At 33.3% G+C, this 72089-nt stretch overlaps 4 protein-coding genes across 4 annotated transcripts; 1 reads left to right on the forward strand and 3 right to left on the reverse strand.

Moving 5' to 3' along the window:
- The first annotated feature begins 27708 nt into the window (after positions 1–27708).
- LOC109813272 (retrovirus-related Pol polyprotein from transposon TNT 1-94) lies at positions 27709–28665 on the forward strand. The gene is made up of 2 exons (XM_083069453.1): positions 27709–28066; positions 28271–28665. Exons 1-2 carry the CDS (start codon positions 27709–27711, stop codon positions 28663–28665), a joined length of 753 nt encoding a protein of 250 aa, XP_082925579.1.
- Positions 28666–31680: 3015 nt separating this feature from the next.
- On the reverse strand, positions 31681–34171 carry LOC109813278 (large ribosomal subunit protein eL8y). The gene is made up of 6 exons (XM_020377447.3): positions 34004–34171; positions 33669–33921; positions 33404–33573; positions 32381–32509; positions 32135–32227; positions 31681–32034 (listed from the first exon to the last, which is right to left on the reverse strand). The coding sequence occupies exons 1-6, from the start codon at positions 34154–34156 to the stop codon at positions 31903–31905; spliced, it is 930 nt and encodes a 309-aa protein (XP_020233036.2). The 5' UTR covers positions 34157–34171; the 3' UTR covers positions 31681–31902.
- An 8048-nt stretch (positions 34172–42219) lies between these two features.
- LOC109813257 (phosphoglycerate kinase, cytosolic) lies at positions 42220–59063 on the reverse strand. The gene is made up of 15 exons (XM_083067969.1): positions 59010–59063; positions 49604–49776; positions 49457–49503; positions 48144–48408; positions 47564–47907; positions 47051–47336; positions 46886–46953; positions 46297–46548; positions 45230–45305; positions 44789–44865; positions 44632–44681; positions 44313–44397; positions 43487–43585; positions 42871–43211; positions 42220–42536 (listed from the first exon to the last, which is right to left on the reverse strand). Exons 2-14 carry the CDS (start codon positions 49755–49757, stop codon positions 42993–42995), a joined length of 2022 nt encoding a protein of 673 aa, XP_082924095.1. The 5' UTR covers positions 49758–49776; positions 59010–59063; the 3' UTR covers positions 42220–42536; positions 42871–42992.
- Positions 59064–68016: 8953 nt separating this feature from the next.
- Positions 68017–68886, reverse strand: LOC145954769 (uncharacterized). The gene has a single exon (XM_083069455.1). It carries the CDS (start codon positions 68884–68886, stop codon positions 68017–68019), a length of 870 nt encoding a protein of 289 aa, XP_082925581.1.
- Between the last annotated feature and the right edge of the window lie 3203 nt (positions 68887–72089).

A 72089-nucleotide genomic window follows, 5' to 3' on the forward strand; every position in this document is an offset into this window, starting at 1 on the left:
TGACGTCCTTATTTCAAATGTACTTGTTCATTTAAGGTTTGTTGACGAGGCTTAGAGTAGATAAGAGGAAGAAGAGAAACGAAGTAGAAAAATGTATGGCACTAAAATAAAATTTTTAATCTACACGTGCCCATTTAATGTAGCTTGAGGGCCCGGGCAAGCCCCAAGTTCGTGATTCGTACACAAAGAAAAAGGAGGTTGCCCCTTAGAGAGGCCTAAGTCATCTAACCGTAGAGTTAGTTCTCCACTTGCATGGATGTGGCGCTTCAGAAGATCTCGTGTAGCGGGAGGGCACTTTAGAAGATCTCGTGTAAAGGGAAGTCCTTTGGCTTCTTTCTCATGAAGGTGTTGCCAACCCATATCCTGAGACTTTCCTAAGAAGTAGGAATGGGTAGAAACGATGATAGAGCTTTCCATGGAGTCTTGCTTCTCAAGAGGAACATTCAAGCTGTCTCTCGATTTTCAGCTCGAACAAACATTACTTTTTTTTTCTTTTTTTTTTTTTTTTCCTAGAATGCCCTTTGTGGGTTTTCATTCTAGCAACTTCTTAACAAATAATGTTTCTCTCTTGTTGAAATCACTTTCCGAGAAAACTCTATTCACTTGCCTCGGTGTTTGAGGGATTCCTCCTCCTCAAGTTCTCTTTATTAACTCCTAGTCGTTTCTCCTATTCCGCTTGGATTTCATGGTTGCACGACACGACTTTATTCTTTTGGGGCAAGAGTTGGCGTCCTTACTTTCCATTACTTTCGACTAACGCACATAGGTTAATTTCCCTTTTTATTCCCATTTATTCTTTTACAAAGAAGGATATGATCTAAATGAATGTAATGCAGAATGCATAGAAAGTTGAGAATAATAAATATCAGTCTCATTGATTTGTTTATCTATGAATGCTTAAATAGACATTGACAATATTAAGCGAGAATCTATATTAGATTCTAAGAAGACTTACTTTAATAAACATATCAAAGCAAGGGCCCAACTATAATATTTTTAAAAATTGATTTGGGCTTTTCTTTAGAGCACAGATACTGTCGTATATTAGGGCACTCGCTTTTCTTAACTTTCTACACATACGGCAACCTAATCCTCCTTAGCTAATAAAATGAATGAAATTAATGAGCTAATCTAGAATGCATGTCATTTTTTTGCCTAATCTTTATCAAGTTTTTATTATCTAAAGGGGAATGATGCATGGTAAATATGAGATTTATTTTATTGATTTTTTTTTTACAAAAAAAAAAACTACCTATATCATGTTAATGGAATGCTGACATAAGAATGTACAAAAAGGGTATAAAATTATTATTATTATTTTTATTTTTTTTTATTATTATTATCTTTATTGTTTGCTTATTATAAAATTTCAATCTCAATCAACGTACACCCACGAACGGTCATGATCAAATCCTTGGTCTGTGGTCCCTGTCAAGAAAAGTGCGTTGTATAGGATGGTTCTAATCTCACTGGTCTTTAAGGCCCCCAAGGTGCCCTCATTATAGGGACCCAGTATCTCTATCGCCGTCACCTGGCAAACTCTAAGGTTTATCGCAGTATTTCGGGCTAGAGTAATTGGTTATCACCTTGATTGTGATTTCCGACAAGGCTCGCAGGCTCCAACGCCAAACTTGGGCCGGTCGTACATCAACCACTCCCTATGTTTAATACCCTCATGCCCCCGGGTGTAGGGGGAACTGTTGTGTGCAAAGGTTTGTGTACAATTTTATTTCAAACAAGTGAGAAATTTAAATAAGCAAACAGATATCAAAGCCAAACAAAGAAAACAAACAAGGTAAAGGGGAAAAATATTTAAATTATTATTCTTATTTTATTAACTTCATCATTTATTTGGGCCTGACCCTCTTAAAACTTCCCCAGTGGAGTCGCCATCTGTCGCAACCCGAAAATTTCCGATCTTGCGACCTATGATTTAGACATCCTTTTAAAAGTCTCATTAATTAAGGAATGCCCGGATACCAGACTAATCTTTAACTAATGGTTTTGAAAATAGGTTCATGGAGTCGCCACCAATATTTTACTCAAAATATTGGAAAAATAAAAGGTTTTTAAAGATTCAATAATGGCCTTGATAACCAAAATTGGGTTCGCGGGTCGATTACGTGTAGGGAAGGTATTAAGCACCCCTACAACGCCCTAAATCGGTACCTTATGATGAAGATAACGTAGTAAGAATTAATAGATTAAATATTAAATCCCCTTTAATAATGTTTATTTACATACTTAAAATATAAATTAAGCAATTTCCCTAAAATATCTACATTATGACGTTTATTATAATAAAAAGGAAATAAAAAATGAGGAATAAAAAAGAAGAAAAGAAGATTGAATGAAATACCTCTTGAACAAGCTTTATTGAATCTTCAAATATGGAAAAGGTGCTTTGTGGCGACCTTTCACACTACAATATGCCTCACAGATCTCAAGAAATACAATAGGAGAGAGAGAGAATATAGAGATGCGACACAAATCTCAAGAAATATAATAAAAGGGAGAGAGATAGAGAATTTTCGTGCTCAAAGGAGTCTTATTAGAAATTTCTCTGGCCCCCCAGAGAACTGTGCCCAAGGCTTCAATTTATAGGAGTCAGCAGTGGGCCAAAACGGCCTGTTCCGGTTTCAGAACGGCCCGTTCTGGCCCAATTATTATGTGTAAATTTCATACCCTGGAACGGCCAGTTCTGAAAACGGAACGGCCTGTTCCAGAGTAAAAAATAACACGAATTTTGCCTTTCCAGAACGGCCCGTTCCAAATTTGCCTTGATTGGAACGGCCCGTTCTGGTATTGGAACGGCCCGTTCCACACAAGCCTCTTCAGGTGTTTTTAGTTATATTGGAACGGCCCATTCTGATATTGGAACGGCCCGTTCTGGGGTTCAGAACGGCCCGTTCTGATTTTGGAACGCGCCGTTCTGACTTTGGAACGGGCCGTTCCGATCTTGGAACAGCCCGTTCTGGGCTACTAAAAACACCCTATTTGGCCTTTAGGCCTTCTGATGTCCTGTTTTGTTATTTCCCTACTTCGGAAGCTCCTTTCCTTCATAACGGAGGTCCATTTCTTTGTTTGTGTGCCCCCCCGAACGAAATTGGGTGTCTACATAGAGGTGGCTTTTCAACATTCCGTACTCACACGAGCTCAAAAGATAAAAGCTATGGAAGACCTAGAGGAAAGAAATCGTATCCTCAATGAGGAGCTCGAACAGCTCAAGGAACAAATGGCTAGAATGCTTGAGGCCATGAACAAATTGCAGCACGACAATAGTAATAACAACGTCGGTGAAGTTTCCAAAGATCATCTAAACGCCTTGGAAGAAAGACTAAGAGTTGTGGAAGGCCACAGTTTTGACGTTCAAGAGGCTGCAGATATGTGCCTAGTGCAGGACATCCAATTCCCCACCAAGTTCAAAATCCTTGACTTCCAAAAGTACATCGGGGCCAGTTGTCCAAAAGGACATCTAACAATGTACTGTAGGAAGATGGCAGCCTACGTGGGCAATGAAAATCTCTTGATACACTATTTTCAGGAAATCCTTTCAGATGCTGCTCTCAACTAGTACATGCAGCTGGATGGAGGGAAGATCCAGACATGGAAACAATTAGCCGATGCTTTTCTCTGTCGATACAAGTATAACATCGACCTAATTTCTGATAGGTCTGATTTACAAAGTTTAAGCAAGAGGGGCAATGAGTCCTTCAAAACCTATGCACAAAGATGGAGAGAATTGGCTGCGTAGATAGAGCCTTCATTATCTAATAAAGAGATGGTGACAATGTTCATTAACTCTTTAAGTGGACCCTATTATGACAAGATGATAGGGAACACATCAACCCTTTTTGCCGACATAGTTACCATAGGTGAAAGGGTTGAGCAAGGCTTAAAAAGCGGGAAGATAGGGAAGGCTCCGACAAGTTATGACCCCAGGAAAATCTATGAAAAGAAGAGGGAAGAAGGGGTCCACGTTATCACCTTTACTCCAAAAAGTCAAGCCACACCACAGGCAAAGCCTAGAGGCGACAAAGTAGTAGACAAAATCCCCATCACATACACAGAGCTACTACCTCAACTCCTAGAGGCTTCGATGTTAGTCCAACTTCCTCTAACAAAGAAGATGGACCCTCCTTACCCGCCGTGGTACAAACCCGAGGAAAGGTGTGACTATCACTCTAACTCTCCGGGGCACTCCGTGGAACGATGCAAGACCCTACAATTTCATGTGCAAGGACTTATAGACGCTGGGTGGTTGAAATTTGACACCGACACACCTAACATCGACAAGCACCCACTGCACAAGCATGATGAGGAATGACCTTGGAGTATAAAATTGAGAAATTACTAGAGTAGGGGGCTCTCTTTCTTTTTCAAAAAAAAATTGCTTTAAATTCACGCTCAACTCATGACATTCACCCACGGTCATGAGTTCAAACAAAATAAGGGTTTGTATAAGTTTTTACATTCTTCAATAATATACGTCATTTCCATAAATCTCTTGTGTTTATTCATTTTCCCCCTCTTCCCACATATTAAATTCTAAAATCAATCACAATAAAAAAAATAAAATAAAAAATAAAAAAACGACCAAAGATAATAAAATTAATCAAAGCTTCGAACATCTACAACCCATTATCTGATTCTAACGTAGATAAGAAGATCACCTCCTCGAAACACACAAAAATAAGAAAGTGATCAGAAGAGTCTTACACAAAATTCTCATTGCATAAGAAGAGTCTTGCAAGAAAAAAAACTTTCGCTCAATTTGGCCGACAAAGGAACCACAAATCTCGGCTCATGAAAGAACTCTCTTTCAACACCCGTAGGTTGGGGCAACATCTTTCTCCTTGGTGTACGAGAATGGGGGGCAGTGTTAATCATCAAAGACGCTGGTCCTCCCAAACGCGGATGGCAGGAGATTTTGTCAAAGCAAAGAAGTGTTATGCCAAAAATAATACCACTTGCAAAATACTACTAGGATGAAAACCTGCAAAGGGCATCTTAGGCAAAAAAAAAATTGAAAGTTCCCACTAGAACACGTCCTAGGCAAAAATTAGGAATCTAAAAAGGATAAAAATAGCAAGTGATGATTCTCATTGTTAAAAGCTAAAAGGCGGCTTGAACACTTCTACAAGGGGCCAAATTCTACGAAGACTCTGCCTGAGACTCAGATATGTAGTTCAAGATAATTACGAGAATGATTATAATTATCCAAGGAAATGTTTGTTTAAAAAACTTAAACACTGACCTACCTCAACCACCTATTCATTCTAAATCATCCTTTCTTTTCTTTTTGTCTTGTCCCATCCTAATGACGTATATTGTTGATGGTTGTCAAAATTTGAACATGTCCAAAAAAAATGAAAATAACCCGCTAGGATGAAAACTCACAAAGGGCATCCTAGGCAAAAATTAGGGCAAAAGGAAAGAGTAAAGAAGAGAGCAAAAATACCCGCTAGGATACACCCTAGGCAAAAGTTAAGGGTTTCTAAGCAAAAAAAAAAAAAAAAAAAAAAAAAAAAAAAAAAAGAGCCCCAAGACGGTTCAATACATCAAACGGCCAATACAACTAAATGTTGTGCATCAAGCAAAGTAATTTATTCGTGAGAAAAAGAAAAGGGAAGCCACCTTCTAAAAAAAAGCTAAAATCAACATGCATTGCATGCATCCAAAAGCATTTCACACACTTAGAAAACTTTCTTTATCTAAGGGGGATTATTCAAAAATAAATAAATAAAAATCTTCCATGAATAAGCATCTAGCATTTTCTTTTTTTCCTGACAAAAGAGCAAAACAACAACATGAGAAAAAGGCAAGCTTCGTAAATGTTGAAAAAAGTCGAAGCATTTAGAAAAAAATAGCAGAAAAAGGCAAGCTTCAAACATGAAAGATTCGAAGCTAAACAAAAATGAAATTTAGAAAAACCTACCACAAGCAGCGCCTGGAGAGGCATCATAATACTCACGGTGGCAGGGGGCAACACCAGAATCTCTATCAACCATCTACTTCTTTGCCCACCAACACAAGGGCACCACTTACCAACAATCCTCGTCAAGGGGCAATCACATCATCAGCACCAGCAGACGGCCTGGAGAGGCTATGAAAATACTACGGGCTGGAGAGGCTATGAAAATACTACGACCTGGAGAGGCTACGAAAATACTACGGCCTGGAGAGGCTACGAAAATACTACAGCCTGGAGAGGCTACGAAAATACTACTGCCTGGAGAGGCTATGAAAATACTACAGCCTGGAGAGGCTACGAAAACACTACAACAACAAAGAGGGTTACCTACCTTTAGAATGGGTCGACTGAAGCCCTAAATATCAGTCCAGCCTGGAGAGGCTGAGCTCAGAATATACTCCCTCTTTAACAAGCTACAAATAAAGGAACATACTACCATGAAGCCAACGGAAGTAGTAGGATGCATCGACATCAAAGACAAAAGCCTAGATGGTACAAGTTTACCATCCTTATCACCCGACGAAGCAGAATGGGCCGTTCCAAAACCAGAATGGGTCGTTCCAAAACCAGAACGGGCCGTTCCAAGGCCATACTGGTCTAAGAAATTAGGTGTTATTCTCACTACTGGAACGGGCCATTCCGATTTCAGAACGGTCGTTCCAGTATACGAATTTTACACACAACGGCCATGTCCAGAACGGGTCGTTCCGATTTTGGAACGGGCCGTTCTGGACCCCTTCTGAAGTCTATAAATAGACAGCTGGGGCTCATTTCTTCGGACTCCAAAATTTCGTCCAGACTCCTTAGAGTACGAAATTTCTCTCTTTTTCTCTCTCTCCCTCTCTTTTGTATTTCTTGAGATTTTGTGAGGCATTGTAATGTGAAAGGTTGCCACAAAGCACCTAAAACCTCCATAGTTGAAGATCTAATAAAGCTTGTTACGAGGTATTACTCATCAATTAATCTCTTGTTCTATCTTTCTCTTCTTTTATTTTATTTATTACTATAATAAACGCAATTATGTAGATATCTTAGGGGTTCACCGTATAATTTAATTTTCATGTAAATAATCATTAATAAAGGGGATTAAATATTTAAATTATTAATTCTTATTATTTTATCTTCATCATAGGGTACCGATTTAGGGCGTTGTAGGGGTGCTTAATACCTTCCCTACACGTAACCGACCCCCGAACCCAATTCTTGTTATCAAGGCCATTATTGGACTTTTAAAAATATTTTCTTTTTCCAATGTTTTAAGTAAAACATTGGTGGCGACTCCATGAACTTATTTTCAAAACCATTGATTAAGGATTAGTCTGGCGTCCGGGCATTTCTTAATCGATGAGATTTTCAAAAAGATGTCTAAACCATATGTTGCAAGATCGGAAATTTTCGGGTTGCGACACATGAACCTATTTTCAAAACCATTAATTAAGGATTAGTCTGGTGTCCGGGAATTCCTTAATTGATGAGATCTTCAAAAGGATGTCTAAACCATAAGTCGCAAGATCAGAAATTTTCGGGTTTAGGGTTTGGGTGTCACATTTAGTGGTATCAGAGCCTGGTAGATTCAAACCAAACGTGTGGGTTATGGTGCTTATCATGATTCTATTGTGTACTCTGACATTGTTTTGTTTTTTGTGTACTTTGATGATGGTTTTCTTTGTGGTGATGATAATGTTTTCTTTATGTTGTTGTTGTGCTTAATTGGGTGTTTCTCTTCTCGGAATATGGCTGGTAGACATGATATAACTTAACTGATGCTATTTATGATTGTTTTTCTTCATTCTCATGATTGATTAATTGTTTTGATACTTCTTTCTTACGTAAGAAGTAGTGGTTAGGTGGTATCGCTTGTGTTGCGAGCATATTAGCAAGTAGTAGTGGACGAAGCATTGTGCTAATCAACTAGAAACTATTAGAACCTTGGATTTGCTGGAGACATTGATCTATTGAAGGTATTAAGAGTCTATAGTTGATGGAGTTTCTGAAATCTATAGTTGTAGTGATTGAATCCAAGGAGGTTGTATGTTGAGAATTGGAGTTTTGGTATTCTTGATGAGAGACTGAAATGTTGGTAATTTCCTTGAGTTTTGGTGTTTGCATGTTAACCTTTTATGTTTTAGGTAGCATGTGAGTTTTATTTCAGTTTCTGAGTCTTTTGTGTTGAATATGTAAATTGTTTTGGTTTATGAGTATAGTGGGAAGCTTGGATGTGAGTTTGGGGCGGAAAGGAGTGAGTTTGGAAGGGTTGAGGTATTTTCGTGACCTTGAACATTGATACACTCTTTTGTTGTCTGGTGCAGGGGATGTTTTCACTTCAATTTTGTTGTGCCAGTACTAGTGCTTTATTGACAAAATTAGATTTTTTGGTATTCAAGAAATTTGTATCCTTTGATGTTATCTTTCCAATGGCACCAGAATCAGGTAAAACGAAGGTTTGGAACTCCAGTTATAGCTACTTTAGTGATCAGAGGTCAAGCTGTCAGTGCTAATTCTACCTGTTACGGTTTTTGAATTTTTTAGCTAATAAAATGATCTTTTTAGAATTTAATGTCCCATAAGATTGTTAGCTTATGCTCTTAGTTTTCTTTTGAGATAGGTTTGAGATTATTTAGATGAGTACAACTCTTTGTGTGTTATTTTCTTTGACAATTTTTGAAGAGAGATGTATGATGTCATGATGTTTTTGAGTTACTAGGCAATGCGATGATAAGAACTAATTTTGCTATGATTTTCTAAGATGTTATCATGTCGAGTGAAAGGTTTTTTTAAGGTTGTACAATGCTATGTGGTAAAATTGATTCATGTACATGTTATATGGTGTAAAATAGTGATTGATTCATATATATGCTTGGGAAGTGTGACACCCTCTACCCCAACATATATATATAATAATAATAAGAAATATCTTATTGGATAAAAAAAATATTAAAAATTGAAACGACAATTCCAATAATCATGTGAGTAGAGAATTCATATTCATGTCCTTAATCCAAATAGCAAATAAAATTACAAAGAATAAAAATTGAATATATATATATATATATATATATATATATTAATAAAACATAAACAACATATCATATTCTAATTCTATCTATGTCCCGATGTCACATGTCCTATCAGAGCAAAATCCCACATAGAAGCCTAAGCTCCATCGTCCACATCCTCAGCCTCATGTTGTTGATGGTCTCCTGTATATCAGACAAGAGAAACAACACAAAAGAAGGGAGTGAGAAACATCTCACTCTGGCTCACGGTGTAGGAATGCACACCGGATAGCCAAACACAAACAATACAGTTACCTCATAGATCAATCAACAACAATAGCTTATCCAATCATCCAAGTCATACAGATAGTAATTTATCATCATTTAATAATAAGAATGCACATGCATGGACACGGACTACATATTATCATGTATGTGGCGCTAGTAAAATATCACATGGCATATTGCCACTAGCAATACACGAAGAGTAGTCTAGGAGTACATGTCGGGTCACACCCTCTGCGCACTCTTACTAGAAGGATATAATACCAAAGTCTCGTCGGGATAGCTAAGCCGCGCAAGATACATCCCATGCACACAATGGGCGAGACTAGGACTTCCAAACCGAGTTATCCCTAAGGACTAATCCCCAAAGCTTTTACACTAGGGGACCTTCTCTGGCTATGTATTCCATATCGTACCCTTAAAAAAACATTTATGCATATGATGCATGTCAATCAAGACTCCATGTTTCTCTCATATCACATTTTCATGTCTCATTCCCATATCACATTATCATGTCTCAACACATCTCATCATCACATCTCCTCATTACATTTCATCATCACATTCGCATTATCACATCATATTCACAATTTTCACAGAGCAATTTTATTCATATCAGAACTCATCTATTTGCGAAAGTAAACATATATTCATACATCTCGTACAACAAGGAATACAACAGAACAATCAAAAGGTAAAACAAAAAATATTAGAAATATGTCTGTTTCTCATAGGGTTCTCATAAGAACCCACAGAGCACTCTAATTCATATCAAAACTTGTTTATTTTCAAAATTAAACACATATTCACACATCTCTTTTAATAGGGAATATAACGGAATAGACAGAAGGCAAAACAGAAATATTCCTATTTTTCCTGCTGCTCATAGGGTTCTCTCAAGAACCCATAGAGCGTTCCAATTTATGCAATAAACATTTAAAATAAGACAATTCACATATATAATTATTATCACAATTAATTTACTCATACAAGCACCAATGCACTCCCTTAGGGTTTCCCGTAGAAACCCATAGGAGCACCAAATTCCACAATCATAGCCTAAACAAAGTTTCTATTCATACACGCATATTAATTAAGTAACTGAAACATACAAGAAAAATATGACATACAACAAACACAGGATTGGGGGCCAATCCCACTACCCAGCATACAATCCCACACCTAGAGCGAGGTTTCTCACTCCCCCCTTACCTCGATAATCAGGGGTTGAAACTGAAGCAGGATCTCCTCCTCCGAGTTCCCCTTGGTCTCCAGAAAGTATAGAAGAAAAAGGGTCAAAAGTGAAAAATGCCTTTTTCTAGAGTGTCGGAACGCATTTATAGGCATCAGGATTTGGCTAGAACGACCCGTTCCGAATCCGAAACGGCTCGTTCTAGGCACATAGAACATGTACAAAAGCCTCTCCCAGAATGGCCCATTCCAAAACTAGAACGGCCCGTTCTGAGTCAAATATTTTTTATTTAAAACCACATCCGGAACGGCCTGTTTCCAAAGTGGAACGGCCCGTTCTGGGTTGAAATTTTACCCATGCATGCTCGAGTTGGAACGGCCCGTTCCCAAAGTGGAACGGCCCGTTCCGGGGCTATGAAAATCCATAATTACTACTTAATAAATAAATAAATAACATATATATATATATATATATCAAATTAAAATAAAATATCAATACAATTTAAAACATGATTTTCTTCAAATAATAATTATAACAAAATATCATAATTAATAATATTATACAAAATAATTTTCATAAATGATTATTATTAAAAGCCTTTAAAAATTCAATCAAACCCATTTAATTAATCAAAATAATTATAAGAAAATAATCTTCAAAAATACAAAAATAAATAATAATTATCCGTAGTATTAGTAGAAAAATTCAGGATGTTACAGGAAGGATATATTTGAAAGTTTAAACGGGTATTCCCACATGATTTGAGATGCCAGTATGATGATATGAGGATAGATGACCTTATGGATCAATTAGTGGGTGTTTGTGTGTTTAGGAAGATTGACCTTAGGGTGTGATATCATCATATTGGAGTTGAAGGTGAGAGGATATATCCAAGACAGCTTTATGCGAAGTTATCTAAGTATGATTTTTTTATTGTATGAGGTGAGTTTTCTAGGTTTTGTAATTTCTAGTCAAGGTATAATGTAGATCTATCTAAGGTAGAAGTTGTGCTTAAGTGGGAGATACCTATGTCTGTTAGTGAAATCATAAAGTTGGGTTTATGACCTTTATGTTTCACATGTTATGAATTACGAATTAAATGTGTATGAAGTTGAATAATTTCCTGTTATGGTTTATGTGCTATTTTGATGTATATGCCTATGAGAAGTCCCTTGTATAAGACTATGTGAATATGATGAGACAGTGTGAAAAGTGAATATGAGACATGAGACATGATGATATGTGACAATGAGACATGATATATGAGTAACTATGACAAGTGAAATGATGAGTCAATGAAGTGTGAGTGTGTGACATGCATCATGTGCATCTATGTGACGGGTACGATGTGGAGTACACCGTTAGGGAAGGACCTCCTTGTGTAACAACTTGGGGGATTCCTAGGGGATAGTGCGGTTTGGATGTCTTAATTCCACCGGTTTGTGAGCACGAGACGTAACTTGCGTTGCTTCACTATCCCGACCAGACCCTAGCAGTACATCCTTATAATTGAGAGTGTATGGGTAGCTCCCTACATGTACTCCTATACTACCTTAGGTGTGTTGTTTAGACATCACACCAGTGATATGTGATATGCGACTGGTGCCACATGCATGCATTTGTGACTTGAGTCAATGGCATCATTGCATAATGAGTGTTTGTGTATGTGCTACTAATGTATCTATGACTTGAGTTGTGCTTGATTAATGTGTGCTTTGTGTTGTGCTTTGTTATGATTTGTATGTGTGTTGTCTGACCGTTATTTTTACACCTTAACCTAAGTGAGATATTTCTCACTCCCATGTTTGTTCTATGTGTGTCTTCTACTATGTTGTAGATGACCATCAACATGAGGATGTTGGTGATGAAGCTTAGGCTTCAATTGAGCGTTCTCTGATAGGATATCTGACATCGAGGCGTAGTTAGGACTAGTTTAGGATGTTATTTCCATTAAACTATTTTGAAAACCTCAATTTCTTTCCTTTGTAATTGCTGCATTGGAGATATTGTTTATGAGTTTATGAATGTGAATCCTCTACGTAAGATATTTGAGATTCTAGTTTTATTCATGAAAGATTTTAATTTTTCTTATTTATCGTGTAATTATGAATGTAGGGTAGAGGGTATCACAAACATCGAATCAAATGAGAACATTTATAGAATATACGGTTGTGAACAATGTCTAAACAAGAAGGAAATCATAAATCAATTTGAAATACAAATTCCAATTCTAAACCCCATTGTCCCGATGTCACATTATCAAAGCAAATCCATTATTTCAACTCTCAACACCTTGAGTGTCAACCTCATCACTTGAGTCAATTCCTAAAATAAAACCACAATATATATACGAGTGAGAAAAATAAGTATTCACATGTGCAACACAAGAAAGAATTCCACTCAAGATAAAATTAGCCCATATTCAATTCACAATAATGACCAATCGCGATAATATTATTAATTCATAAATCCATCAACTAGTATAACCACAACCACATCATAATACAACTCATGCACCATGCTCATGCTCACATCAATGCATATGCAATGCAACCTCTTAAGAAGCATCAATTCAAAGTGTCGCACAATGGACATACTTCATCAATCTCCTCAAGCACTGTCACGCATGGCCACATTGTTTACATCACTTATAACCGGTGTTACACTACTAATCATCACTTATGGCTAGTGTATAAAGATACATCCCCTGTTAATCACCACTTATGGGCAAGGTAAATGTGTATGCAACATGCACCAATGCTCATGCCATGTCACCTTATACTTTCATCCTTTGTTTCCATGCCAATGCACAATTAATAATAATAACCCACATCCAACCACATTCGTACACCAACTCATCCAAACACACACCATCCTTACTTAATCATACAATAGCCACCTATGCACATCATACAACTCACAATCATCATCAAACACATCAATACATATAGCATATATAGTTATAGTCTACACCGGGCTTCACCAAGTTGTGCCCAGCTTTAAGCCACAATAGAGAGCATACACGCAATTTCATGAATAACAAAATTATAATTTTTCCCAACGCTAAGAAAAATTAGAGAGCACCAGGGCTCTCTCACGCCCAACGTCAGGAAATCACACCCAATGCTAAGGAACCACAAAGATCTCACCACATTATCACACCCGACGTGATACGTCCCACGCCTGACGTAATTTTGTATGGGCTTCACATTCATCAGTAAGAATGAAAGCTTGGTACCTAGAACTCACATTGGGAACCAAACACATTTCCCAAAAAATGCAATACAAACAGTACACCCGAAAATTCACAATCAATCATACAATCATCCTTTTTCTAATCCAATCGATCAAAAACAATTATTTTTAAACAAAATCACATCATACGTCATTAATTTCATGAAATCAAATATCAATTAACAATACCCAAATTCCACATGAAACCCTAAACCACATAGACATTCCAAAGAATTCAATTATCTATCAGAACATTAATTTTACCAAATAATGTGAAACCCTTACTACCCCCAACACATATATTTTAATAATGTAAATGAACTAAAGAAATAAATTTTTCAACATTGGTAAACGAGTCCACATAAAAACCTTCATAAATGTTCTTCAATGTCCAAAATAATTGAAAATAAAACTTGGAAAATAAAACATAAGAGCTTAAAAATTGTTTTCAAAAGAATAAGTATAACTCCAAATACACATAAAAAGATCCATGTCTTAAAAATACTCTGCCCTAATGTCACAATATCATAGCACACCCACAACTCAACTATTGGCATTCTAGATGTCACTCATAGTCGGATCTTCCTCACCTAAAACATCAACAAATTGTACGGTGAGAAAAGAAAACATTTATATGTAAAGTACATACAAACACCCCACAATGTAGTCTCATTCTAACTCATTACATAATGAAATATTTACAACCATTTATATATATCATAATTCTATCAATCATGCATCATCTTTACATCATAATTCTCAATCACACCAATCCATCACATCATATAATTTGTACTATCTTAAGCTCATGCCACCCTTGTAGCATCTCATGCCCAAGGTCGTGCCACGCCAACATAACTACTAGTTGCCACACACAAATCTTGTAATTAAAACTATGTCATGCTCACACCACCCCTATAGCTTCTTTTGCCCAAGGTCATGTCACGTCGACATACGTGATAATTGTCTCAGACATCTCACACTATGTCATGCTCATGCCACCCCTGTAGCATCCCTTGCCCAAGGTCGTGCCACGACGACATAAGTGTGAGGAACCACAATCACATTTCGTTCACAATCATCACAAATATTGCAATTAACACTATGTCATGTTCATGCCACCCTTGTAGCATCTCTTGCCCAAGGTCGTGCCACACCGACATACGTGTTAATTGCCTCACACATCCCACACTATGCCATGCTCATGCCACCCTTGTAGCATATCTTGCCCAAGGTCGTGCCACGCTGACATAAGTGTGAGAAACCACAATCACATTTCATTCACTATCTTCACAAATTTTACAATTAACACTATTCCATGCTCACGCCACCCTTGTAGCATCTCTTGCCCAAGGTCGGGTCGCACCAACATATGTGTTAATTCACTCACACGTCCCACATTATGCCATGCTCACGCCACCCCTGTAGCATCTCTTGCCCAAGGTCGTGCCATGTCAATATAAGTGTGAGGAACCACAATCATATATGAGGTTAGATGAAAAACACATAGAAGGGGGGTTGTATGTGTATGTGTGTGAACAAGGGAATTTTAAAATCATTTTCGCAGAGAAACTCTTTTTCGTCCAGTAAAAATTATTTTGATTGCTTAGAAAAACTGTGCAGAGTTAGTTTAACAAAACATTTTGCATTTGAAGACTTACCGTCTGCACAAGGAAAAAACTTCTTAAAATGAAACTGTTTCTTAAGATATTAAATAAGTGTATTTTTCGTCTGAAGATAGTTTTAGTACAAAATGAGCAATAGATGAAATCCTCAGTATGATATATCAACTAAATGAAAGTGCATTTGAGAGTTTATCGTCTGCACAGGGAAAATACTTCTTAAACGAAAATTTCTCTTTAAGATAATAAATTAAACAAGTATGGTTTTCATCTGAAGATAGTTGTAATGAACAATAAGCATTGGACGAAGTTTTTAGTATGATAAATAAACTAAACGAAACTGCATCTGAAACATAGAAAAGTAGTGCAAAGATTTTTATACTGGTTCGCTCAAACTGAGCTCGTCCAGTCTCTTTCAATTAAAGGGTTCCACTAGATTTTCAATGAAGTACAAGTATTATTACCACTTCTGGTTTGCCAAGTATTATCGACCACTTCTGGCCCGCTAACTGTAACAGCCCAATTTTCATAAAATGTACGAGGGCCCAAAAGCCCAATGAGGGTAATTTAGTAATTTACAGGGGTGTTTTAGTAGCCCAGAACGGGCCGTTCCAAGTTACTAAAACGAAGGGGATTTAGTGGCTCGGAACAAGCCTTTCCCAAAGTGGAACGGGCCGTTCCAAACTATTAAATTTGCCTATGATTCTTAGTTGGGAACGGGCCGTTCCGGATTTTAGAAATGACCTTTAAACCTTAATGAGAACGGGCCGTTCCAGAGTTAGAATGGCCCGTTCTAAAATATGATCGTTGAGAGTTTTTAATGCAAACCCAGAACGGGCCGTTCTGGATTGAGAACGGGTCGTTCTAGATGTGAATTTTACTCATGATTTAAGGGTCCAGAACGGGCCGATCCAGATTTGGAATAGGCCGTTTCGGAAACACCTGATGCCTATAAATAGAGCACTTGGCACTCCCAAAAAGCACACTTTTCACTTTTCTCTTCTTTTCTTCTTTGCTCTTTTCTTTTCCTTCTACACTCTCTGAAGACCGGGGGGCACTCAGAGGAGGAGACCAAGGAGATCTCTGTTTTAGTTTCAACTACTGTTTATCCAGGTACGGGGGAAAAGGGGATTATTTGTATGTAGAGTTACAAGAGGGAATTGGGTAGAGGAAGAGTCCCTTAAGATTATGAGTAATTTTATAATTATTTCTATTTGAGGAATTGTTGATCCCATTAGATTTTACATGTATTGAGGATTAGAAATATATATTTAATTTATAAGAATGATGATCTGGGAGAGAGAACGAAATTGTAGAAAAGTGTCTGTGAGTTAGGTTTAGGAATAATTAGGGGTTTTTCCATTTATGTTAAGATTATATTAAATTGGTAATTCTGTTGAGTATTATATTAATTTATGAATGTTATTCTTATATTACTTGATAAGAATTGATGATCTAGATGTGAATTGCATGAGGGGTGTGTAAACCCTTATTTTGTTGGACTTATCTGTTGTGTATGTGATATGGAATTGTGTATGTGATATGAAATTGTGTATGTGATATGGAATTGAACTATGAGATGAGATGTTGTATGGATATGATTATGATTGTGATTGTGGTTCCTCACACTAATGATCAGGAATGAGACGAACCTTAAATAAGTGATGCTACAAGGACGAGCGTGCCCCTGGCATGGTGTGGGATGAGTGAGGCAATTAACACGCATCACTTATGTCACATATGGCAACCCTGGCATAGGGTTAATTGCAAGACTTATGTGGATTGTAATGTGATTGTGGTTCCTCACACTAATGACGAGGGATGAGACGAACCTTGAGCAAGTGATGCTACAAGGAAGAGCGTGCCCCTGGCATGGTGTGGGATGAGTGAGGAAATTAACCCGTATCACTTATGTCAGATGTGGCGTGGCCTTGGCATAATGTTAATTGTAAGATTTGTGTGGATTGTAATGGATTTGTCTGATTATGAATTGTGATGTGAAGATGAGGAATGATTGATAGAATAGTGATATATCTGTAGAAATGCTTGTAAATAACATTTCAAGTTATGATGAGATGATTTTGTGGATTTCCTTGTGTGCTTTATATATAAATGTTTTCTTTTCTCACCGTACAATTTGTGGAAGTTTTAGGTGAGGAAGATCTGGCTTTGAGTGGCATCTAGGATGTCAACCGTTGAGTTGTGGGTGTGCTCTGATATTATGACACCGGGGCAGAGAATTCTAGGATAAATTTTTATATGTATTTAGAGTTATACCTTCTCTTTTGAAAGAAATTTGTAAACTCTCAAGTTTTACTTTCTAAATTTCATTTTTAATTATTTTTGGTTATTTATGAAGGTTTTATGTGAACCCTTTTACCAACATTGAATATTTTATTCTTTAGTTTATTTACAAGATTTATTTATATATGTGTTGGGGTAGTAAGGGTGTCACATTTAGTGGTATCAGAGCAGGTCGATCCCATCGGCCGTTACTTATGAGTCTATTATGCTTGTTTGGTAGATGAAAGATGGAATGAATTGATTGTGGAACTTATTGTTATGCTAGTGTGATGATTGATTATGTTTTTGGTTTATTTAATTATGTTCATTATTTTCCCATAATTTGGCTGATAGACATGATATGGCTTGGTTGATGCTATTTATGATTGTTTTTCTTCATTCTCATGATTACTTATTTATTTTGATACTTCTTGCTTACGTAAGAAGTAGTGGTTGGGTGGTATCGCTCGTGTTGCGAGCATAGGTGCAAGTAGTAGTGGACGAAGTATCGTCCTAATAAACTAGAAACTATTGGAACTTTGAGAGTGGGTGAGACATTGAATTGTCAAGTGTATTGAGTGTTTAGGGTTGTTGGAGTTTCTGAAATCTATAGTTGTAGTGATTGAATCCAAGGAGATTGTATGTTGAGAACTGGAGTTTTTGTATTCTTGATGAGAGATTAAAATGTTGGTGAATTCCTATAGCGTTGGTGCTTGCATGTTAACCTTTCGTGGTTTAGGTAACATGTGAGTTTTATTTTCTAAGTCTTTAGTGTTGAGTATGTGAGTTATTTTGGTTTAGGATTGTAGTGGGAAGCTTTGATATTAGTTGAGGTGGAAAGAAGTGAGTTGGAAGGATTGAGGTATTTTCGTGGTTTTAGAGGTTGATATAATATTGTTGTCTAGTTTAGGGGATGTTTTCGCTGAAGTTTTGTTGTGCCAGTATGAGTACCGTCTTGACATCATCAGGAAAGTTGAATCCTTAGATGTTATCTTTTCAATGGAACTAGAATCAAGAAAAATGAAGGTCTAGAACTCCAGTTATAGCTGCTTGGATGATCAAAGGTCTAGCTATAAGTGCTGAATATATTTGTCGTGATTTTTGAATTTTTAGCTAAGAAGATAATCGTTTTAGAATTTTATGTTTTCATAAGAGTTATAGCTTATTCTCTTAGCTTTCTTTTGAGATAGGTTTGAGATCATTTGGATGAGTATGACTCTCTATGTGTCATTTGCTTCGACAGTTGTTGAAGGGAGGTGTATGTTGTTATGATGTTTTTGAGTTGTTAGGCGTAGCAAGGATAAAAACTGATTTGGATATGATGTTCTAAGGTGTTGTCATTGAGACGTTGTTTAAGATGGTATGATGTTATGTGGTAAGGTTGGTTCATGTACATGTTGTATGGAGTAAATGATTATTGATTCGTACATGCTTAGGGATGGTATATATGAATGTTTGAAGTAGGTGTTCTAATATGATTTGATATGCATGTATGTTGATATGAGGATAGATGACCTTATATAACAATTAGTGGGTGTTTGTGTGTTTAGTAAGATTGACCTTAGGATGTGGTATCATCAAATTAGAGTTGAGGATGAAGATATATACCAGACAGTTTTATGCTAGTTATCTAAGTTTGATTTTTGATTGTATGAGGTGAATGTTCTAGGCCCTGTAATTTCTAGTAAAGATATAACGTAGATCTACCTAAGGTAGAAGTTGTGCTTAAGTGGGAGATACCAAAATTCAATTAGTGAGGATATGAGTTTTCTTATATTAGTTTATTATTATAAGAGAGTTATTGAGAAAATTTCTAGGATACTATTACCTTTGACTAGATTGACTAAGAAAATTGTTGTCTTTGTGTGGGATAGTGTGAGATAGTTTCCAAACTCTAAAGGAAAGATCGCATAGTGTTACCGGATTTTAGTAAGTCTTATGTGGTATATAGTGATGCTTCTAAGATGGGTTGGTTGGAGTATGGATGCAAGAAGGAAGGGTGGTAGCTTATGTGTCTAGGCAATTGAAAATTCATGAGAGGAATTACCTTACCATGACATTGAGTGAGCAGTTGTGATATTTACACTAAGATTTGGAGACACTACCTATATGATTATAAGCTTGAGGTATTTAGTGATCATTAGAGCCTTAAATATCTATTTGACCCGAGAGAGTTGAATATAAGACAAGAGAGATAGTTGGAATTTCTTAAGGACTAGGATTTTAATCTTAGTTGTTATCTGGGTAAAGTCAATGTAGTAGTCGATGCTTTGAGTAGGAAACATTTACATTCATCTTCACTTAAGATTTGAGAGATAGACCTTTTGGCTCGGTCTATGGATTTAAGTTTGAATTGTGAAGTTACTCCTAGTAGTGTGAAACTAAGTATGACTCGAGTAACGAATGGATGGTTGAAAGAAATTGGAGAAGCACATTTAGATGACTCATTTTGGTGGTAAAACATGAGGCTATAGGACAAGATAGTGGATGAGAGTTTGCCTTGGATGTAGGAGAGTGGTGAGATTTAGATACCGAGTATGAGAACCTAGTAAACTTATGCCTAGGTGTTTGATCTTTGGAGAGGGTCATAGAAATAAAGCTAATATTGTGACAGATGCCTTGAGTAGGATGATCATTCATCTATCATTTTTGATGATGTATGTGTTGGATTTAATTGAGGAGGTTAAAAACATAATCGTGATGTATAAGCTCACCCTTAAGAGCATTGGATTGGGTATGTCAAAAGCAACTAGTGAATTAATGGATGAGATTAGAGAAGCCTAGGAGTTAGATCTTTTCTTAGTGAACCAAGTGGAGAGAATGGGTAGGGGTATGGATAGCCCTTACAAGTGGAGGTTAATGGTGTTTTAGGGGTTCGAGGATAGAATATATGTGCCTAGTAATCTCGAATTAAGGAAGATGATCTTAGAGAAAGGACATAAGAGTATTCTTAGCATTCATTTAAGAGCTACTAAGATGTATCAGAGTGGCGTAGCGGAAGCGTGGTGGCCTAAGATGAAGAAAGGAGTAGAGGAATTTGTGTACTCGTGTGTAGTATGCCAAAAGTCTAAGGTGGAACACTAGAAGTCTTTAAGATTTTTATAGCCTTTAGACGCCCTAGTTTGGAAGTGAGATAGTGTGTGAATAGACCTTGGTTGTAGGTTTGCCTAAGATGCTTAAGAATTTGATTCTATTTGGCTTGTAGTGGATAGACTCACCAAGTTTACGTGTCTTACCCTTGTTGATAATAAACATTCCTTGGTGAAATTCATAGAGTTGTACATCTATAAGGTAGTGAGGTTGCATGGGAATTAAAAAGCAAGATGCGATGAGTCTATCCATTGCAAAAAATTTCGGGGACGAAATTTCTTAAAGGAGGGGAGAATTGTAACAGCCCAATTTTCATAAAATGTACGAGGACCCAAAAGCCCAATGAGGGTAATTTAGTAATTTACAGGGGTGTTTTAGTAGCCCAGAACGGGTTGTTCCAAAATTGGAACGAGCTGTTCCAAGTTACTAAAACGAAGGTGATTTAGTGTCTCGGAATAGGCCTTCCCCAAAATAGAACGGGCCGTTCCAAACTATTAAATTTGCCTATGATTCTTAGTTGGGAACGGGCCGTTCCGAATTTCAGAAATGGCCTTTAAACCTTATTGAGAATGGGCTGTTCTAGAGTTGCAACGGGCCGTTCTAAAACATGACCGTTGAGAGTTTTTAATGCAAACCCAGAACGGGCCGTTCTGGTTTGAGAACGGGTCGTTTTGGATGTGAATTTTACTCATGATTTAAGGGTCCAGAACGGGCCGTTCCGGATTTGGAACGGGCCGTTCCAGAGACACCTGATGCCTATAAATAGAGCACTTGGCACTCCTAAAAAGCACACTTTTCACTTTTCTCTTCTTTTCTTCTTTGCTCTCTTCTTTTCCTTCTACACTCTCTGAAGACCGGAGGGCACTCAGAGGAGGAGACCAAGGAGATCTTTGTTTTAGTTTCAACTACTGTTTATCCAGGTACGGGGGAAAAGGGGATTATTTGTATGTAGAGTTGCATGAGGGAATTGGGTAGAGGAAGAGTCCCTTAAGATTATGAGTAATTTTATAATTATTTCTGTTTGAGGAATTGTTGATCCCATTAGATTTTACATGTATTGAGGATTAGAAATATATATTTAATTTATAAGAATGATGATCTGGGAGAGAGAACAAAATTGTAGAAAAGTATCTGTGAGTTAGGTTTTGAAATAATTAGGGGTTTTACCATTTATGTTAAGATTATATTAAATTGGTAATTCTGTTGAGTATTATATTAATTTATGAATGCTATTCTTATATTACTTGATAAGAATTGATGATCTAGATGTGAATTGCTTGAGGGGTGTGTAAACCCTTATTTTGTTGGACTTATCTGTTGTGTATGTGATATGGAATTGTGTATGTGATATGGAATTGAACTATGAGATGAGATGTTGTACGGATATGATTATGATTGTGATTGTGGTTCCTCACACTAATGACCAGGGATGAGACGAACCTTGAATAAGTGATGCTACAAGGAAGAGCGCGTCCCTGGCATGGTGTGGGATGAGTGAGGCAATTAACACGCATCACTTATGTCACATATGGCAGCCTTGGCATAGGGTTAATTGCAAGACTTGTGTGGATTGTAATGTGATTGTGGTTCCTCACACTAATGACCAAGGATGAGACGAACCTTGAGTAAGTGATGCTACAAGGACGAGCGTGCCCCTGGCATGGTGTGGGATGAGTGAGACAATTAACCCGTATCACTTGTGTCAGATGTGGCGTGGCCTTGGCATAGTGTTAATTGTAAGATTTGTGTGGATTGTAATGGATTTGTTTGATTATGAATTATGATGTGAAGATGAGGAATGATTGATAGAATGATGATATATCTATAGAAATGCTTGTAAATAACATTTCAAGTTATGATGAGATGATGTTGTGGATTTCCTTGTGTGCTTTATATATAAATGTTTTCTTTTCTCACTGTACAATTTGTGGAAGTTTTAGGTGAGGAAGATCTGGCTTTGAGTGGCATCTAGAATGTCAACCGTTGAGTTATGGGTGTGCTCTGATATTGTGACATCGGGGCAGAGAATTATTTTGGTTATTTATGAAGGTATTATGTGAACCCTTTTACCAACGTTGAATATTTTATTCTTTAGTTTATTTACAAGATTTATTTATATATGTGTTGGGGTAGTAAGGGTGTCACACTAACTTCACTCTTCAGTGCTAGTATTCTTTAATCAGCCTCTTCAGGCTCGCAGTGATTATTCTCGACCACTCCTGGTCCCAAGTATTCTCAACCACTCCTGGTTGGCTAGCTTCACTCACTAGCTCTAGTATTCTTTGTTCAGCCTCTTCAGGCTCGCAGTGAGTATTCTCGACCACTCCTGGTCCTGATTATTTTCAACCACTCCTGGTTGGCTAATTGCACTAGTATTCTTTGTTCAACCTTTTTAGGCTCTCAGTGAGTATTCTCGACCACTCCTGGTCTCAAGTATTCTCAACCACTCCTGGTTGGCTAGCTTCACTCACTAGCTCTAGTATTCTTTGTTCAGCCTCTTCAGGCTCTCAATGAGTATTCTCGACCACTCCTGGTCCCAAGTATTATCAACCACTCCTGGTTGGCTATTAGTACTAGTATTCTTTGTTCAGTCTCTTCAGGCTCTCAATGAGGATTGTCGACCACTCCTGACCCGCTAACTTCACTCATTAGCGCTAGTATTCTTTGTTCAGCCACTTCTGGCTGGCAGTGTGTATTCTTTGACAAGTCTCTCCAGGCTTTACAAGTATTCTTTCCCTAGCCTCTTCAGGCTTTACAAATGATAGATAGATGATTTGGTTTGAGTGTTTGGTTTACTCTCACAAAGAGTATACAAATATTTTCTACACTCACTAAGGTACATATTCCTAAGTTACACTTAGAACACTTTAGTCTACAGAGATAAATACACTATGGTACATTTGACTCTATAAGCTCTGTCTCTAGTTTCGTTGCTTCCTGGGCTTGATATCATTCTTTTTCAATTCCAACCTTTACAGGTTTAAAGTTATGACATATATATAGTCTTGTAAAATTTTCTCATTACAAGTGTCCGTTGAAACAGATGTAGTCGTTCATGACTAGTTCGATATTCTCATTTAATGCATAAGATCTTGCATTAAATGTTGCTTCCTGTTTATAGACATTACGTGAAGTCTTCTACGTTTGTTAGCTACTGTGCCTGACTTTAACTAAGACCTAGGAACTTTTTGTCCTTTTCATCGTAGCTGTAGATCGTTGTCCTTATCTGAAAAAGTGATGTACTTTTTCTGACACATGCATGCTTTCACTTTTTCGCTTTCTTTTCTTCTCTTTCTTTTCTTCTTTCCTTTGCGCGATCATATTGAGAGATTTTGTATGGTCGTAGACGATGCCTGAGTTGTCCCTTGAGACTTGATTCTTCAAATACTTGCATGGAAATTTTCGTCTGCATTTGGTGGTCCATTTGCGTCTCAAGATTTGATTTTCGTATGAGCATTAGTCATTAATGCTTTGACTTTCTTTGGTCTAGTCAACATTGTAGATGGACAGACTTTGTTTCCGTCTGGAATGTTTTTTAGTCTGTGTTATCCTTTGTCTGATATTTGATTTACTTTCTTTAGATCTTTGACCAATCTTCGCCTAAGTTCTTATGTTGCGCTCTAGGTTGTCTTTGACACACCTTCGTCTAATATTTGATTCATTATCGTCTGGTGCACATTTCATATTCCACCTATCATTTGATTTTGTTTTGTCTGATCTTCGTGCTTTGCTTATTTTTCTTCTTTCTTTTCATAATATTGAAGACTTCGTGTGCTCTTCTTATGAGTGTAGCCGATATATGATATCTCATGTTGTGAATAGTGGACTTCAGACGCTTTTCAATATTCTTCGTCTGCATCTAGAATTTGAGTCTTCGTCTAAGAGATAGACTTTGACTTTTCCTTTCGTTTGATCAGTCGTGAAGATGGAAGACTTTAATTCTGTTTGGAGCGTTTCTTCATCTTGTATTTTCCATCGTCTGATACTTGGTTGACCTACGATTGGTAGTATGATTTGTCTTGTATGTGTTGACTTTTTGTCTGACTTGGAATACATCGTCTGAAGCTTGATCATTCTCCTTCTTGTGCTAGACCATTAGGCTTCATCTGATGTCTGTACTTTCGTCTGATTTGGATCATGCTTAGTCTTGATGTTTGATCAATTTTCTTCTTGTGCTAGGCTTGGCTTCATTTGATTTTTCCATCTGATGCTTGAAGCTTTCGTCTACGTCTATGGCCTGTATCGGATTTCATCCGGTGCTTAACCACTTTTGTCTTGTTCTTGATTTATCCTTGTTTGATACTTATTTTGGCCTTTCTGTCTGATGCCTTCTTTTGTTTTGGTTCCAGTGTATGAAGTGGCTCATGTTCTATTCTTCAACTTACCTGTACTTATGTTTTTCTGAAACACTAACACACTTGTTAGAAATAATAACATGTATTATATTAGTCTCACTCAAAACCTTGCTGGAAATTGTTTCTTCTGACTTAACAATATAACATTCACATTCAACACAACATCTCATTTTATGCCAACATACTCACATCATAATTAATTGAACAACTAGGCCATAACATACAATTCGCTACATCATGCTATCAATTCAATACTAAAACGGTAGATACAGTATGTATACATTTGTGCCAAGACATCATACCACAGTCCATAACTCAAATCCACATCACGTACACAATATAGATAAGTCCACACAAAACAATGGTTCACATACCCCTCAAATAATTCACCATGAATCCACATCTCATCATTATACATATATGAACTAACTCTACAACATAGTATCATACTACTTTAAACAACTTTTCAATTCACATGATAACACCTTAGAACATCAAACAGCACATGTCTCCCTTTGACAACTGTCAAAGAAAACAACACACAGAAAGCTATACTCATCCAAAAAATCTCAAACCTATCTCAAAAGAAACATAATAGGGTAATATACAACTCTTGTGAAGACATTAAATTCTTAAAAAAATCATCTACTTAGCTAAAAATGTCAAAAACCGCAACAGATATAATACACACTAACAGCTTGACTCCTGTTCACTAAAACAGCCATATCTAGAGTTCTAGACATCCTTTTTGAGTGATTCTAAAGTCATTAAAACTCTAACACCAAAAGCTAAAACTTTTTGAAGATAAAAAGCCTAAAAATGTTGTTAAGGTCACCTCGTACGGCTGAAAACATGAAACTTAATCTTTCACACACTAGAATGGAGACTACACTTATAACTCGCATAACTCAATCAATTCTTAACATTTTTACACGATTCTAGAGTCTAAATTATAGCCCCAAGTGTCTAATTTATAACCCAAAAAATGAAAATTAATTTGGTTAATCACACAGAAAGATACTACAAAAATACTAAGGTACATCATTAAATAAAATCTCCCAATTACTCATCAATTCATATAATTAAGGGTGCTCATCAATTTACAAGAACCATAACTTACATAACACATCCCAATGAATCCAATTATCATCTAGATCATCAATTTTATCAAATAATATAATAACCACATTTATAAATCAATATAAAATCTTATTGAATCATCAATTTTATAGAATCTTAACTCAAATAGTAAAACTCCCAATTTTTCCAAAACATAACTCACATGCACTTTTCTACAATTTTGTTCTCTCTCCCAGATTATCATTTTTACAAATTGTTTGCATATTCCTAATCCTCAATACATGCAAAATTTAATGGGATCATCAATTCCTCAAACAGAAATAATTATAAAATTACTCATAATTCTACGGGATTCTTCCTTTACCAAATTCCGTCATCTAACTTAACATACAAATAATCTCTTTTCCCCTGTACCTAATTGCGTTTAACAAAATAATCTTGAAGCAATTTGAAATTGTTCCTTAGCACCTCCTGAGCACTCTTCCTCAGAGCTCTCTATTTCTCCTCTCTTTCTTTCCTAACTCTTCAGACTGCAAATGAGGCAGATAGGGTTAACTTTGTCTAACCCCTTTCTTAAAATAATTCATTGGGCTAGTTCAACCCAACCCATCTTCCTTCCTTTTCGACTCACTTCTCTTTTCCCCAAAATAATTAAATAAAATAAATACATATATAATATAAAATAGTTTTCCTCTATAATAATAATAATAATATAATTTCAATATTAAAATATCATACAAAATCAACCTTTTAAATTTTATAATAAAATTATAATTTATCAACTCACAAATTATCCCTTAAAGCATATAAATAATTATTTAAAATGCTAATAAAAATACTTATTTAATTTGTATAAAGTAATTATCCAAAACAATAATTATTTAAAATGTATAAAATAATATTCTTCTATAATTATAAAAATAATTCTGACCAAATATCATATAATAATAATAATAACCTTTTTGAAAAATGGGATGTTACAAATAATACAATAAACAAGTTCCCAATTCAATTTAGAACCTAATTGGATCATCAATTTCGGCTTGGGAAAAGAAATAGAAAAATCTTAGGAGTTTAGGGATTTCTGCCACTACTCGTTCTCTCTTATAATCCCACACATGAATTACTCATTTCCCTTCCCTGTACCTTCTTGTGACGATAAGAGCAATTTGATGCATTCTGAGACAATCTGAGCACTTCTCCTTAGAGCTCCTTCCTTCTCTCCCTTCTCGTTCTCAGTCCTTCTAGAACAAAAAATGAGGTAGATCCCAGATAAGGTGAGTTCAAAATGAGTTCAAAAAATTTCGTGACCAAGCTGGAATTCAGCATCAATTAATTGTTCCTTACACTCCTCAACAGAATGGAGTGAGTGAAATGAAGAATAGAACATTTATAGAAACGGCAAGGTGTTTGCTCTTTGAAAAGGGCTTTCCTAAAATCTTTTTGGGCTGAGGCTGTTAATACCTCAATATACTTACTAAATTTGTTGCCCACTAAAGCCTTGAAAGGTAAAATACCTTTTGAGGCATGGCATGGAAGAAAGCCTTCAATGGAGCATCTTAAAGTTTTTGGTTGTGTGTTGTGCTCTTGTTCTAGAATGAAAAGAGATAAATTGGATCAAAAATCTAAAGTTGGTGTTTTCTTGGGGTACAACAATAACTCTAAAGGTTATAGAATTTATAATCCAACATCTAAGAAGATCCTTGTCAGTAGAAATGTCAAGTTTGATGAGCTATCTAGATGGAATTGGGAGAAACCCAAAGCAGAAGCCTCAAGCAAAAGGCAACTTGAAGTTGACAATATCCAAGAACAAAATTTAGAAAGTGAAGAAGAAAATTTGGATGATGATGTTGATTCTCCCGTTAGAGGCACAAGTGATCTAGCTGAAATTTACGAAAGGTGTAATGTTGTTGCACTTGAACCAAAAGGATATACTGAAGCTGATGAAATTGAAGGTTGGAGAGTTTCTATGTAGGAGGAGATGAATATGATCAAGAAAAATAATACTTGACAGCTTGTAGACAAGCCAACTAATCAAAAGGTAATTGGTCTTAAGTGGGTTTATAGAACCAAACTTAATTATGATGGTTCTGTAAACAAACTTAAGGCTAGATTAGTTGTTAAAGGCTATCATCAATAGTATGGAGTTGATTTTTTAGATACATTTGCTCGTGTGGCAAGACATGATACAATCAGAATATTAGTAGCATTGGCAGCAAAATTGGGTTGGAAGATCTATCATTTTGATGTGAAGTCAACCTTTTTAAATGGTTTGCTTGAAGAAGACATCTATGTTGATCAACCTGAAGGTTTTCAAGTTAAGGGAAGTGAAAATAAAGTCTACAAACTCCATAAAGCTCTTTATGGATTGAAACAAGCACCAAGGGCTTGGTATACCAGAATTGATAATTACCTTTTGCAAAAAGGCTTTGATAGAAGTGAAAATGAAGCCACTTTGTACGTAAAAAGGTCCAAGAATGAAATGCAGCTCATCATATCATTATATGTTGATGATATGCTGGTCATAGGGAGTGATTCTACAATTCAAGCATGATATGGAGAATGAATTTCAAATGTCAGATTTGGGACAAATGAATTATTTTCTTGGAATGGAGATATACCAATGTGATGCAGGAATCTTCATTTCCCAAAGAAAATATGTCTTGGAGATATTGAAATAGTTTCATATGGAGAAATGTAAACCAGTGGACACTCCCCTTGTTGTAAATGAGAAGCTATCACTTAATGATGCTAATGCTAAAGTTGATGATTCTTTATACAGAAGCTTAATTGGAAGTTTGTTGTATCTCTCAGCCACCAGATCTGACATAACGTTTGTTGCTAGTTTGTTGTCCAAGTTTATGCATTCCCCTAGTCAAGTTCATTATGGTGCAACAAAATGAGTTTTGAGGTTTTAAGGGGTACAACTGATTATGGTTTGTGGTTTCTACAGAATAAGAGTGGAGAGCTTCAAGGATATGCTGATAGTGACTGGGCAGGTAGTATAGATGATTCCAAGAGCACCTCAGGCTATGTTTTTTCATTCGGGAGTGGTGTCTTCACATTGAATTCAAAGAAACAAGAAGTAGTGGCCCAATCCTCTGCTGAAGCTGAGTATATTTCAGCTACAGCAGCTGCAAATCATGTTATTTGGCTTAGAAAAATTTTGTATAATGTGAAGCAACATCAAAATGAAGCTACTATCATATGGATCGATAATAAATCAGTCATTGCAATTGCAAAAAATCCTATCCTATATGGTAGAACCAAACACATCAAAGTGAAATATCATGCCATCAGAGGAGTAGAGAAATCAAAGGAAGTCAGCTTGGAGCATTGCAGCTCTGAGAATCAAATTGCAAACATCATGACCAAAGCTCTCTCCAAGAGCAAGTTTGAAATGTTGAGATCTAAGCTTGGAGTATCCAAGAAAAATCTCAAGGAGGAGTGTTAGAAGTTGAGATTTTTCTACATACTTTAAGAAAATATTAAATATTTATGTCTATTTCATTTTCTATCTTAGTTGCTACTGATGTGGTTAGGTGTAGATAAGTGTTAATCCTTATTTTAAGGGATTTTTTTGTTGCTTGGTCAAATGTTTAGGTAAATAGGAGTGTTTGTCCTTTTTTTGTGGAGATTTACTACAGCCTATGTACTACATATTAGAAACCTCCTTGACCTATATTGGAGTAATGCAATTTTACGTTAATAGAGTGAAAGAGTAATGAAATAGTGTGACCACTTTTCTTCCTCTTTCTTTGAAGCACCAAAACAGACACTTTACTTCTCTGTTCCAGTTTCTGTTATAATTTTCTGTTCTAGTTTTTAACAGTATTCCATGTTCAATCTTGACTCCATTAACAATACTCATTAATCAATCTCGTTATCTTGCATTGTTTTGTGTTCTATCATCCATGCATGAATTACCTGTTTTGAGCTGAATGCTCCTGGCTAAACCATTAATGTCTATTATTAGAAATACTTCAGTTTTTTCAATCATCTTAGCCACTGTTTGTTAAGGTTGTGCAATTGCTTTGTGTGCATGTAAACCCTGATTAAAAGTTTTCAATCAACTTAGCTGACTTTGGCTATTCAAATGAAATGTTTGAAAAGGATACGGTAGTTGGAATATGCAATTTATTCTTTGGTTTGTTATAATCAGGTTCTTGTTCCTGTAAGCATATAAATTATTGAAATAACAAAGATACAGTTAGATAAATAGGCTATGTGCTTAACTTTGGTCCTGTGATACAGGAACTGTGGCAAGGAAGAGTTGAAAATTACTGGAATCTGTTGGGTCCAAAAATATAAACTAGTTAGATAAATAGGCTATGGTACAAGGACAAATATGACTATATATACCCGTCTCATATCCATCCTTATACTCATTTTAAATTTCTAAAAACTTAATTTATTTTTAAAAAAATTAACTTGATATTCATGTAATTTTTATTTTATTTTAAATTTGTTAAATAAAATTCAATCATGTAATCTTATAATTATTATTGTATGTTAAAATTTTATTTTTTTAATCTTTTTACAAAAAAAAATTATTTTATTATTTTTTTGAACAAATACAAATATAACCGATACTTAACTAAGACAGAGATGAGAGCTCAGATCCCATATCCACCAGATATTGCTATGCCTAGTGATGACAACAACTAAAGATGATATATTTTTCAAAGGTAAATGATCACTTGAGATTTAACAAACCTTTTGCTTTTTTCGTGACATACTAAACTTTGATTTAATGGAAAAGTATATAAGAGAAAAATATCGATTTTATTACTATTTATCTAAGAAATATGGAAGAACGCCTGTTGAAACCTACATTAAAAGTTGGGGAATGAATTCCATCGAAGATGTTAAACTATTTCCCTATGAACACTTCAAAATATTACACAGATAAACACTTCAAAAAAAATTTAAAAAAAAATCCTTTTGGACGTAATTTATAGAGAACTTAAATGAAAAAAAATAATTTTACTAGTAGAAAAAGGCAAATTCATTATTTCCTTCTCTGCAAATACTTTTAGTAAATTTATCCTTGTAAAATTTATTTCGATAGAAACCACACTGAAAAGCAGTCAAGCCTGTGAACAAAAGAGATGAAAAACACCAAAACTATAAACATATAATGATACGGTTTGCAACATTCTATTATTTTGTTGTATATGGTAGAACTAATAGGAACCGCCTCCTTTTAACTCCATGGTCCGTTTTGTTTTATTTTTAAGTGCACCAAACACAATGAAAGCTACATGATATAATCTATTCTAATTTGTCTACCAAAGGCTACGTAGATGGTGTGCCTAACAGAATTCGGAACAGCAGAACACATATTATCAAGAGCCGTGTCATTTAGTTGGCGTCATGTGCAGAGAAAGGGCCACGATCAAATGTTTAAGCAACATGAAGCACATAAACTACTAAACTGCTGCATATCATTTTAAGATATTGTATCCCCATATACCTATTTTCGGTCGTATAGGCTTTAAAAACTAAGTGCCATATTCGCATATCACAAACATGGAAGAACAATTCACAAAAAAGAGCCACTACTAAATTGCTGCAAAATCTTACTAATGATAACATTAACTCCTGAACTGAAAAAGGAAACCAATCCATGTTAAGTCTATAAAAATAGCTACTGAAAATCACAGATCAAAATTAGTACTTGTGGATTACGAACTACCAAAATTAAGTGAGACCTCACATTTTAACTTGTATATGCTCCCATATAAAATATAGAAAAATGACAACCTCAAACTTGTAAAAACAAGTAAATCTAGGACATTCTTTGGGCTGCTTCCTTGGCAAGGAGCTTCTCTTTTGCCCGGGTCTTGGCTTGGGATTTGGAACCCATGATCCCACCACCCCACTTCTTTCTGTATTCATCATACTTGTCATTGAAGTTGGCCTGAAAAGAAAAATAAGTAAAACACCCATAAACCAATTAGAGTCTGTTAATTTCATCGATTAAAAGAATCCTGGACAAACAAAATAATAAGATAAATCACCTTAATCGCTTCAAGGATTCTACTGAACTCCAGTTTGTCTTCATTCTTGACAGTTGTCAAACACAAAACTGAAGCAGTTTTCTTGTGGACAACCTGTCAAAAGGGCACATGAATTAACTGAATAAGTCATATATCATAGATTCATTCACATGAACTTTCTAAAAGCACATATGCAGCAATGTTCCAAAAACCAAAAACATCATGTTCTGTTTTGTAAGAATTGCCTCAGTCAATAAATATATTTACCGTTCCTAGGCGTGCTTTCCCCTTGACAATGCAGTATGGAATTTCCATCTTCCTGCACAATGCTGGAAGCCAGACCACCAGCTCAATTGGATCCACATCATGAGCAATCACAACTAGTTGTGCTTTATTCTGCCAAAAATAAATAAAAGAAACTGTTAGTGAAATATGACTGGAGAATATTTATGAATATTCTTCCACACAAGGAAAAATTGTTATTTTAGGACTGATGAAAAGAGATGCAGTAGAACATTACAAAATGGAATGATATTTAAAATAAGATGGATTGGAATGTAAAAAAAAAAAAAATGAAATGCATTTCCATTCATTCCCTCCAATACCCTCTTCATCTTCTCCTACCCCACCCCTAAAGGACAAGGCTGGGGTCAAAACAACTTTTTTTTGCATTCCTCAATACAAATACCTAAGCATTGGAACGATAGCTTATGTTCCACTCAATTACACCCAAACATAGGAAATTGACCAACTAGGCTAGGTACTGTACTCAATTAAAAACCAAATTCTCATGAATGCATTCCATTCCACTCACAAATCTAAAGACTAATTTATATAATCATAAACTTCCAAACAACAACACAATTCACAAATTTAAACCACCATCAACATTTTCAAAAGGATAAAATAAAACATACATGCGGTATCATAGCTACTAATGTGTTGTTCTATCATCAAAATTGAAGTTTCATCTTGATAATATCACAATAAAAGAATAGTTAAAGAGTATTTGACTAGAAGCTAAAAATGCTTCGTGTCACTACCAAAGAAAGTTTTTTATTTTTAATAGAGAAATTCTCAAAAACCATTCTAAGCTTGTATCATCAAGACAAAACTTCAATTCTAATCAGAGAAAAACTATGATATTGTATCCAATTTTCAAAACACAGTCCACAAGCACAATTACAGCTGCAACAACATCAAGGTTAGCAATTTTCAGCTTCGTATCCAACCACAATTAAAAACCCTAGCTCAGCACTGCTATCAATAACAAGCACAAATGAAAAAGACCTGCTCAATAAGGTAGGTAACATGGTTGAGACCGTATTTGACAACAATGGGCTTCTTGGCCTCGACGGGCTTCCCATCAGCCTCAGCCTGGGCCCTCTTCAACAAGCGCTCCTTCTTCTCCGCTTTATCTTCGGGCCTGTACTTGAGCAGCATCTTGAACAGGTTCGTCGCTGCAGCCACAAAACCCCAAGTTAAAGTTAAACACACCGTTTCACTCCACGAAAAGGGACAGAAGCGAGCGAAACGAAAGGAGACAACGAGGTACCGAGGTTCTTGTCTAGGGTCTTGGTGAACTGATTGAGTGCGGGAGGGACCTTGAGGCGCTGCTTGAGGATGCGCTTCTTGCGCTGGATTTGGACGGTCTTGGGCCACTTGACGAAGCGCGTGAGGTCACGCTTCGGTGGCAACGCGCCTCCGATGCCGAACTGCTTCGGGCGCTTCTCGAAGAGCGGGTTCGTCACCTTCTCCGGCTTCTTCTTCGCTGCTGCTACCACTGGTTTCGCACCTCGCTTCGGAGCCTGTTGCGGAAAATCGCTTAGTCAAAATCAAAAGAAAAAGCAAAAGCAAGAAACGAAGGTGCCGAAGGAAACGCAGACTCACCATTGCGTTGCGTCGGTGCCGCGAGAGAAAGGTTTTGGACGCGGTGTGCTGTGTGTCGTTGCCGCCAGAGAGAAATGTTTCTGGAGGAGGAACAAACCCTAAATTAAAACATTGGGTTTTCGGCCAGGCCCATCTTTGTTGCAAAGCGGGCATACTTTGGCCCAATTCATAAGGATGCACAATTGGGCCAACTAAATTCCAGACGCAAAAATGTTAATGAAAATCAATTAAAAGTTTTTTTGGCTTATTTGCGTTTTGATTTCTCAAATATTGTAAGTCTCATGATATATATATATCTCCTTTTTTTTTTATAAGTACACCTCCTTTATAAAAAAAATTATAAAATATTATAATTTTTTTAAAATAAATTTAATTTTACACTTTTAACTTTCAATTTGCTACTTTCTTCTTTTTATTCACACACTTTTTTTTTCTTTTTCAACTTTTACATGTTACCAAAATAGGTAGGGTGAAGGAAAAATAAGGGGGTGCATGTAAAAATTGAAAAAAGGAGGAAAGATGTGTGAAAAAAAAGTACTAAATTAAATATTATGGATATAAAATTAAAAAATTTAAAACAAAAAATTAATAATATTTTAAAATTTTAATTTTTTTTTAAAAGGAGGTGTACATATAAAAGAATACTCTTAATTTTCTAATTTTTTAAGTAATTAAAGAATGCAATGTTCCAATGAAAAGTGGAAATCAGAATCGATTATAAAGAGGAGTATTCTTTTATGTATTTGTATAGATATTGATATACTATTAATATATTGAAAATCAAGTTGGTGAAGGCTATCCTCAATTTAATAATGGTAAGACTTTTTTTTTTTTTTTGATGATACGTGCTAAGACTTATTTGCTTCCATTGGGAAAACGTATGTTGTTTTTGAAAAGGTTGAAGCTAGATAAATGATAAAAAGTTTCACCAACATGAAATTTGATGAGATTACTACATCCATTTGATTTGTAGAGAATAAAGTAGACCAACGTCTATACCTCTAGGTCAATAGGAGTAAATTTATTATTCTTTTCTCTATTTGGACGATATTTTACTTGCGTGCAATAATTATGATATGCTTGTTGAGACAAAGAAAATGTCAATATATTTTGATGCGAAGGATCATGGAGAAAAATATTTTATTTTAGGGTATAAAGATCCATTTAGATAGGTCTCACAAGTTTTTGGATTTATACCAAAAGGTTTATATCGATAAAGTTTTGAAGCATTTTAACATGGAGAATTGTATGTATGATGATTTTCTTATTGCCAAAAGAGAATAAGTTGTGTAAGGATCAATGCTCTAAGAATGACATTGAAAAGAGTTCTATAGAAAATGTTCCCTATGCCAATATAGTGGATAGCCCGATGTATGCACAAGTATATATGTACAAAATCTATTTTGTCTTTTGCTATAGTATATAAGGTAGATTCTTGCCAGACCCCATGTATGCTCATTGGGTTGTTAAAAAAGATAATGAGATAATTGCAAAAGACAAGAATACATGCTTGTTTACAAGGGAGTAGATAAGTTGGATGTTATTGGCTATTCTAATACATATTTTGTTGGTTGTCTAGATGATGATAAACCTACTTTTGGATATTTTTTGTTGTTGGTTGGAGGAGTTGTATTTTAGATAAGTGTAAAACAGACTTTAACAATTTCTTGCACTATGCAAATTGAGTTTGTTGTCTATTATGGAGCTATATTGAAGTGAATGTTAGACAACAAGAAAGGGGTTGAATTGTTGCGATCTTTAAAAATCTGTTCTTTGTGAAAATTTGTCTTTCAGAAAGTAACATTTTGAGTCTTCAAATTAGTTATCTTATGAAACCACTTTCTGAACAGTTCAATTTTAATAACAAATTATACAACAATATATATATAAAGCAATAAAATAAGTATAGTAAGTGTGAGGATAAAGTTAGAGAGATTACACACTGAGTTTTTAAACTAGTTTATCTCAAACTAGGCTACATTTAACCCTCACACAACCTTGTGAGATTTTTCACTATCACAACCATTACTGTTCAAGTTACAACTTCAACAACCTACTAATACAGATTCTCCACTACATAGTCAACTATTGTTAGTGATTTCTATTTACCCACCTATTGAGATTTCTCCCTTAACCTGTTGAGACACCCAACCTCACAAACACAACCACCTATTGTGATTTCTTTCCTTCTTTCCCACACCTTTACAACTTGGATATAGGTAGGATAGGGTGTTTACAAAAATGGGTTCGTGTATCCTATCACTATGCTAAGGTTACAACTAAATCTCCTATATTGGAGCTTCCACTAAGGAATATTCACACTTCTTTTATCTATTACAAGATTGATACCACTACAAGAAAAAAGTAAATTACCAACGGATAATTTTTGACTGATACAAATTGGTCAGAAAATTTATATTTTCGACGGAAAAATAATTCGTAGGAAAAGTTATATTATAGACGGATACAAACTTGTCGAAAAATTTATATTTTCGATAGATACAAATCTGTCAGAAAATTTATATTCCCAACGGATATATCCATCGGTAATTTCCGACGGATGTATTCCTTGGTAATTTTTGATAGATATAAATCGGTCAGAAAATGAATATTTTCAATGGAAAAAAATTTGTAGGAAAAGTTATATTACCGATGAAATATTTCTGACAAATTTATATTTATCAAAAATGTAAAAAAATTTGACAAAAATTGACAATCATATATTAAAAAAGATCAATAAAATTTTAAATATATATATAGAGAGAGAGAGAGAAAGAAGGGAGGAGGAATCAAATGACTCACAAAGTAACTCTTGATAAAATTATTCCGCTCAATAACTCATAGTGTATGTCGAATTTCATCGGTCCAACTGTTAAACTAAAAGTTATTAAATTTTACTAATAATTAATATAGAAAAAAATTGATTAAAAAACTTTGGAATAAATTATTTGCAAACAATATAGTTGAAAAATTAATTATTTTAAATTATTTAACTAGAATCTTATTGACAATTTACTATATGATCTTGATATTTTTGTATAACTAATATCTAGTTTTAAATTTGATATGAAAATATTATGATATAATTAGATAAGATTTTAAATTAGTATTTTATTAATGGTTGATAATTAGAAAATAAAATAAGGATAAATACATTTTTTTAATTTTATATCTTAGATTTAAGATAAATAAATATATTAAGTTAATTAATAATTATTTAAAATGTTAAAATTTAATTTATAAGTATGTAATAAATAAATATTTATAATTTTATAAATTATATTATCATTATAAATTATAAAAATAATAATTTAAAATATATAAATTATTATTTAAACTTTTAAATTTATAATAAATTATTTAAATTGTATCATAATATTAATTTTAAATAGAAATAAGTAAATTGTTAATTATAAAAGTAAGTATATATACAAATAAAGATTAATTAAATATAATATAATTATTATTGTTGGTAATATAATTATTATATATATATTATTATATTTTTATAACAGTCCGGACACATTGAAATGAGAGGGATCCAAAGATCGTACAAGTATGAGACTGTATAGTTGATGATGATTTAAATGAATTAATTTGTACTACCTATACTAACAACATGCATCTACTTTTCGGTAACTTATCTCATCAAAACTCCACAGTTAAGCATGTTTGACTTGGAATAATATAGGGATGGATGATCTTCTGGGAAGTTTTCCATAAATTGTGCAAGTAAGGACAAAGCATATGAAGTGTCGTGAAATGAAACTCTTGAGAGGCCAAATATGAGGGGTGTTACATTAATAAATTTATTAAAATTAAATAGAAATTTCCTGACGGATTTACCCGTCAGACTCGCATAAAGATTTTCAAACAATTTCTGATGGATATATTCGTCGGAAATTTATGACGGATTAAATTGTTTCCAACGATTTTTTTTCAACCCTGTTTTTGACGGATTTGCATCCGTCAAAATTTTCTATTTCCAACGAATATTCATTTTTATCAACGGATTATGTCTGTCAAAAATTTGTGTTTTTCTTATAATGTACAAATGTAGAAGTGGAGCTCTTTGAAAACCAAAGTATGAAGCAAGGATTACAAGTTTGATAGTTTGTGTTTTGATTACTCTCTTTGATCTTGCTTACTTTATAAATATAGTTTTGGTCTTCCTTTATAGCCTTCATTAAGGTTGGCTTAGTTTTCAAGTTGTGCTAATAGCAGTTGTACTTTCCTTTTCTAGTGTCGTCCATTTTTTCTTCAAAAGTTGTTACCTTCTATACAACCTTATCTTCAACCTTTTGAGCAGTGACTTTAGTCTTCTAAGAAGTTGAGTTTTAACTAAAATCTTTTGATAAATGGTTTAAAGAACTGGTCTCTTGAGTCAAGTTTTCAAGGCATTTCCCTTGAGAGAAAACATTCATCTTGAACTCCTTTGATCATTAAACATTATGTGCTCATTAAACATCCAAGACCTTGGTGCTACAAGATAGCTCAAGTAGGTTGAGTGATATATGTTGAAGCTTCTAAGCTATAACATTTTATTTAGTTATTGAGTATTAAGCCTGAAACACTTAAACAAATTTGTTAGTATTTCACATGAGAACTCTTCAATATTAAAATTTGAAACTAAGAGTTTGTCATTATTAAAACATATATTAAGGCTAGATTCAATAATTTTCCCCTTTTTGATAATGACAAAACTTAGTTGCAAATTTTAGGAAGAGTTTATAGCTTTCAACATTTTTCAATTTATTTCATGTTTAGCAAAGTTATTTAACTTATTTTGGTTATCTTCATCTATACTATTATATAAAGAACTTCAAGAGTATAAACAAAAATGATGGATTAACTACAAAAAAGAGAATATCTTGAATAAATATTTATTTATTCTTTTTGTAAAGACATTTGTGCTTAATTGGTTTTATCACATTTTGTTTGTAAGATGAAACAAAATTTGTAAAACTTCACCTAAATATAATTGTTGTTATAGGATTGAGTTTGTAGAAACTTGTTTGTAAAAGAATATTCATTTGAGCTTAAAGAGGTTTGATTGTAAAAGAATACTTGGTATTGAAGCTGAAAAATGCTTAGTGTTGAAAGAATACTTGGGTAAATTGCTCGGAGAGACAATTCAAAAAATATTTAGGTTTGAGTTAGAAGTGACTTGTTGAAAGAATACTTATATCTTTTTAAAGATAATTGAATTCAATCTGGTTGTATTGAGAACTAGACGAAATCTCGGTTGTTGAGATGAACTAGTATAAAAATTTCCATGTGTTTTGTTTGTCTCTTTTACTATATTCTTTATTGTTAATGCTATTACTTCACTACTTAAAAAAAGTACAAATTTTTAATAGACGCTATTCAACCCCTTTTTCTAATGTCTATCTTTTTTTTTTCACACACAAAAATAAAAAAAACTTTCCCCATTCAACTCTTTTTTTTTCACTAATAAACCACTGTATTTTTTTTTTGTTTTGTTTTTTTAATTAATTAAATTTTTTAATAAGAGGAATAACTCCTTCGGTCTTCTTATCACTTGTTAAGGAGCACACTACTTGTGTTATAATTTTAATTAATTTATCAAATACGATATAGTCATTGAAATAACAATAGAAGTTCTTTTTCTTTATAAAAACGAAATCTATTACCAAGAATATTTAAGAATAGCAGACACTCTTCTATATAAATTCCCCAAACTCAACGTTTCATTTGCATTTTTTTTTCATTTAGCAGGAAATAAAAAACAAAAAAAAAACTCTTATTTGGGCTTAAGTTAACCTCTTATAATATGCACAATAACCTGTACAGTTTAATATTAATATAAAATTTGTCGAACTATATTTTTTAAAATAATTATTAAAAAATCTAACAATTTTTTACACTAAGATGAATGATTGATTGACAATATAATTTATTTTTGCACAAAATAATGTTTTTTATCCAGACATTTTTTTACACAGGTAACATAATGAAGTTGAGATTTATAATTCCATATAAATTATATATCGTTAAAATTTTATATTCAAATGATTATTGTGGCCAATATTATAAAATAATTATATTATTTATTTATTACTGTGAATTTTATTTTATGTAATCAAATTAAGTGAGTTCATTAAACTACTAAATTAGATGTTATGAACTTAAATAAATAAATAATATATTTTATTTTATTATTTATCCAAACATTTTTTTCATTGGTAACACAATGAAGTTGAGATTTATAATTCCATACAAATTATATATTGTTAAAGTTTTATATTTCAATAATGATTGAGGACTAATATTATAAAATAATTATATTTATCATTAGTAAATTTTATTTTATGTGATCGTATTAAATGAGTGTATTAGACTATTAGATTAAATATATCTCAGTCTATGTTTCCCATTCAATAAAAGACTAAGATCCCGTTAAAAAATTCAAAAGATTCAATTGGGTGAATATAAAGTCACCGGCACTCTTTGCTTGTGTTAGTCAAGGAGGTTATTGAAGAACATTTAAATTATAAATAAAAAAATATAGTCAAATATTTATCTTATTTTTAACGATCAAACATATTATAGATCTTAAGAGCGTTTTTATAGGAGTTAAACATGTGTCTTTTGGCTTCTTCATAAAGAATAAAGTATAAAAAATTTATATACAAAGATTAAAATTTCTAACACACACAGAAACCTTTTTTTTTTTTTTCCTCTTCTGTTGTAGAAAGTTGCAAATGAAAAATAATTAAACAAAATCAATCGTACTATAGACCTAAGAATCGAATAACCTTCACCTTTAAGTTTCAATTTCAGGTAAAGAAGCAAGTTGAGTTTGGGCTGAAACTCACAAATTCCCTCAAAATCTTCCAATATTCTCACCATACAATTCATGGTTATTCATGAAGTATTGGAAGTTTTTGAGGGAGGTTGAAAACTTGCCCCTTACATATGGGAAGATTAATGCCTTTGATTAACATCTTACTCTCCTAAACCAAGCCTCACTGAGTTTATATAGAGACTATGAGCACTTTCTCTCATGTGTGAATCAAATTCCCTCAACATTTCTTCAATAATAGTATGTAACTATTTCATTTATTTTCATATTCTGGTTCTCCATTATCGGTTGAATTGGGTGGATGGAATCTTATCCCTCTACAATTCACAAGTGATACACTACTTTATGCTTAATATGTTCCACCAAAAACAAATTATCATGTGATGTGAATCTATTGACTTTTAAAAAGCATTTGATAGGTGAAATATTTTTACTTTCATAAGAATCTTAAAAAAAAAAGTTTTTATTTCTTATGTTTGGTAGTTATTTTATAAAAAAAATGTTAGAAGACATAGTTTTCCTACAATTATTTTTATCTCACCTTTTTACAAAAACATTTTCATAGGATTGGTAATTCAATTTTTTCGAATTAGAAAGAAATTATGTATAAAGTTCATAATATTCCTAGTTAAAATAAAAATATACATATATAATTTGGATGTCTTTTCAATGTATCTATGTCACTCTTTCCTTCTCTTTCTCCTTCTATTTCTCTTTCTCTCCCTCCCCTCCCCTCTCACATCTCTATTTCTCTCTCTTTCTCTTTCTTATATCTCATAATTTCCTGATCTTATCAATTTTAATAATATTATCAAAATTTGTTTTTTTTCTATAGTTTAATAGTATTTGTTAACGCTTTTAAATGTTTATTTGAATGAAGTGAACTAATATATTTTTATTCTTCATAATTATAAGGTAACATTTTCTTTATTTATTTCTTTTGTTGAATTATGTATTTAAATAATTTTAATAAGTTTTCAACTTTTTAAAATAACTTAATGTCACATTTGTAATGAGATTTAAGTAAATAAATATATCTAGTGAAATTATTTTAATAAAATATATTTTTGTAAAAAACATTTATATACTCAAGAATATATTATTATAATTAAACATAAAAATCTTTAATTATTGAAAATCTTATATAAATATTTTTAAAAACCTTTATGAGTAACCAAACATATTTTATTTATTCTCAGAAATCATGATTTGTAGGATTTAAATTTTAGGAATCATAATAACTTGGATATGAAAAAAAAAATTCCCTATCAAATCCTCTCTTATAGTAATCATTTTAAAAATCATACCTAAGATGATTCAATTTCCTCCATTCAAATTTGCATTATATTTTATATAACCATTATCTGAAAAGGTTTGTTTTAGTATTCCCTTCACCAATGTGTATCTTGTTAACCAAAAATTGTGTATGAAAAATATCATATCATAATACCATGTATAGAAATTATGATTTTCTAGGCTTCATATAACTTCGTTACAAAAATATATACAATGCCGACTATAGACATCAGTGCTCCACAGCCTACATTTCATGTGAAGCTTTTAAATGCATCCTTGGAGACACCTTGGGAGTTAGGGAATCATATCACATGCACATTACACAATGACATTGAAATCCCAATTGGAATATTTGACTCTGCTCATCAACAGTTCTCCATCGCATTCCCCAAACTATAAGGAACTTCTTCCCTGCAATGCAAGATATGTAAATACTTGAGATGAATGAATTATTCCATGTCATAAAATTGAAAAGAGAAGATTATATTGACACCTTGAGGTTTCATGAAATTGCACAAACATCCTCTACTTTTTACCCGCTATGATAACCCCTTTAATTGTTTGCCCCTTAATCATTACATTGACATCCTTTAATTATTTTGAAAAACATTCTGTGATCTGTATAAGGAAGGTTGCATACTGTAAATGTTAAAGAAATAGCAAGTGTCAGTGTAATTTCACAAAACTTCAAGGATGTCAGCGTAATTTACTCAGCTGAAAAAGAAATGTGAACTGCTGATATTACCTACAAGTACAGCACAGCCCCAGCATGGAAAAACCAATAGTTGTGTGATGCATTCTGCAAAAATAGTAACCCTTAGGAGGGTTGATGCATTAGCCAGATTTCTGGATTACATCATTAGCAACTCAAACTTCCCTAACATCAGATGATTTAGAAAACATCATCCGGTACATAGGGGCACCACGCTCTACAACATGTTTTTCCCAATCTGACCTAACTCCAAATGGGTTTTCTTCAAGCCACTTACTTTGGCCATGCTCCAAATCAAGCTTACCCTTGCCATATCTCAAAAACTGTTCTTTCATTCTTATTGCCACGGCTTCTACGTCGGATTGCAGAAAGATCTGGTCAATGTCAATAGTCTAAGTAAGCCTCAATAGTAACAAACTCAAACTATTCAAAGAATGCAAGTGAAGTTACTGCTCAGCATAACAAAGTGTCACTAAACAGGAAAAGGGACAATAAGCATAATACTGAAAAGCAGCTATATTCTTGTACTGTATGGTCCATTGCTTCCACTTAGATGTGGGAAACAATATACATTTTTGTGTCACTAAACAAGCAATTTTCTTGTACTGATTGAGGAAATACTATAGAAATTCCTTCAAAGTCTAATTACCTTCCCATTAGGTGCTAGGAGATTCACCACTGCTTCAATTAAAGATCTCTGCAGCATCCTCCATCTATGCTCAGGTTTATTGAAATCAGGGTTTGGACACTGCAGGAAAAGTAAAGCCAAATAGAGATTAAGGCTTAGAAATTGATGTTGAAAGGAAGAGAATTATAGAAAAAACTGATTACTCATTTGCATTAAATTCAGAACTCATTTACCATAGGAATAAGTTTGCAAGTTGAAAGCCCTACAATTTTTTTTTCCTCCCAATAAAATTTAGTTGTTATAGTGACAGCAAATTTCCTCAGAGGTTAACCAATCATATAGGAAGGTCGTGACATCAAATAGTGAACAATAGTCTATTCTACGAGAAAATGTTAACAGGAAAAAGCCCCACAAATAATTGTTTGTATAAATTGGTTTTAGCAGCATTATTACTAGAAGTAGAATGATCAGCAGATACAAGTGCGAGTTCGCTCCCTTTGGCCAGATCTCTCTCACCAAACAATGGATTAAAGTTAAGTGTTGTAGTTATTTCACTCATTTACTAGTTAGTGTCTTAGTGATCATCATAACTCTAGAAAACAGAAGTCTCTTCTGTCTAATAATATACAGAGAATGATTAAAGCTTCCATGAATGCCAATCATGCCAGAAACTTCTTGTGATGGTCGTGAGAAATATGTTAGTAGCTAACGATGATACATTAATTGGTGCAATGATGGCAGTGACATCAACAGAGGTGTATACATGGCAGCATCAACAACATAAAAAAGACCCACAACGGTCAAAATGTAATTTCGATATATCAAAATATAAAAATTCAATATTGACCTGTATTGAGACGAGAACTAACTCTCCTGGGTAAGTAGACACAATAGAATGGAATGTTGATGTTGCATTAGTAGCAACAAAGTATCTAAAATGAATAGAACAGAAAACCAAAGCTTAGAAAGTTAAACAAGAATAAAATTACAACTAAGGAACTTGAAAATTAGTGATATGATTGTAATTGAATGTGTTTATATGTAGTCCAAAATGTTCTTGTGCCATTCCTTGATGTTCAACCAAGATAAAATCCCAATTTATTGAATCCAATCAAAAACAAAAAAAGATGCTGCATCTATTTGTACTATGAAGGCGACAAAATTACCCGTTCTCTATGCCAAATTGATGAATAGAATCCAGACAGCGCAAAACAAGCTGAAAAAAATATATATGTTAACAGGTAAAAAGAAAATAATAAATAAAAAGCCTAGTATGGAAATAAATGTCAGGGTAGAAGGAAGAGGATATAACAAGTTCAGAACCTTTTCATTGATCTCCAAACCAAGAAAGTTTAAATCTTGCCTCCTTCTAGCCATTTCAAGAAGAAAAAGTCCATTGCCTGTAACAGCAATGCAAGCACACATGTCAAGAAAAAACAAGTAACATTAGTTTTATATTGATTCAGCTCTTTCTGAGTCCCTTGCTCCATCTTTTATTACAGAATTTCAGAATCTAATACGACAATTTTATGGTTAAAAGAAAATGTATGTAATGACCATATGTTCACATCAACTTTTAATATATACATATACATATACATACACACACACACACACATATATATATATATATATATATATATATATTGACAGAAACTGTTAATATATTTTTTAGTGCTCGAGAACTACATACATGTTAATAGTTACAAAATTTTATTAGATACACACATAGTGAACATTAACTTTTTTTAAAAAAGAAATTACCACTTCCTATATCAACAACCAGAGATTGAGCTGGGTCAGAATAAATGCTGTTCCAGTTGATTTCAAAAGGGTATCCCTGCAAAATGTAACTACCATAAGCAGTAATATATCATTGATGTAGAATGTTTTTGCACTTTAAGTTGCTTAATAAAGCAAGATCAGATTCATCATCATGATTAAACGAAATACTAGATTCAACAGTTTACCACCAAAAAAGAATAAAAAAAAAAAAGAGAAGCAAATATCATAATAATGCTTATAGTTTAGTTTACTTTATTAACTCTCTCATTTAAGTCACTGTATGTGCTCTATGAACTATAATGTCCAAATGAAACAAGACATCACCTCTTCCAAGTGAAAAAGTGCTAGGAACACACTCTATTCTATTGGTTAAAATTTTATTGAAAACTACAAAATCACAAGAGATAAATTAAATAAGACGTGGGACCAATAATTATGTGATTTCCAATAAATTCTAATCAATTGGAAATAGTGAGTTAGAGAGTATGTTACTAATTTCTCTAATATATATATATACAGCTTGCACAAGTACTTGATTTTATTTTATTTTAGAAAATTGAGAGTCAGCTTAATTTCCCTAGATCTGGGTATTACTTTAATTGTTACACTACTTTCATGCAAAAATACCAATATTGACCTCATATTCCTAAATGTTAATTACATTCTTCAACAAGAATGACTATATATACTCTTTCAACATACCATGGAAAGGATTGTGTTTTTACTGATTCATTTATCACTTAATATGCATTTAAAAATATTTTGTGCACCCAATTGCTTCCAAATTGGGAATCTGTTCCTTAAACAACAAAAATATATTTACTTTTATGGAACATCATTTGTATATTTTGGTTTTCTCCAACTCAGCATCTAAAATAATGGACTAGATGACCATGTTATTTTATTAGAAAAAACTCACATCAGATAGAGAATATAATCTCAGAAACTGAATCATCTCCAGAATGGAAAAATCCATACAATTCGAACATAAGAAGCACATAATATAGTTTTGAAAAATAAAATGTTTTGAGAATATTAGGACGTACCCTGTCGACAGCCATAACACCAGGGAGTTTTCTTCCTTTGAGAAATTCCCATACAACTGAAGCATTCTCAACTATATTTATAAAGGACAATGAACTTTTTTCCTGTCTCACCAGTTTACTTGCCATAGTCCCAACAACTGTTATTTCACAGTTGTTTTGGCTTAGTTGATCAAGAATTCTTGCTATTTTAGATGCCCCATTGGTGTATTTACTTGAATCAACAAATTTCACTGGACCAATCCAAATTAGTTTCTGTAATGGATTCAAAGAAAAAATGTTACTTGGAGCTGCCTTGTTACATTTCAAAATGGATGGATAGTCCATTTTCTTAATATGAAAACACCATTATCCATTACCAATGTATTACATTGGTAATACATTGCATGAGATTATTAGACGCACAAATTTGAACTAAAATTAGCAGGTAAGATGCAGGCATTTAATGCCCATCTTAAAAGGATTCCCTAGAACACAAATGATAAATCAATCCAATGTTGATAGTTATCTGAAAATACTTTAATACATATTTAGAAAATATACCAACTGTAGTTTAAGCTTGATATCTAGGTATAATAAATTGCTAATGTACCTTACAATTTGTAAGCATGGAACCAATTTCATCCAATGATAGAGGTCCGAGGTCAACAGGCACCCAACCTGGATCAAAATCAAATTTGGAATAATTTTATTTACCGAACAAAAATAATATCTGATAGAATATCTAAGTAGCATAACCCCTGGTAGAAAAGCTCACCATCCAAAATTCCATGAGAAGGGAATACTTGCAATTGCTTTGGATCACATTTTTTCCTGCACCAAAAATCTTTTGGATACAGAATCTGCACATTTCTATCTCGAGCAAGTCTCACTATATCTAGAGCATCATTAAATGCATTATGGTCCACTAAATTACAAGGAACAGATACTCCTAATGCATGCATTACTTGAAATGACATCATTCCCACAAAGACAAACCCTTGACATCTGGAAGCTAAAAACTGAAAGGAAGCTGCTTTATCATAGAGATTACCCCCTCCAATCTGGGTTGCAAGAGAAACAAACAGTGAACATCAATAGAAATACTTGAGGCTTTCTTGAATGGATAAGTTATTAATTATGAGTTTGTTTGGATACAAATTACAAGCGCTTTGAGAACTTTTCTACTAACAATAAAGAACTTTTTCTAATAGAGAAGCTCTCAAAGAACTTCTAAGCATGTATTCAAAAAGGCTCTATAACTAATGCTATAGCAGCAGAAGAGACATACAATTGCTACATATGGCTTCCTGCTGGCTTCTGCAAGATTCTTCAGTAGACAAAGCCTCTCCTCAAAGTGAAAACCAGCTAAACTGGCATAACAGAAACGGGTAACACCAACAGTTGATGCTAGAACTTTATGAGCATTAGAGAAGGAGTCATTGACAAAGATATCAACTCCTGACGATAATACTCTGGCAAACTCCAAACAATTAGAAACTTCCTCTTTGATATTAGAAAGATTCTCAAGAAGATGGATATTCTCTTTATCAATGCCATTCATCTTTGGTAGCTTGTTGAAAGAAATGCCATGCACCGGAACAACTTGTGTTTGAAGAACTTCTGATAAAAAATCTATAGCATCGAGATTATCACTCATCCAATATGGAAGCTTCCTTACATAAAATAAGTCATTTTATAATTCCATTGCCCACATTGATCATGGTTTTTATTTAAATAAATTTCTTCTGTCTTTTCTCTCCTTAACTAGAATGGCTATAAATAGTTCATATGATGACATAATAGCAAAACTTCACCATGGCAACTGACAACTAAAACAAGGATTGAACAAAAAGCCTTTAAGAATGTACCTGTGACTGGCTTTATGTGCAATTCTGGAGTATTCTTAATCCAATCACTGACCAATATGACCTTTGCTCCAGCTTCATGTAAATATTTAATCGTATACACTGCATTAGAAACTGATTGATTCTTCTCATCACACTCTTTCTTGAGCAATATGTTAGAATCAAATCTGACCATGACAACTTTTCCAAAAAGCTCTTCCCTAGGAAATTCTCTAAGAGTTCGTATATGAGGAATACCATTCAACTGTCTTCCATTACTAATGTAAATCTAACAGTAAAACCATAAAATTTAGAGCCAAAACAAAATATACAACCAAATAAAACAACCAAGCTTAGCCTACAATGAACAATCTTTGCATTACATATATTGTAACTGGCTATGCTATATGGTTTTATGTCGGTGATTTTTTATTTTCAGAGTTTAGAAAAAAAATTTACAAAACTTGTTCCACAGAATGGAAGAAGTTGAGTTCCAAACAATCAAAGGATATTTAGTTCCACATTAATGCCAATAACCACTAAGCAGGATTTTAAGGAATATAAAATCAATCTTGGGCATGTGCCTAACAACTTGCACTTTTAGATTATTTGGTCTTCGTGGTATCAAAACCTTTTTGATCAAGTGATCAGGAATTAGGAATTCATTCCTTGTAACCCTTGCTCTTCATAATTAATGTGAATTTCAACACAAGGTGTGATAGGCTGTGCTTTGTCCATGCTTCTTGTCCAAACTCGAAAGGTCTTTCACATAAGGGGTCATTTTAGATATAAATATAACGGCTTAAACTTTGAGGAATTTTTAGTGCATGACATAGTATCAAAGCGGTTATGTCCTAGGGTCAGGATAGCCACCCTTGTCCTTCATAATTGAATATAATTTTAATGCAACTTATGACAAGCATGTGTTTATGTGTAGAAGACTTGGTAAGAGGGAGAAAAAATACATCTGAAGACAAAAAGAAACCTAAAGTTGGTCTGAAACACAGTAAATCTGTTCGATTTATTTCATATCATCCATAGAACTCCAATAACCATCATTAGAGCACCAAAGAAAAGACATATTATTGCCCATTAGCTAGTGCCTCCATAACTTATTCATTTACTTTCTGACTTTCAACCTCTCTCCCTCTTTCCCCTCCTACATAGTTATCACTTATCAGAGCAAAGAATATACTACCATTCCTCTACACGTATATTTATTGTATTAAATTCCAGAAAACATAATCAAGTACAGTCACTTATTATAAGAAACTAAATCTTAGAATGGTGAAATATCACAAGATAGTGGCACAAAAGGCACATAGCAAGTATATTACCTCATGGTTAAACGAGTTTGCAACATGATTTGCTAACTCCCCATTGCCTGTCAACAATAACATCAAATAAAACACAGTAACATAATACAGAAAAGAGAGAACAAATCTAAGATTAAAAAGAAAAAAAGCTTCCTCAAGTAAAAAAACCTTGCAAAGCCAGTGGGGCGCCATTATACTTCTTAAATTTGACAAATTTTCCAGTATAAGAACATGTTTTTCGTTTAAACAACTTGGGGCAGTCTCTGAAACACAATTTGTTTAAGAAGACAGTTCCATGGAAAAAAATTACAAGGTGGCCCATCAATTTCCCAAGATTGAACCTGCAAGTTGTAGGAGCAAACAACCAACGAAAATTGAGTAAAAGATGGCAAAATATACATTAACTCTCACAAGCATTTAGATAAAGAATCAACACAGACACACTCACATAACAATTGAATTGAAAATAAAAAATGAATACAACAGCATTTGGTCACATTGAACTTATAAAACAAAAATAGAACTGTTTCACATATGAGGAAATTAGAGTGTGGTAGAGAGGTAAGAAAAAAATTGATAAGTTAACAAACCAAATGAAAATTTTATTGTGGGTTGAAGACAAAATTCAATCTTTCAAACGTTGTTATTTGTTTCTCTAGTTACTATCAACATTGAACAACAGAAAGAAGCAACAAACGGAAGTGTGTTGGAGGAGAAAATCACCTTAGAACTGCTCTGTCTCTGTCTCGTTTCCACGGTCCCCGAGACAACAGAGTAATTCAGTGAGATGATAAAACGACACAATACCATGTTGTCGTTTTGGTTTTAATCAAGTAGGTTTAATTTCACGTGGATATACTTGGACCTTTGTTATTACATTTAGTCGATTACCTTTATAATTTTTAATAAATAATAAAAAAGTATTAAGAAGAAAAAATTATTATATGATTTGAGATTGTTATGACATTAGTTATTATATTCAAATTTACGAAGAGTGTGCTTAAGCAAATTCAAATTTAAATCTCTACATTTTTCTTTTGAAATTCCAATTCAACCCTAAGTAAAAAAAATCTACATTTTAACGATTTTTCTAATAGAAAGGGGAAAGCCCACTCAAGCATGCGAAGAAAGCTCTAAGAACTTCCCTATATTCTAGAAAGGTTTGTAGGAAGGGGCTTCTTCTAATATTCCAACAATCCAAAAAGTTGGACTTCAAAGCTTATATATGTATATGCAGGTTTGAACCTTAAACAATAAGGGATGATTGGGAGAAGAAATTTTATTTCCCATATCTAAGAATCATAATTTTCATAAATGAATAAATTTGTTTGATTGATGATAAATATTTTTAAAAATATTTTAAATAATATATAAATTAAAAAAAATTACTACATTAATTAGTCAAATTAAAATAACATAATATTTTTATCATAATAAAATATTTTTTATAAATAAAAAATGTTAGATCCTCACTTATTCTAATAGGAACAATCTAGTGATAAATTTTTATAAAAAGTATTTCAGAAAAATTATGTTTCTTGGGAATGCTATTTTTTATATGATAAATCAAACATAGGAAATCAACATTCCCAAGTTCAGATTTTTAAGAAAATAAAAATCTTTCTCATACTACACGCTATTTAAAAGGTTAGTGTGCAAAGGTGAAGCTTCTAACCCGTATCTTTAATCTTAAGTAAAGTGAAGTCAAATCAATGAAGTGAACATTCATCTACCATGGTAGCTAAATTCAAATTAAATTTTTTTACATTTTTTACATTATTATTTGTTAATTCAATTGATTTTCAAATGATATAAACTAATTTGTAATTCAAATAGGAAGTCTTTTCTTATAAGTTCAATATTTAAGATATTTTTTTTAGTTCTTTCCTAAAAATACTAAAAAGTTATGCAATAAATAGACATTAGTCAATCATGACATAGGCAAACATAATAATAAAAAAATCAAATGGGAAAAATCAATTTTTATATATAAGTGTGACCGCCTCTACCCTTCTAACTAATACTTATAACAAAAGAATTTTTTAAAAAGAATACATAAGTTAATGCAATAAAATTTTTTGACAATACTTTAGGTATCCAATGAAAAGAATTTCCAATTCACCTCCAAGGATAGAAGACCTGTAACGCAATGAAAAGAATTTCCAATTCACCTCCAAGGATAGAAAACCTGTAACGCCATGAAAATACCGAGCTATTTGGTAGATATACTCTATATATATATATATGTATGTATGCATGTATGTATATGTTGTTTATATGGATTTGGATTGGATTATGGAGATGTAGATTTGAAATGTACTTACCTCTGTGCATGTTGTATGTTGATGTGGTTTTGATTAGTTGTTTAAGCATAGTAGTGATTTTGTAGTATGAGATGAGAGGTTGATGTTTTGAGAGGTTTATATAGGCATGTGTGTGCATGAATTTGGTGAATGATGCATTGTACACCATTATATTGAATTTGTACTAAGAGGGAAAAAGACTGATCACCTTCCTTCTCATCTTGGTTAAGTGAAGTATTATGGCATGCAACTCATTATTCCAAGCATATGTATCTGAAAGTGATGTTTGTTTGTGTGTTGATACATGTTTCATTTCATATGGTGGTGAGTTGTGAGTATTGCATGGAAAAGAATAGGATGGATAGGAGATTGAAGGATAGGAACATAAGATAAATATGGTCTTTATGAGTGAATTTGAGGTTGTTTTAGAGCTTAGGGAGTTGAAATACTTCAAGGAATAGGATATTTGAGGTGAATAGGTGCTAAGGGTGAAATTTGAAAATTTTGGAAAATGGCTATATATAGGGACTTAGGACCGGAGGATTTCATATGTCAGACAGGGACAATTATAGAGAGAGAAAGTGGAGAGAGGGGCTCTGGTCCGGAGGGAAGTTGAGGACACATTTGGGAAGCTTATCAAGCCAGGATCAATCTTTACAACTAGAGTATTAAGAGATTTAGTCTCTAGAAGCTTGAAAAGTGAGATTGAAATTTGAATTGGGATTTGAGGGTTTTGTTCAAATCTTGCATTTCTGAAGTTTCTGAGGTAAGGGTAGTACTTATAAGACTTAATCTAGTATGTATGAAGTTGAAATATCACATTGATTCCATGTTTTACGCATGATTGAGGCTGGATTGAGCTAGAGAGGGTTTGGTTAGGGTTCTTCATGATTTCCTACGATTTTCATGGATTAATGGTTAATACTTGTTTTTATCACTTAATATGTTGTTTTTGGATGGTGTTTATACTCTATAATAGTTCAGAATTGTATAAATTTGGTTTGGGATTCATTTGGGATGGATTTTGGCGGTGAAAATCAGAGTTTTTGGACTTCCGACGCGCTATCTCATGCATGCGCGCTAAGCGCACGCGACGACGCGCTGAGTGCACTAAAAAACATAACTTTCTGTCAGGATGCGTGCTGAGCGCACGAGACAACGCGTTGAGCGCATTGAAGAACAGAGCTTTCTATCTAGAGCGCGCTGAGCACATTTAGCCATGGGCTAAGCACATTTCGAAATGGGCTGAGCGCACGGGTCTACGCGCTGAGCGGGCTATTTCTAGTGGCTCTCTGTCTCAAGCACGCTGAGCACACAAGTTTACGCGCTGAGCGCATATAGTCATGGGCTGAGCGCACGTGGTGACGCGCTGAGCGGGAAAAGCCTGATAGGCTCCCAGTTTTAGTTGCGCTAGGCGCAAATACTACTGTGCTGGGTGCGTGGTTTCTTTGAGGAAATCCTTTTAAAATTGGGTTTTTATGAAACTTTTAAATGTTGAATCATATAATCTTTGATGTTATATATTTGGTATGGAATGTGGCATGGTTTTGGAAAAGATTGCATGTAATTATGGAATATGCTATGTGTGTTTGGTTTGGAAAGCTAATAGGACTTAGAAGAGTAAGGTTATGGTATGGATTGGGAGATCTCTTGGTGAGATCAGGACATAATCTTTGGGAAAATATGGAATTTGGGAGTCCCATTGTGAGGATTCCAATATGAAACTTTTCCAAAGATTATATAATAAACCACTTCAGATGTTAGGTGGATTCTGAAGTACTCCTCTAAGTATTCTATTTTCTACCGGTATGGGGGCAAGGCCGAGTCATACCAATGGATGAAGTGGCAGCGATCACTAGGGTTATATGACGACATAACCCAACTGTATATTTTTCATGAGAGGTTAGGTGTGTGACATGGGCAGATGACATGTTCACGAATTCAACACTTGGTTTGGATGTGTTGAGGTCAACATTTGGTTTGGATGTGTTGGCTACCTCATGGGATTATACAGTGGTGTGACTTTGGTTTGGATGTGGAATATGTATGCATTTGGTATGGATTGTATACATTGGTTATGGATTCTTTATTATCATAGAATATGTATGCATTGGCATGGATGTGTATACATTGGACTTTGGATTGGTTTATATTTGGCATGGAAATGACTTGTTATAATGTTGTCATTCCCTTGGTATGGATACATACTGTTGATGAATATCTAGTTTAATGATATTTCATTTTATTGTACTATGGTTGATTTTATACGTGCTAACCCTTATATTTCCATGATGTGGACTGTGATGATCTCACTATGTGGGGGAACAGATCAGGTGTGAGGCTTTGGGATGGCAAGGAGTCTTTTGGTAGCTGCTTTGAGAAGTGGCTAGATTTAGAGCTTGACCAGCACCTAGGGTTTCCCTTTTGATGTTTTCATGATGTTGTACATTCATTATCTTTTTGGATGACTGTATAACCCTACTGATGATGACCCTTTTATAAAATTATTTTATATGATGAAAACAATTTACACGTCATTTTATATTTACACTCTAATGTAGTTGGCCTTTGCTCTATTTTCTTTATTATATATTATTTTTATTTTAATTGTCATATTGGTTGTTGATGTGACGTCCTAAGGCGGGTCGTTACAAGAGCCACATTTGTTTATAAGTCAAAAAAATTTATAAAAGGGAATAATATTGCAAAAACCAACACAATGAAGTCAAGTGGCTATATAAGAGCCATTAAAGGTTTTACACAAGGCTAACAAAAGTTTCTAAACAAATAAACCAATTAAAAGATAAGATATCAAAGAGTATATTTCAAACGTAGCCAAAACACCATGACTCTTTACTGCCATCATCATTTTGATGATTCTCACTTGCAAAACATACATAAAAGCACAACAAAACAATAAGGGAGTAAAAAATATCTCACTTTAACTACCATTGTGAGATATAACTATATTACCACACACATCTATAACATAGGCACACACACACATATAGACAACAAATCAATTGATGTTAATAATAGTTATAACTTAAAGGAATAATCTAAGAAACACAAACATGTTTAAAATGTTCATGATTCATACAAATGCAATGAACGCAAACTTAATCAAACTATATGCATGTGATGTTAGTAAAACACTTTATCATGGTCCAAAGGTTAACATAGAATAGTCCAGGAGAACATGTCGGTGTCAATCCATCAAAACACTTTATAATAAGGGGAGATACACCAAGGTGTTTTGAAATAGTAATGTCAACCAACTTAAACTCCATACACATAAACAAATGGAACTAAGGCTACCAAACTCAATTGTCCACAAGGTCAAGAATCCCCAAGTTCACACAAGGGGGACTTTTTATTGTAGTGTATTCCCCAACATATCCTTGACATAAAACATTTTTATGCATATGATACATGTCTCACAAGACCTAATGCACAACTCACATCATATTATTATGACAAGTACATGTAACAACTCGGTAGGTCTCTACACTTATAGCTGAGTAATTGAGCAGAAAACAAAAAGTATAATATAACCTAAATTTATCATGCAAGCAATCCCTAGATATTCATGTAACAATATATATGTAAGAAAATAAAAAACTAAAAACATAAAATGCCTCAGTAGGATTATAAACAAATCTTGTACACAAATATGCATATATCTTATTGCAAAACATAAATGTCTTAGGTTGTTGGTCAAGCAACAACTATACATATGTTGCTTCAAAACAACACCACCCAAAACACAACTATCTCCAACATGGTGCCACAACTTGTTTGCCCTTTGACCTAATTCTATCCTACTCCCAAAATAATATGATCATCGTAGTCTAATTACAAGGAAAAACAAGGGTAAGTTTGTAATCAAGAAAATAACAGTATAAAATCAATAAAATAATTATACAACAACTTCATCAACGCAACACAATAATAACCCAAGGACTAGTTTAACAACACAGATTAACATATCAACACAGGTTAATAACTTAACAACTTTTTAACTTACAATATAATTATACAACTCAACATCTTAGTAACTTAGCCTATGAACAACACAACTTATCAACACAACATATAAACAACACACCAACATAGCAACATTACAAAATTATATTTCATCATGCATTTTAACTAAGAGATCTCTTATAACATACATGAGCAGTCTAAGTGGCTTGACCATACCGAACCAACTTAACAACACAATCTTCTTGGCTTGCTAAATCAACAACAGATTTAGATATCAATCCACAATACAACATGATTTCTCAGATTTTGCCACTTAAACTAGAAAAGTCCAACACCTTTATTAGGAATAGTATAATTAGGTGTAGGTTTACCACGACATTAATATGCATCAAATAAGCCTATATGAAATTAATCCACTGACTACCCTCCAAATGCTGTGCACAATTCTAGTAATTAGTTAAGGATTTAACCCTCAACTTCATACCTTACTCAAATTTCTCACTTCAAAACCAATATGGCTCGATCTGACCCCAATATGATATCAACTAGGGACTTGGAAGAAAGTCAACACTCTACTTCATGAGACAACAATATTAAAAAAGGGTTTTTCAACAATTGGGCTCATAGAGCACCATGACACATATCCATGTAATGGGATATTCCAACTTTTAAAATAACACATTTCCTCTAGTCCTAAGTTCACAACATAGTTCAACATCATGCATCTTATCAACATAACAACATGCCTCATGCATTCACAACTCAACATCTTACAACTTCATACATCAAGCTACTATCAACTTTAAAACAACATAAATCCTCATCATTCATCACCATATACTAATATACTATGAGTTGAATTTCATCACCAGTTGTCTTCATGTAATCACCAATCATAACAAAATATAACTTGGAAGATTACTAGTTTTCAAGTGAAATCGATGCTTCAAGCCATGAAGAAAGTGCTCTAAGCAAGCAAAATTCAATCTAAGTGCTCACAACTCGCTTTGAGCGACCTTAGATGGAGAGAACCCATGGGAAGAGTGATTTGCTCACTTAAGCGAGTATGTTCTTACTTTAAGTGACATAATTTCACTCAAATCAACCCACGAGCGCTCCAAGCGATCCAAGTTAGAGGGTACCTCTGAAATTGTCATACCAGCTCAATTAGGCAAGTGAGTTCTCGCTCAAAGCAAGCACACCTAAAACATACATGATTCAAGAACAAGCTCAACAAATCAAGAAAACAACTTAACAACTTAAAATCCTCTCATCCAATACAACAATTCATGCAAGCAACTTAGAATCCACCATCTATTAGCATCATATAATTCATAAATTGAAATAAATTTGACATGCAATAACAATGCAATTTAGGATCATCAATTATTCCTTTCTTCACCAAGAAACCTCAAGAATAAGAACATGAAGGTTCTACCATTTAATTTCAACTTAATTTCTTTCCAAAGCTTGAATCAACAAAGTAAAGTCAACATATACAACATAAAAAGATCAAACTATAAGTTTTCCATACCTTTATTTGCTCAAAAAGAAGAAAAGGGAAGGATGAACGACGTAAAATGAAGTTTCCTAGAGAATTTGTCGTATGACAATCTCAACCTTTGATTCGTAGCTTCCTAGCTTTGAATCTCTAATTGAACACCATAACTTTGCTAACAGGAAGGATTGAGGCACTTCTACGAAGTCATAAGAAAAAAATGACACTTTTGGCTTTAGAGTTCATTTCTCTAAAACCTATCTCTAGTTTTTTGAAGAAATAAACTTATGAAATTCGTCTTAAGAAAACCTTATATACCTTTCCCTAAATTGGTCAACTTTGACCTCAACACAAAAAAAATCCCAAACAACTAAACTCATACCAATTCCTCAGTCCTTAGGGTTTTACAATATTAAAGCAACACATCAACATAAATCATTTAATCACAAGGTTCATAGTTCATCACATCATGGCTAGGCACACATGCCCAGACTTTCAACTTGGTTAAGCCCCTATCTTATACTTCACATTGTGTGACCATCACATGGCCAAACACATACAAACACATCATGTCACCATCACATATAGCTTCATTAAAAGGTCAAAATAGTTAAGATACCTTACATTATACATTTAACTCATTACTTAAATGGCATCACCTCTTTATCAATGTCACAAATCATAATCCTAAGATAACACCACCAATATACCTCAATAGAGTCGTTATAAAATCATTCACTAATACTACAATTATAACTCTTTAATTTAATCACCATCACACCATTGTTAATGATAAGGATCATATCCCTAAGCTAACCACTATCAATGATCTTATTATCACCATTATAACTTGTCTCATCACTAATCAATACTTTGAGCATAATTAGTAGAAGATCAACAACAAACTAAGAAATTTTAAAAATTTCCTAATTACTCTCAAAACATTATTAATATATATCACACAATATTCCCTTATGTATATCTACTATCCAATCACTTTCAATTACTACCTCCATATATATACACTACAAATTAACATGAATAAACATTTCAATCCCTTACTTAACTACTTATGCACCATTAATAGTATCAAGGGTTATATCCTTAAGCTAACTACCACTAAATCACCTCAAATCCACTATGAAACTTTTCTCACTGTCAATGGGGTGGCGCTCAATGTGACTATGCTCACTCCCAAAGAAAAAAAATAAAAGGGAGCCTTTAAAGCTCCCACACCAGATGCCTAAGTCACAAAGAATAATCTATGCTATTTGTTGCTCTTATGCCCATTGCTTCCTAAGTGGCACGTGGCATGACATCAGCTTTGTTTAACCTGTAGCAAGGTGCTAGAATCACACAATAAAACCTAAACCACAAATCCTACAAACCAATCAAAAAAACTTGCGAGTAATTCCTAAAACACTTGTCTATGCCACCAATTTCTCAAATCAAGCATCAATTTCACAAACACTATTAATTAACACCGATCCATAATCTAGTATATAATTTGGGGTTTCCTACTGGAACTAATGGTTTCTCAAAGATTCACAATTATATCAATTCATTAACAATACACGACATATATAACACAATTATCAATCATAGAGTGCTAAAGAATCACATGGATGACAATCACATGGATGACAATCACTAAAAAGTAAAAGTAAAAGTTAGGGGTTTCAAAGGTTCCCCCAAAAAACATTAAACACAAACAATAGGATTAAAGGTCAATTCCACTACCCAACAAATATCACACACCCTAAAGAGAGAATACTCACCCCCTTACCTTAATAGACACTTGATGATGAATGGGGATCTTTGAGATGTACTCTTATAGCCTCTACATAAAAAAGCATAGGGTGAAAAAAGGAATGTAAAATTGATTAATTTTCTAAAAAATTGCATTTTTTAAACAAAACTCCTTTTTTCTTAAATAATAAAATAAAATATAATTGAACATAATGAAAAGCATCTCTCCCAAATAACTTATACCATAAACATATATTTTCACAAACCTTAATAATTAAACAAAATCTGACACTTAATTATTTAAAAGCACAAATCTTTATTTAAAAGCCTTTATATTATTTTCTAAAATACTTTTAACTAATTAAAAAAATATTTGTTTGTCAGGTGACATCAATTGTTTCATGGAGAAGACTAATTATTAATTATAGCTTTTGGCCTAGTAGTTAGCATTTGATCTAACAATTGGTATCAAAGCTAAGGTCACATGCTCGATTCCTAACGAGAGCAATTGCTAGGGGGACCTTTTTCGCACATAACTTTCCTAATTATTATTCAATTTCAATAATTATTGGGTTAAGGCAACATCCAATGGAAATGTTTTAACTCTAGTCCCTTAGATGAGAAATTCTAGGTTCCTTAATAAAAATCTCTATTTATTGGTGAAGTTAATTAAGTAACTCACATTAAGATTGGGGGTCTAAAAAGTTGACTAATAATACTTATCCTATTCCCAGTAATAAGTGTTATTAATGTTATTCTCTATACATAGTTTCAAAATGGTTTCCAAATCTCAATTAATTATATGGAATCATTTAGAGGGCGGCCAAGCCAAAACACGCATTAAGAGAATAAAAAGAATAATTAACTAAATAAAAATATCAATGGAATAAAAACAAGAAGAATTATATAAAGTAGGGTAGTTATGTCAATCCCCAATAATAAGAGACTTAACTGCTCATGGATAAGGAATTCACATAAAGGTACATTAGGAGATCATCAAGGGATCTGTGATAACAAAGGTTTTCACTCTTATTCTCTCTAATCTCTTTGAAATATACAATGTGCAAAGTGTCTTTTTATTATCTTCAAACCCTATTTTCATAAGATGTTAATGGGCTTTCTTCCAACATAGGATGGTGGTATTTTCTCGCACAGAGCAACTATTTAGTTCACTTAAGCAATTACTTCATGAGTGCTCACAGTGGTATCTCTACTCTTGCTTTAAGCAATCAAGTGACTGGCTTGAGTAAACATTTTATTACTTTAGGGGTTCTTCACCTTCGCTCTAGCTGGCAGTTCCTTATGCTTAATACCTTTAGTCTTATCTCACTTAAGTGACCAGGTTGATTCACTTAAGTGAGCTTGTCATGCTTAGCTTCTCTCTCTTGTTAGCCTTAGATTCTTCCTTTTTCTTTATTATTCAAAAACTAACAAATGGTATCAAAAACACCTAAAATTTAAAGAAATCTACTCACTAGACATGACTAAATTAAAATACTTATTTTTGAAACAAATAAGACTCTAAAGCATAAGATATGCTTAATTGCCTAAATTGGATAAAAAAATATCGACACAATTGGAAATTATCATCGGGTGGAAGAGGCTCAAATGGGTCAAGTCACAATCAATATGTGGCGCTTGGATTGCTACAATTGAGTAGAAAGAGTTGTGTCATGACTATCATTTATAACTTTTGGCATAGTAGTAAGTGCATGATCCAACAATTTTTATTAGTTTTATGAAAACTTGGGGTGTTACATATAGATACACCAATTACATATCCATAAAAGTCAAGGGCTATGCCTAATCTTATAAATAAAGATAAATTCAAATATTGTCATCAAGAACCAAAAATATAAGTGAGAAATCCAAACTAGAGTAGAAAAAAGAAAGAAATTTTACTCTCGCTCCTATGTCGTTCTAAGAATTATTTAACCTAAAAGGCTAAAAAGGGGTTCAAGATCAATTGAATTAATGAAACAAATTTCAAGATGATGAATTGTGGATGTGCATCATGCCTATGGTGTGATCAACTCAAAGATGAAACTGCTTATTCTTTTAACTCCGTATTGTAGGTATTATCAATTCAACCAATATGCCTTCACAAAAGTTGTAGATATATTTTCCTTCAAATTTGGAAGACTTGTTGACAAATGTGGTCCACTTTTAAAACATTTTTGCCAAACTAGTGTTGTTTTGGAACTATTTACTAATCTAGTGTGGTCAATGTTGGAAGACACTAGTCAAACTAGTGTTATCCAATCCACATCATAAAACACTAGTGGAAGTGTAGCCTTCCAAGCAGGTGATCATGTATTCTTGAAGGTCACACCAACAATTGCGGTTGGTAGAATAACGAAATCAAAGAAACTCACTCCTCAATTTATTGGTCTTTATAAAATCCTTAGGAAAATAGGTCCTGTTGCTTGCCAAATTTCTTTACCTCTTTTTCTATGTCTTTCATGTGTCTCAAATATGAAAATATAATTTTTATCCTTCCCATATAATAATGTCTGATACAATACAATTGAAGGATAATTTTACATTTGAAACAATGTCTGTATAAATTGCAGATATGAGAGTCAAGTAATTGAAAGGAAAATAGACTCCGCTAGTAAAGGTCATTTGGAATGAAGTCTCAAGAGATGCTACGTGAGAATTGGAAAATAAAATTAGAGAACAATATCCTTATTTATTTTAATAAATATTAATAATAGAAAAATTTTGAAGACGAAATTTCTATAAGTGGGAGAGAATTGTAACATTCTAAATTTTCAATTTCAAACTTTTATCTTATAATAGTAACATAAGTTAAATATATTATAAGATGAACTTTTTTAGTAATAGTATTAATATTCAGTTGATTATACACACACACACACATATATATATATATATATATATATATTAAATATGTTTATCGTATTACATGTACAAAAAGTCATTACACTATATATATATATATAAAATTAAATAGTGATGCATTTATATATGAGTACTATAAGGGAAAAAAAGACATAAGATTCGCGGAATCAAAATTTTTTATGAGAAGCTCATATCTAAGGAGTCTTTACAAAATTTTACCTTAAATATTGGTCAAATAAGGTAAGTGTAACGTGCTCATGATAAGGAAGGAAAAAAAGTATATAGAAACAAGAATTATGTACATGCATGCAATCATAAATATTCTCTTGTTAGTACACATTTACATGTTACAAGTCTCACTATGAAAACAAACAAATATTTGTAAATTGGATAAGTCATAAAGTAACTAAAGTTTGAAAAACTTGTTACTTCTTCAATAATTGGATACGCCACACATACATTAATGAGTTTTATCAATTTAACCTCCTCAATTAGTAAAAAAGGAGGTTCGAGTGAAGAACTCAACACAGAAAGAAACACTCTTCCTTTTGTTTTAAACTTTTCTTTCTTTATGTTTTGTAAGGCACCTAAAGACATCAAGCTTAGTTAAAAGAACAATATAGGTAGGGGAGGAAATATTTATCAGTTTATTTTTTTAAAAAAGAAATTATAATTATAGTTGTTTGATGGGGTGTTCCTAACCTCATCTCGTTTCTTAATTATTTTTACCTAGCTAATGTTATTATACTATTTAACCATTACTATTTTTTTTACATCTTATATGTGTTGTTGGTATGTTTTATAAGTCATTTTGATAAATAAATTTTTATTTACACATACTTTATTTAAAAGTTTGTTTCCAATTATTTAACATATTATTAAGATCATTATTATTAATTTTGATATTATATTATACCTGACATATTTATATAAATATAATATATATAAAATAATTTTGTTCCTCTTCTCTTTACAAAACATTATTGGAACTAAATATATAATTATGTATGTAGTTTAATAACAACAACAACAATAATAATAATAATAATATAGTAATATATGCTATTATTTTGTTTTAAGTTTATTATAATTAGTAAGATGTTATCTAAGCAATAATTAAATGAGCTTGTATAAAAAAAAAGTGTGAATTCATTTGTAGTGGAAGGCTTGACCTTGAGGATTTAAATGAGTATAAATTTGATCAAGGAATAATATCCTGATATTCTTGAAACTATGGTAAAACTCATTTATCCCAACTAGTCACTACAAATCTATAACTCAAATATCTCCATTGAATAAAAATTAAAATTAATAACTAAAATGCACAACTAATATGTATACGTGTTTATATATTATTTTTATGTAAATACTTTTTTTTATATGGTATATGTTCTCACTCCTTTTATTTTTCTTATTTTTTTTAAATGGTATGCAAATTTAATTAGATGGATGCACCAAATCTAACAGGACCTTATACGACAATGATACAAATTGTTTTTCCAGGGACTAGCTAATGGAAACATACTTCCCAAGGATCCCTGTCGAAGAAAAAGAACTAAGAAGGGTGAAGGATGATAAAGATGACCTAAATAATTATAGGGCATTTACCCTTATTTTGTAGGGTACCATACATTTGGAGGTCAATCCTACCTTAAGGACTCTTATTGTTGTTTTACATTTTTAGTAGTGATTGTATAGGATATTTTTGACCATGTATTTTGGGTCAAGTAGTATAAGAATTTTTGTCCTTATATTTTTCTTTAAGGGTCTAATTAGTAGTTTAGGGGAGGTGTAACTAGCCTAAGCCATGTACTTATTTGGACTTAGGGCCCAAACATTTTTCTAGCCTATTAAGGTTGGACATCCACTTGTCTAAGCAAGTGGTTTGGACGTCCAAGCTTAATGAACAAGCCATCCAAGCTTGTAAAATAAGTCACATGGCCTTGATAATGACATCTTAGCAAACTAGTCAAAGTAATCATTAGTCTAGTAATTATAATAATTATGTTAAGTAGTTGGAGTTAACTTAAGCTAACCTAGGTTATTCTTAAACTAGGTGTAACACCCTACTTTTTGAAATACTATTATTATTATTATTATATAATATTTGGTCAATATTATTTTATTATTATAAGAGAATATTATTTTGTATATTTTAAATAATTATTTTGTATGTATTAAATAAGTACTTTTATTAATATTTTTAAATAATTATTTATATGTTTTAAAGGATAATTTGGAAGTTGATAAATTATATATTTTATTTTATAATCTAAAAGGTTGATTTTATAGGATATTTTTAATATTAAAATTATATTATTATATTTTGGGTTAGAAATATATTATTATTATTATTATTGTTATAGAGGAAAAATATTTTATATTATACCTGTTTTTATTTTATTTAATTATTTTGAGAAAAAGAGAAACGGGTCGAAAGGAAGATGGGTTGGGTCAACAATGAATTATTTTATGTTAACTCTATTTGTCTCATTTGCGTTCTGAAGGGTTAAGAAAGAAAGAGATAATAAAAAGAGCTCTAAGAAAAAGTACTCAAGAAGAGATCAGGAACAAATTCTCCTACATCAAAGTTATTTGGATTTACATAACCAGGCATGGGAAAAGAGATTATTTGTATGCAAAGTCACATGAGAGAATTGGGTAGAGGAGGAATCAAGTAAGATTATGGGTAATTTTATAATTATTTTTGTTTGAGAAATTGATGATCCCATTAAATTTTGCATGTATTGAGGATTAGGAATATGCAAACAATTTGTAAAAATGATGATTTGGGAGAGAGAAAGAAATTGTAGAAAAGTGTTTGTGAGTTAGGTTTTGGAAAAAATTAGGGGTTTTATATTCTATAAAATTGATGATTCAATCGGGTTTTATATTGATTTATAAATGTAGTTATTATATTATTTGGTAAAATTGATTATCTAGATGATAATTGGATTTATCGGGATATGCTTTGTAAGTTAGGGTTCTTGTAAATTGATGAGCACCCTTAATTATATGAATTAATGAGTAATTGAGAGATTTTACTTATGAATGTACCTTAGTATTTTTGTAATATCTTTCTGTGTGATTAACCAAATCAATTTTTGTTTGTTGGGTTAGAAAGTAGACACTTGGGGCTATAATTTAGACTCTAGAATTGTGTAAAAATGTTAAAAATTGATTGAGTTATGTGAGTTATAAGTTCAATCTGTATTCCAGCATGCGAAATATTAAGGTTTGTGTTTTCAGCCATGCGAGGTGACCTTAACGATACTTTTAGGCTTTGTATTCTGCATAGAAGTTGTAGCTTTGGGTGTTATATTTCTAATGGTTTTGGAATCAGTCAAAAAGGATGTTTATAACATATGTTATGGTCAAAATAGTGAGTAGAGGTCAAACTGTCAGGATTTACGGTGCCCGACGCGAGTATTCTATTTTAGTTTGCGTTTTTGACATTTTGGGACCCCCTTTTTTGGCATGTTTGTGATAATTCATGATTTTTTTAGTGATGCTTATAATACTTATAATGATATGATTGAATGAGTTTGACGTGAGATTGTGAAATATGGTATTATATTGATGGATTTTGATGATGATTGTGAATTGTATGATGTCCAATAATGACTATATTGTATGAAGAAATATAAATGGTGTGTGAGCTGGATGGAATGTAAATTAATTGTGAATTAAAGATTGATGTATATGAGGAGGTTGTGCAAGATATGTGTATGACTTATTATTTTATGTGGAAATGTTGGTTGTGCATGTGATGTGGAATTGAATTGTTAACTATGATGTGATGATTGGGCACAGTCGTATGCATGACACTGGGCCGTAAGGGCGTTCACGTGATAGTTGCTATTTATGGGTTGTTGCAGGCATGGTCGTATGCATGATATGGTACTAGATGTGTGATGTGTTAGGTACAGTCAGATGTGTGATATTGGTGCCAGTAATGGAATGCATTAGCATAGTCGGGTGCGTAACACGATGTTGAACCTGTGACGCGTCAGCAGGGGTGTGTATGTGATCTAGTTTTGGATATGTGACACGGTGTATATGTGCAACTTGTTTATATGTACATATATGAATTGTGATGAGATGATGGAATATGGGGATTTGAGAAATGATGTTGAAGATGTTTGAATGATGAATGTTGTGTTTATGGATTATATTACTTTGAGATTGTTTTGTAGAATTTCGTGATGTGCTTTCTATATAAATATCTTTTTTCTCACTGTACGTTTGTGGTTGTTTTTAGGTGAGGAAGATGTGGACATCAGTGGCATTCAAGGTGCCAATAATTGAGTCATGTGAGTGCTTTGATAGCGTGACATCGGGGCCATGGGTCTTCTAGGACTTTAATTTTTATTGTAATTGGAGTTTTTACATTTTCCTGAAACTATTTACGAACTTATTTACTTTCTAAACTTTATTTTAAATTGTTTGGATATTGGAAATGTATTTTCTTTTGGAGATGTGAACCATTTTACCTATGTGAGAGTAACATTTCTTTATATTATTTTATATATGTATTGGGGGTAGAATGGGTGTTACACTAGGTTTATCTTAGCTTGCTCCATAAGCTTCTAGACAACTAACTAGATTTATAGAAAGTTAACTAGGATTGGTTAACTTAAGTACAAGATAGCTAACCTGGTTACACTTGACCACGGTTAGACTTATAGAAAGTTAACATTGAGTATTAATGAATTAGATGCATTTTTCCTAATTCTCTCTCAAAGCTTGTTTCTCTCCTTAAAACTTGTTCCATTTCTCTTATCCTCTCTTGAGTGTGGCAAGATTTGGAGGGCTTATCACTCCATGAGTTTGGTGTCTCCAAGGGAGCTCTTTACCTTTTCATGTGTGTTTGAAGATGGCTTCTAACACCTTTGGAAGCCATTGAAAAATCTAGGAAGAGACCAAGAAGGAAAAGATCCATTCAAGGAACTTGGAGGAGGAACCAGTGTTTTAAAAACCGAACTGGTCATTGAACCGGTGAGTGTACTGGGTCAATGGATCAAAGGTTAGACCGGTGGGTCACCTATTAAACTGCATGACCCGGTTTCTATTAAAAAAATTAAAAAAATATTTATGTTATACATATTTCATACCTATAAATTTCAAAAATAAAATAAAAAATAACATCATACCTTAAAGAAACTCCAAAAAAATTACAAACACATTTTAACATAATTTTATAATATCATTCATGAGTTTTAAGCAAATAAAACAAGTTCTAAATATGAGTTTCAAACAAGTAAAAAACACACATAAGTCCCAAGCTGACTTGTAAGTTCAAACATATAACAAGTCACATAATAAAGCTACCAATAACATTTAAACATAATTGAACTACAAGATTTAAACAAATCTATATAAAGTATTTATGTCCAAGGAGTAAATGTTGTGTCCGCCACTCCTTCATCAAAAACCTCAAATCCTTCTCCAATAACTTCCTCAATATTGCTTTCATTAAAATTCATGTTTTCCGTAGTATCATCTTGTGCTTGTGCATCATCATCATCATCATCATCATCCTCATCCAAATTTAATTGATCTATGACAATAATTTAGAAATAAGTTAGTAATTACAAATTCAAATTTAGTGATAACAAATACAAAATAATGAAATAACAATATAAAAAATACCAATGTCACTTGAAATTGGTTGGATGGTCATATTTGCAAGGTCATTACGTAATGCATCCACTTCCTCATTGGTTAAAAATGGTGGGGAATCCTCCATTACCCAATTAGAATGGTCATCAAGCGTTTCAAGATTAATAGGATCATAACTTTGATGTCTCTTTTTCCTAAGCACATGTAAATATGTAATGTATTTAAATCTAAGCACATGTATTTAGAAATAAAAGGATACAAAAAAAAGAAAGAAACATAATAGTAGCTATGTTGTAACCTAAAGTTATAACGAACAAAAACTAGATCATTAAGCTTTTGATGCTCCAACCTATTTTTTTTTTTTGAATGAATATGCTCAAATATACTCCAATTATGTTCACAACCCGAAGCACTACAAGTTTGACTTAAAACACGAATAGCTAACTTTTGTAGATTTGGTGCACCATAACCATAAGATTCCCACCATTGATCTAGAATATTGCATGAAATAAATTAGTATATGTATTAAACTTAAATAAACATTACGGATCACAAAGTTACAAGTTATGAAAGTTACTTGGCATAATTGTATTTCTTTCATATAAAACAGATTGCCTTCCAAAATCCAACTCAACATCTTTATATATTCTCATCTTGGTAGTCAATTTGTTTCGTAGTTCAGGATATCCATGAGAATACTTTTCAATCACATCTAAAAGGCTGGATGTTGTGGATAAATGTTGTTCAAATTCTTCATCATTAAATCTACAAGCTGGATTCAACCAATAACCAGCAGCATGAAGATTTCTACGAAGCTGTGAATCCCAACGGTTATCTATGATCTTCAAGTAAGGTTCCACTTTCTTCTTATTTCTTCTAAACCTTCTCATTATCTCTTCTCTAGCTTTATGTATAGCTTGGTAAAGAAAACCCTTGGCAGGTTTATCTTCACTATTAACAATACGCAACACACGTACAAGTGGTTCTGTGAGTTTTACTATATCAGCACATATAGTCCAAAACCCATAGTCTAAGACTTGTTCCACAAATTTCTTTGCTTTTACTTCTTTGGCATAAGCTGAGCTGGTCCATTCATTAGATGTTACCATGGCTCTTAGTGCATCTTTTTGAGCCAAAATACTTTGCAAAACAATAAAATTAGTTGCAAACCGAGTTGGAGCAGGACAAAGTATTTCTCTTCCACCTGTGTGCTTTCTCATCAAATACAATGCATAACAATGATTGTAGACATATTTAGTAATATTTGAGGCATGTGAAACAACTTTACTTACTTCCTCTAACTTTCTCATGTCTTGCAACATCAAATTAATGCAATGTGCTGCACAAGGAGACCAAAATAATTTAGGAAACTTTGCTTCCAATAACCTACCAACGGCAACATAATTGGCAGCATTGTCTGTCACCATGTGAACAATGTTTTCGGGCCCAACATATAACACCACCTCTCTGAAAATCTTATATAACATATCAGCAGTTTTAGAAGCATGAGAAGCATCAACATATTTAAGAAAAATAGCTCCTTTAGGACAATAAACTAAAAAGTTGATCAAAGTTTGCCTACACCGATCAGTCCACCTATATCCGCCATAAGAGTACAACCTGTTTTCTTCCAAATTAAACGATAATCTTCTACAAGCTTCTTTACATCATCAACCCACCTATTTAACAAATGACCATGAATAATATACATACTTGGAACCTTGTACCCTGGACTCATACTACATAAAGCATCAACCATAGGCTGAAAATATGTTGAATTAGCTGCATTGAATGGAACTGATGAATCAATGAACCATTTGGCAATAGCAAGGTCACATTTTTCTATCACTTCTTTGCTTTGCAACACAGTTTTTAAGATAGGTTGAGCTCCAGGAGTTGTTCTATGCATAAAAAAGTTACCAATGCGGTTCTTGCCTTTTAAAAATGTTGATGTTGATTGTTCCACTTTTGGCACTTCACCTTCTTCAATAGGTGGGAAAGAGTAACTATCATCATTTTCTTCTTGAATTTTTCTTTTCTTGCTCTTGCATTCATCAATGTTTTGTTTCATCTGAAAATGAATACCTACAGGAACCTTTTTACATTGTTCAACTTGGCCTTTCTCACTAGCCAAGTGACTCTTAAACCTATTAATTCCACCTCCCTGAATAACTTTATCGTAGTATATGCATAATATAATAGATTTTTCATTCTCCTTAAGCAATTTGCAATGCCCCCAAGCTATATCAGTTTTCCCTCTAATATTCTTTTGGAAAGAGTTGAGTAGAACCCTCTTGTGATGATGGCGTTTCACCAGTTGTCATGCCTAATATCAAAATATCATGCAATAACAACCAAAAAAAATTATTGTAAATTAAATCAACCAAAATCAATATAATAATGAGCAAATCAAAGAGTAGCTAATAATAACATAATGTTAAAATAATCAAATTATAGGATCAAAGAGCAGCTAACAATAACATAATGCTAAAACAATCAAATTATAGAGTCAAAGAGAAACTAATAATAACATAATGCTAAAAACAACTAAATTATAAATTCAAAGAGCAGCTAACATAATGTCAAAATAACCAAATTAATAACCAAAAAGAAGCTATTATAAAGCATGGTGTACCAATATTAAATAATACATCTTACCACTATTATTTTTTTATACCACAATTCTGCACCATCATTCTTTACTTTAGTCTTTATTTGTATCAATGCAAATTCTTCACTGCATTACTTTTCAAATTAAAAGTCCAAAAAAAATTCATTTTTTTAATTAGTATATTTTTACTTATAATTTTTAATTAATATATATTTATTTATGATTTGCACTATAATTAGAATTATTTTTTATCATCAAATTCGTTTACTTTATAGTTTTATCCAACTTATTTTATTACTAAATACATAGTATAGTATTAAAATTGTAATTTAATTATTAAAATTCGTTTACTTTATAGTTTATAGTTTTATCCAACTTAATTATTACTAAATACATAGTATAGTACTAATCGAGCTATCAACAAACATTTTTAAAATTTAATTAAAAAATATTAACAATATAAGTATTTTACAAATTATAGTGGATATTAAAATAGTTGATTTTCATAATATGATATGCATTGTTTTGCTGCTTATGCATAAACTCAATCAACCTGAATCAACGGGGCAGCGGTGCAGCGATGCGGAGATGCAATAATGCGATGATGTGATGGTGCGATTGTGCGATGGTGTGACGGTGTGGTGGTGCGGCTGTGCGGCGGTGCGACGGTGGGGTGGTGCGGTGGTGCGATAGCGGAATGGAAAACGGTGACCTGACAAGCTAGCAACGCAACGATGAACAACCCAACAAGTCTCTGCAACTGCAACTGCAACTAGTGAAAATGGGGTTGGTTTGTGTCTCAAAATCAAAATTTGAAAAATAACTTAGGGTAGGGTTTGGGAAACAAGAAGCGTAAGCGGCTAAGCGCAACGTGCAGCAGGGACATTCTATAATTGAAGGTTTTATTTTAAAATTTTTAAAATAAAAAAAACAACGTCGTATTATTTTTTTTTCAAAAAACGTGGTGACCTGTTTTGGGTCATGAAACCCACGAGTCGCTGGTTCAACCAGGATTTTAACTGGGTCATACCGGGTCAAACCGAGTCAGTTGCACATCCAGTTTGATCAATGGTTCGGATTGGTCAAACCATCGGCTTCCAGTTCGACCGGCCGGTTCGAACCGAGTTTTAAAACACTGGGAGGAACTACATCAATCTAGTCTCTCCAAAGGGTTTTCCATCTTTCGGTATCACGAGCAAGGTCTTCTTAGCAATCTTTTTCCATAACTTTTTGTGCCTGATTCGGTCAAATAGTATTGTTGTTGATTGTTTTGTGTTTGTGTGCTTAGAATTATTCTTGTGACAGATATATAAATCTATAGAACAATTTACCTATGTCTTGTAGTTTTTTGATTCATACATCAATCTATATGAATCAATCTTCTTGTGTGCCTTTAGGTTAATCTTGTCCTTGCATTTTAATGTTTTAGGATTGCTTTTATCTTGTTTGGAACCCTTAAAATTCGTCAAAAAAAATCCTAAAAGAAAATGTAAGACAATGTGTTTTTTCAATTTTTTTAATCCATGTAGTTTTGTCAAGTTGTCTTGTTTAGTCCATATACCACTTTGATAGGGGAAACAACAACACAATAATTAAGAGTACCAATGTACACAGCAGAAGTAATTCCCCAACTTGCAAAAATTAACGAGGAGTAACAAAATAAATAAATGGTGGAAAATAATCATAAAGAGACGTAAATATTTTTAACGTGGAAAAACCCTCTCAATGTGAGAAGTAAAAACCTATGGGTACAAGCCATTCAATCAAGCTCCAATATGATCAAATAAGGGTACAAGAGATTCTAATCAAATGCATAAACAAATGCTTACAACTAGCCAATATATTAAAGAATCAAGGCCTTCCAACCGAAGAATAAAGAAGAAGAAACCTCAAATTAGAGAAATTGTGCGAAATTGATTTCTCCAACTCCAGACCTCCAATTCATGATCCCAACGGTCAAAACTAAGATCACCGTGTTAAGAACCCATTGTCAAATTTCCATCCTGATCCAACGGTAAA

This window comes from Cajanus cajan, chromosome 2 (assembly GCF_000230855.2).
Source record: "Cajanus cajan strain Asha chromosome 2, NIPB_CcT2T_4, whole genome shotgun sequence".
In the NCBI taxonomy this organism is placed as follows: Eukaryota; Viridiplantae; Streptophyta; class Magnoliopsida; order Fabales; family Fabaceae; genus Cajanus; species Cajanus cajan.

Excerpts from the sequence above, each read along its gene's own strand:
- LOC109813257 (XM_083067969.1), bottom strand. The coding sequence starts at position 49,757 with ATGGGCCACCTTGTAATTTTTTTCCATGGAACTGTCTTCTTAAACAAA. Across the intron at positions 47,908-48,143 it reads GCACATAAAGCCAGTCACAG|ATTTTTTATCAGAAGTTCTT; the intron begins GTACATTCTTAA and ends TCGATGCTATAG. Across the intron at positions 44,866-45,229 it reads GGTTGTTGATATAGGAAGTG|GCAATGGACTTTTTCTTCTT; the intron begins GTAATTTCTTTT and ends TTGCTGTTACAG.
- LOC109813272 (XM_083069453.1), top strand. The coding sequence starts at position 27,709 with ATGAAAAGAGATAAATTGGATCAAAAATCTAAAGTTGGTGTTTTCTTG. Across the intron at positions 28,067-28,270 it reads TGAAGCTGATGAAATTGAAG|ATACATTTGCTCGTGTGGCA; the intron begins GTTGGAGAGTTT and ends TTGATTTTTTAG.
- LOC145954769 (XM_083069455.1), bottom strand. The coding sequence starts at position 68,886 with ATGGTGACAGACAATGCTGCCAATTATGTTGCCGTTGGTAGGTTATTG.
- LOC109813278 (XM_020377447.3), bottom strand. The coding sequence starts at position 34,156 with ATGCCCGCTTTGCAACAAAGATGGGCCTGGCCGAAAACCCAATGTTTT. Across the intron at positions 33,922-34,003 it reads GGCACCGACGCAACGCAATG|GCTCCGAAGCGAGGTGCGAA; the intron begins GTGAGTCTGCGT and ends TTTCCGCAACAG. Across the intron at positions 32,035-32,134 it reads GAATCCTTGAAGCGATTAAG|GCCAACTTCAATGACAAGTA; the intron begins GTGATTTATCTT and ends TTTTCTTTTCAG.